The 72,089-nt window shown below is 31.5% G+C and overlaps 3 protein-coding genes across 14 annotated transcripts; 1 reads left to right on the forward strand and 2 right to left on the reverse strand.

The window, feature by feature from the left end:
* The first annotated feature begins 33,248 nt into the window (after positions 1-33,248).
* Positions 33,249-38,213, forward strand: LOC103492969 (gibberellin 2-beta-dioxygenase 1). Of its 6 annotated transcripts, XR_007822161.1 has the most exons (7): positions 33,437-34,067; positions 34,159-34,507; positions 35,146-35,348; positions 35,666-35,745; positions 36,268-36,434; positions 37,645-37,937; positions 38,023-38,213. XR_007822161.1 is itself a non-coding variant. In XM_051087036.1 (4 exons), the coding sequence occupies exons 1-4, from the start codon at positions 33,640-33,642 to the stop codon at positions 35,733-35,735; spliced, it is 1,050 nt and encodes a 349-aa protein (XP_050942993.1). In that variant the 5' UTR covers positions 33,437-33,639; the 3' UTR covers positions 35,736-35,820. The 6 variants fall into 6 exon arrangements, 2 of the variants coding, with proteins under 2 accessions (XP_008451787.1, XP_050942993.1); XR_007822160.1 differs by having other exon boundaries at positions 36,268-37,937; XR_007822162.1 differs by lacking the exon at positions 35,666-35,745 and having other exon boundaries at positions 33,438-34,067.
* A 1,628-nt stretch (positions 38,214-39,841) lies between these two features.
* LOC103492972 (uncharacterized) lies at positions 39,842-43,263 on the reverse strand. The gene is made up of 2 exons (XM_008453572.3): positions 42,887-43,263; positions 39,842-40,378 (listed from the first exon to the last, which is right to left on the reverse strand). Exons 1-2 carry the CDS (start codon positions 43,108-43,110, stop codon positions 39,943-39,945), a joined length of 660 nt encoding a protein of 219 aa, XP_008451794.1. The 5' UTR covers positions 43,111-43,263; the 3' UTR covers positions 39,842-39,942.
* A 326-nt stretch (positions 43,264-43,589) lies between these two features.
* On the reverse strand, positions 43,590-52,752 carry LOC103492971 (E3 ubiquitin-protein ligase DA2L). Of its 7 annotated transcripts, none has more exons than XM_008453569.3 (10): positions 52,273-52,752; positions 51,575-51,653; positions 50,979-51,419; positions 50,630-50,681; positions 50,507-50,552; positions 50,322-50,403; positions 50,063-50,207; positions 49,857-49,965; positions 46,632-46,698; positions 43,590-44,465 (listed from the first exon to the last, which is right to left on the reverse strand). In XM_008453569.3, exons 3-10 carry the CDS (start codon positions 51,168-51,170, stop codon positions 43,836-43,838), a joined length of 1,323 nt encoding a protein of 440 aa, XP_008451791.1. In that variant the 5' UTR covers positions 51,171-51,419; positions 51,575-51,653; positions 52,273-52,752; the 3' UTR covers positions 43,590-43,835. The 7 variants fall into 7 exon arrangements, with proteins under 7 accessions (XP_008451791.1, XP_008451792.1, XP_050942997.1 ...); XM_008453570.3 differs by having other exon boundaries at positions 46,632-46,707; positions 50,084-50,207; positions 52,273-52,690; XM_051087040.1 differs by having other exon boundaries at positions 50,084-50,207; positions 52,273-52,689.
* Positions 52,753-72,089: the final 19,337 nt, after the last annotated feature.

The following is a 72,089-nucleotide window of genomic DNA, read 5'->3' on the forward strand; positions in this document are numbered from 1 at the left end:
TAAATATAGATTTTTGTATATTGTAGTAATTGATGAAATTATACGAATAAAGTAGTCACAATCATGGGTGTGCACTTCCTGCACTATGCCAAAACAAATGTGCTAAATTAGAGACGAAGAAACAATAGTGAAATATCGACAAACGAGATTCACTCATTATGTTATATATACACATGAAGAAAAACAAAATATATTGAATTCTATCTCTATCTCTAAAACATATTGTCAATCTTGTCATTATAAGAGATATTACAATTGCAAAATCAAACATGTCAAGATGTAATGCTTTCGTAAAAAAAAAAAAAATAATAACTAATTAATTTTTGTTTAATTATTCATCACACCATATATCTTCCATTAAAAGGATTGTAGTAAAATAACCCAAGGTGTCTATATAAAGCGTTTGATTTGAAAAATATTGTTTAGCATCGAAAATATATAGTTTTAGTAATCGTTTTTTTAGTAAAATATAAGTAGAGGTTTTGAACGATAGATTATAGACTATACAAAGCTTTCATTTATTAGTTGAGTTATTGTCGTTTTGACCACTTTTTTCTCTTAAATGATTGCATCTCTTATACAGTATGCAAAAAACCATAGTAGATTGACAAAATAGTAAAAGACTATAAACTCATGATTTTAATTCATGGCGAACCATTTACCTAATATTTAATATCTAACATGTTTCTTTGATGTACACTACGATGTTCTATTTATCATAATTAGGTCCTACAATATGGTGTCTATAACATATTTAAGATTTAATATTCTATCGATTTTACATATGTAAGGTTATATGAATCATCTCATGTGATCGATTGAAGATGTAAACATCAAATAGTCACGGATAACTTATATATTTTTGCCATTATAACATCAATCATGTCATAATGTTTGTTTTTTTCCATCACGTGTTAAATGTATGCATATGGATTATCATGAGCTATTTAAAAAGGTCCATTATTAATTGTTGTGCTTCTTTATTTTTATTCTTTTATGTTATATTGTTATATGTTTCCACCATCAAATATATATATGTGTGCGTGGATGAATGTATATATATGTCAAATTAACTCTAATCTTAAAAACAGATGTGGTGTAAAGGGGTATTACATAATTGATACTATTAATGTATATATATTTTACTGTAATTAAGAAGATATTATCTTATTTTGTATGATTTTGTATTATTTGTTACCTTTCTTACTTCATAGAACTTGTATTTATTTTCCTTTCCCCTTGATGTAAACACACAAGAAATTATTTCAATAATAATCTTACATGGTATCAGAGCCAAACTTAATTTAGGTTACTGTTCAAACCGTCGCCGCCGCAACTCTTCCGACGACGTTCCTTGCTCCCAATCTTCCGCCGCCGACAAAATTAACTTCCTTTGTTCTACTCTGCTCTGCTCCGACGACGAAGTCGTCCGTCCGCTTTCTACTCTGTTCTGCTCCGACGACGAAGTCGTCCGCCCGCTTTCTCCGGTTCGATTTGGCCCATCCGCGAAGCCCGTCTAATTCCTTTGTTCTACTCTGCTCTGCTCCGACGATGAAGTCGTCCGTCTGCTTTCTCCGGTTTGATTTGGCCCATCCGCGAAGCCCGTCTAATTCCTTTGCGAAGCACACCGCCGCAACCCATCGACGCTCGTGTCTTCTCTATTCCTTTCAGATCTGTGAAGCCGAGCCGATCTGACCTCCGTCGACACGCTCCAGACCCTCGCGAACGCTCTCTGGTTCAGCCGCCGTCTCTCTCTCTTAAGCCCTCACAATTTTGCGCCGCCGTCTCCTGCCTCCGTCTCCCTCTCGCTAACTCCTTAAAAAAAAATTGCGCCGTCGCCAAAACCCGACCTGAAACCGCGCCCAGTTCCAAAACTCGACCCGAAACCGCGCCCAGTCCCCAACCCCTATCTGAAACCCGCCCCCTCTCTTTTTTTTTTTATTTATTTCTTTAATTATTGTCGTTCTCTGACTTGGTTTCTTCTTGTGAGTATGGAGAAAAGTGAAATTGCTCGTCCCATTAGCACAATTCTTGATGGTTCTAATTATATTACATGGGCCAATCAAATGAAAAGTTTCTTAATTGGACGAAAATTATGGCGTATTGTCACGGGTGATATTGCCAAACCGACCAAACAAGACAAGGAAGATGATGGAAAATTTAGCGAACGCCTTGAAGAATGGGACAGCAAAAATCATCAGATTATCACCTGGCTTAGTAACACATCAATTCATGCTATCCATACACAATTTGATGCTTTTGAAAGTGCTCAAGAGTTATGGGATTTTCTGTCTACACGATTTAAGTCCGTCGGATTAGCGCATTACTATCAGTTGCACAATAATCTTGTTAATCTTAATCAAGAAGCTGGACAATCCGTCAATGAGTATCTAGCCGTGCTTCAACCTATCTGGACTCAACTTGATCAAGCTAAAATCAGTAAAGATCATCTTCGTCTTATTAAAGTCCTTATGGGACTTCCTCCAGAATATGAATCTGTTAGGGCTGCCTTGTTGCACCGCAGTCCCTTGCCCTCATTGGATGCTGCTATCCAAGAAATATTATTTGAAGAAAAACGTCTTGGCATCAATCTCTCTAAACATTCTGATGTTGTTCTTGCCAGCACTTATTCACCACCTGGAGCATCAAGCACATTTTGTAAGAATTGTAAGCTCACTGGTCATAAATTTATTGATTGTCCTAAAATAGAATGCAGGTACTGCCATAAACCAGGTCATATTCTGGATAATTGTCCCATAAAACCACCTCGACCTCGAAGCTATTCTACAAGAGCAAAGAACTTCACTAAATCCAGGAACTTCTCTGTTGTTGCTGCTACTTTAGACAATCCTACCACACCCCAGTTTCAGATAAGTGATCTCCAAAGTTTGCTAAATCAGTTAATTTCATCATCTTCCTCTGCACTTGCTGTCTCATCAGGTAATCGATGGCTTCTTGACTCTGCCTATTGCAATCATATGACATCTAATTATTCTCTTATGAACACTCCTAGTCCTGTTAAATCTTTACCTCCCATTTATGCTGCTGATGGCAATTGTATGAATATCACCCACATTGGCACTGTTAATACTCCTAGTATGAATCTTCCTCATACTTACTGTGTCCCAAACTTAACCTTTAATCTAGTATCTGTTGGTCAATTGTGCGACCTTGGCTTAACTGTCTCTTTTTCTCCCAATGGTTGTCAGGTTCAGGATCCGCAGACGGGACAGACGATTGGGACGGGTCCCAAAGTGGGAAGATTGTTTGAGCTCCTATCACTTCAGGTCCCTTCTTCTTCCTCCATTTCTGCCCCTGTCACTGACTCTGATACATATCAGTGGCATCTTCGTCTTGGTCATGCCTCTCCTGAAAAGTTGCGTCATTTAATTTCTATTAACCATTTAAACAGTACTGCCAAGTTTGTCCCCTTTAATTGTTTAAATTGCAAACTTACTAAGCAACCTGCTTTGTCTTTTTCTACATCCACTTCTATATCTGATAAACCTTTTGATTTAATCCATTCTGACATTTGGGGCCCTGCCCCTACCTCCATTGTCCATGGTTATCGCTATTATGTTTTATTTATTGATGATTTCTCTCGTTTTACATGGATTTATTTTCTCAAACACCGCTCTGCATTATCTCGCACTTATATTGAGTTTGCTAATATGATTCACACCCAATTCTCTTGTCCCATCAAAACCCTTCGCACCGACAATGCCTTGGAGTATAAAGACTCCACTCTTCTATCTTTTCTCTCCAACAGGGCACTCTTGTTCAGCGCTCCTGTCCCCACACTTCTCAACAAAATGGACGTGCCGAGCGCAAACATCGCCACATTCTTGACTCAGTACGCGCCCTTCTTCTTTCTGCCTCATGCCCTGAGAAATTTTGAGGTGAAGCAGCTCTTACATCCGTCTATACTATCAATCTTCTTCCTTCCTCCGTTCTTCAGAACATCTCTCCATTTGAAAAACTATATGGTACTCCTCCCAACTATTCTAATCTTAAAACCTTCGGTTGTGCTTGCTTTGTTCTTCTGCATCCTCATGAACACACTAAACTTGAACCACGTGCCCGCCTCTGTTGTTTTCTTGGCTATGGCACAGAACATAAAGGTTTTCGTTGTTGGGATCCCCTTTCCAATAGACTTCGTATATCTCACCATGTCACATTTTGGGAGCATACTATGTTCTCTCGTTTGTCCTCCTTCCACACCTCCTCTCTAGTCCTCAACCTTTCTTCACTGACACATCTATTGACCTTTTTCCTCCCTCTGAGTCCCCTCTTGGTAATGAGCTTGCTTAATTTGCACCTACTTCGGAAATCTCGGACCAATCGTCCATCTCTAATGGCAGTCCTGAACCTACTCCAGACACCCCTCCTCGTCGTTCTACTCGGGTAAGGGAACCCCATATTCATCTCCAAGATTATCAATGTTTTTCCACTATTATTTCTCTTGTTGAACCTACCTCTTATCAAGAGGCTAGTACTGATCCTTTATGGCAGAAAGCGATGAATGATGAATTACAGGCTCTTGAAAAGACGCATACTTGGGACTATGTTGACTTACCTCCTGGTAAACGACCAATTGGCTGTAAGTGGATCTACAAAATCAAGACTCACTCTGATGGCACTATTGAGCGATATAAGGCTCGTCTTGTAGCAAAAGGGTATTCCCAAGAATATGGTATTGACTATGAAGAAACATTTGCTCCTGTGGCTCGAATGATGTTTGTTCGCAGTTTATTGGCTGTTGCTGCTGCCAAGCAGTGGCCTCTTCTTCAGATGGATGTTAAAAATGCTTTTCTTAATGGGACTCTTTCTGAAGAAGTGTATATGAAGCCACCTCCTGGTACTTCTTCTCCTCCTCACAAGGTATGTCTCTTGCGTCGCGCACTATATGGCCTCAAACAGGCTCCACGAGCTTGGTTTGCTACATTTAGCTCTACCATCACTCAACTTGGTTTTACTTCTAGTCCTCATGATACTGCACTCTTTACTCGCCACACACCCCAGGGAATTGTTCTCCTTCTTCTCTATGTTGATGACATGATTATCACTGGTAATGATCCACAAGCCATATCCGATCTCCAACATTACCTTGGTAAACATTTTGAAATGAAAGACCTTGGATCTCTCAATTACTTTCTTGGCCTTGAAGTCTCTCGCCGCTCAAACGGGTATTTATTGTCCCAAACTAAATATGCCTCTAATCTTTTAGCTCGCTCAGGAATCACTGACTCTAACACCGCTTCAACGCCGTTAGATCCCAATGTTCATTTGACCCCTTATGATGGTGTTCCTCTTGAAGAAGTCAGTCTGTATCGGCAACTAGTTGGCAGTCTCATCTATCTAACAGTGACTCGCCCAGACATTGCATATGTTGTTCACATTGTTAGCCAATTTATGGCTGCTCCTCGAACCATCCATTTTATTGTTGTACAACGTATTCTTCGCTATATCAAAGGGACTTTAGGGCATGGACTTCAGTTTTCTTCTCAATCCTCTCTTGTATTATCTGGCTATTCTGATGCAGATTGGGCTGGGGATCCTACTGATTGGCGTTCTACCACAGGCTACTGCTTCTACTTAGGCGATTCTCTCATTTCTTGGCGTAGTAAGAAACAAAGTGTTGTCTCTCGTTCTAGTACTAAATCAGAATATCGTGCTCTTGCTGATACTACCGCTGAACTGTTATGGTTTCGTTGGCTTCGTTGGCTTCTTGCTGATATGGGTGTTCCCCAGCAAGGTCCCACTCTCCTTTATTGTGATAATCGTAGTGCCATCCAAATTGCTCACAATGATGTTTTCCATGAGCGTACAAAGCACATCGAAAATGATTGTCACTTCATTCGTCATCATCTCTTGAGTAACACTCTTCTTTTGCAACCTGTCTCCACCACTGAGCAACCAGCTGATATCTTCACCAAAGCCTTACCATCTACTCGCTTCAATCAATTGCATACCAAACTCAAGCTGACAGCTACTCTGCCACCTTGAGTTTGAGGGAGAGTATTAATGTATATATATTTTACTGTAATTAAGAAGATATTATCTTGAAGATATTATCTTATTTTGTATGATTTTGTATTATTTCTTACCTTTCTTACCTCATAGAACTTGTATTTATTTCCCTTTCCCCTTGATGTAAACACACAAGAAATTATTTCAATAATAATCTTACAGATACCAAACAAATTCCACATAGAGTTCGATATATATATATATATATATATGCATCATAAGTTAATTGGATCAAATAAGCTTTTATAGTCGATAAAATTTAGTTTTCAACGATTTACTTCGATACTTTTAATTTTTACGTAGACCTTTAAATTTATTGACAAATAAATTTATCATTCATTTGTTAGGAAGAAAAGTCTATTAATTAGAAAATCATAAATATGTTAAGTTTCTTTTGAGATCATAAATAGTTTTTTCCACGACCACCTTTTGAATTAAAATTAGACAGCAATAGGATATTCTAAAATTTTATGAAGCAGCAATCATTTGATTGTTCAACTTAATTTTTCAATTAAGATAAACATCCAAATATATAGAATTAATGACAACCTCCTTCATTGAGATAGTTTTAATCTTTTTTTTTTTCTAGTTCAGAAAGTTTAACAATTATTATTTTTCAAAAAAAAAATTGACTTCTCATAATCACATTATTCACTACAAGAAATCGAGGTTCTCTCGATGCAGATAAAGGCATCGAAAGAACAAACGTTGAAAACGACATATTATCCCGACGCCAATTTTCACACGTCGGGCGAATGACCTTTTCCCAAAACTGCAATAAAGTCGTCGGAAAAGAGGACAACATTTTCGACGTCTGGGTGTAGGGTCGTCAGGAATAATAACTTATCCCGATGTGACATGTACGATAGATATTCTCAACGCATCCTGCATGGCATCGAGGACGTTGTCGGGAGTAATGGGAGATCCCGACGCCATTAGTGATTCGCCAGAAATGGCATCGGGAGTAATGGGAGATCCTGACGCCATTAGTGATTCATCGGGAACGGCATCGAGAGCAAGGGGATCTCCCAACGTTTTTGTGCTGCATTGAGAGTTCCCCTATAAAAAAGATGTTTCAGTTCTGTGAAACATAGAACCAAAACGAAAGAGAAAAAGAAAGAGAGATCGATTCTGCCGGCGAAACGAAGAGAAGAAAAATGCCCAGCCCTAGTCGTCGTTGCCCTTGCCGCCGTGAGCCTGCCGTCATCCTTCTCCCGTCGTCTACAACTCACATCCTTATTTGAGGTAAGTTTAAAATCCTAAATCTTTAAAAATGTTAGTTTAGGTTAGGTTTATTTAAATAGTTTAGGTTTTTGTTTTTAAAAATTTGTTTTAGGATTTTAATGATGATCAATTCGTTTTAATTCAAAATTTAAGGGATTAGGGTTTAAAATTTGAATGGGCAGGGGTGCTTGTATTTATGTAGTTTATATATTTCGATTCTAGCTATGTGCTTGTATTTGCTTATTGAATATTTGTTTTTTATGTCCACAGGCACTATGTCGTCATTTTCGCGCGGTTTCCACGAAACAGATGCCATATTTCTCGAGTTTGCAGAGGATCTAGATAACCTTGCGGGAGGATCGTCGTCGGTGGACGACAATTCGGGTGAGTCTAATAATGGTATACATTTCAACTTAGGATTATTTCAAGTTTTTTTTTATAAACATTATATGTTCTTATAATTTATTGAGCAGGTACTTCTCAACCATCTGCGACTCCGACCCCTAAGGAGAAGTGCGCATCTCGACTCTTAGATTTTGAGCGCAACGTTGGAGCCAATGGGTGGATTCCAAAGCCAATGGGTGGATTCTGGTGTGGAGAAGCTCATTTCCCCACACGTTGTTCGCTTCAGCCATGCGATAGGTGTGTGTGTGCGAAAGATATTTTCCGCCCGTTACCTTAAGTGGGCGAACATACGCAGAGAATACATTGAGGTCGTCAAGGGCGACCTTTAGGTAAGTCCACTACACATTTATGATTTCATTTGAAACATATTTAAGTTAACCAAGCTAATGTGATGTTTTTATAATGTGTAGCGGTTTTTTATGCTTGATTTCAATGATCAAGTAATGAATAGGTTCGTTGACCATCAGTTGCTCAACACCTTTAAAGAGTTTTGGGGCGATAGTCACAGACACTTTAAAAAGTACAGTGACCCTAAGGAGGCTTGTGCCAACCCAACACACCTATTGGTAGAAAGTGATGAGGATTGACACTTCCTCTGTGACCATTACATGAGTTGTGCATTCCAGGTGAGCAACTGAACCCTTTGTCATGATTAATTATGATTTCAACTTTTAATATGTATAAGAAATAAACAGAATAAATGTTTTCATGCATGAGCAATCACGGACGAACAAGGCTGCTAGACAGAAACAACCTTACAATCACAGCAGCAGGTCAAAGTCGTTTCTACAACGACAGCACGAGCTCTGTGAGCAAAGAGGGGAGTCGATCGACCGTGTGGAGTTGTTCAGGCAAACACATGTTCGAGATGGAATGTTAGTATCCCAGGCTGCGGAGTATGCGCATGTAAGTTATCCAACCAACACTTCTACTCTTATTTGTCCTCTTTAATATATAATATATTTTTTACTTACTAAGATAGTTTCTAAATTTGTTGCAGTATCAAATGCTAGAACTCCAGTCTCAGCCTACCCAGAGGTTAGTCAGCCACTCTCTGTAGATGAGATATGCGAGACAGTGTTAGGTAGACGACCGGACTACTCAAAAGGTCTTGGTTGGGGACCTAAGTCGAAGGCCGCAAGACAACCGACGCGAGCAATTCCACAATGTCATGTCTGTAGTCCACAATAGAGCTTCAATTATAGGCTAAGCTTGATCAAGCTATGCAATGGATTAAAGAACATATAAGAAATCATGAAGCATTAGTTTCAAAAGTGAAACGAATACGGAAGCTGATAGAAGACATGACTCGGGCACAGCAAGAACCACCACATTATCCTTAGTTTTACTGTATGTATATATGTTTTCATTATTCTTAAGTTTTTTAAATGACAGTATACAGTGATGATATACATATATATGTACTAAACTTAGCTACTTTTGTATCATTGTAGGACCCACGATGTAGAATGACATACGAGGCTCGTTAGGAGACGTACGACTTTTTTTGCGCTTTTTTTTAACGAGGAATATTTTTTATTTGTATTATGAATGTTGTTACATATTTTTAACTTCTTTGTATAATGAACATTAAATTTTTGTTGAATTTTTGTTTGTATTTTGTAATTTACTAATTTATTTTGAATTTTTTTAATTGAATCGAAAACGAATGTGAATATTTCAGGAAATAGAGACTCGATTGAAAAACATTACAGGAAAATATTTCATAAAAAAATAAAAATTACATATTAAACATATTTCTTAACGCAGTACGAATGTTGGGAATATGCTGCAAACGTCACGTCGGGATAGTTATTCCCGATGCATGGACAACGTCGGATATAAACATGTCGCGAGTAGTTATTTCTGACTCATAAATGACGTCGGATTTGTGGACGTCGAAGATTACTTATTATCGATGAATTAAAGACATCGGTAAAGAAGATGTCGGGAGAAGGTTATTCTCGATGCCTTGTTAGTGATGTGTCGGGAATCTGTCCCCTGATACGTTTCTTTCGACGGTCTTTTCGACGTTCCTTTCCGCGTCGGGAATTCTTTTTCCGATGTCTTTACTACTTTCGTCGATGTTTTTGTGTGTCAGAAGTCTCCCTACTTTTTGTAGTGATTAATGATGCAAAAAAATTTAACATATAAGAAGATAAATATAATAAAGCAATTAATAATAGAAATTTTGTAAATTTATGTTCACCAACCTTAAAAGATCATATATGCATATTCATTCAAATTGTATAATCAATCCTATGGATGTCACGTATTTTAAATTTTATGTTTAATAATATAATCAACTCTCAAACTAAGAAACTAGTTGGTTTTTGGCTAAAAAAATACTTAACCACTCTTTAAAAAATCATATACCCATTTTTTTATGGTCCTTTTGTGTAGGTTTGATCTAAAATTCAAATAGGATCCAAGATAATTTCTTAGATATATATAATTGATTTTATACATAAGAAAGTTTACATTGAAGAGTGTGTGGGCTGTTGACACTTGATTGATATGGACTTTTATGAATAGTCAATTTCTAGAAGATCAATCTAGAAAAAGTTGAAAACATCAACCTTTTTCAAAAAGAAAAAAAGAAATATTCAAAAGAGAAAGAACCATCTGACAATCTTTTTTAAAATAGTTTTTACTTTCTTTAAAATAATAAAAATAAAATAAAACATGCCTAACTAACTGTGTTTTAAGAGGCAAGAATTAAGACATAAATGTTGAAATGTCATATATGTAAGGATTTTTGACAAAATATTAATGGTATGAAATTAAGAAAATCATGTTTAGAAAATTCATGAGCTTATTATATATTAAAAAGGTTTAGAAAAGTTATATGTCTTTGGTCTTTAACCGTTCAATAAGAAGTACTTTAAATTTTAATGTACTAATCGTAATTAAATTTATTTTGTATTCTCTAGTTAATGAGTGAATAAAAGGTATGAGTGTTAAAAAAATTTTGAGAGAATATTTTTGTATATATATATAATAATGGGACATTAATATAAGTGTTGGTAGGTAGGGTAGGAAGGTATTCACCTTTTAAGATTCTTAAGGTGAATTTAAGAGATGGGTCTCCACTTTTGATTTGTCTAACATACATGTGTCTAAACAATACTCATATATTTTGAAAACATATATTTGGCCGAGCTTTTCTTCTCAATCTTCAATTTTATCTTACTTTATTTTTTCCTTTATTTTTATTTTGAGAGTCATTCATTTCCTTATCTATCTTTTCATGCAACATATGTATATCTTATATATATATATATATATATATATATATATATATATATATATATATATATATATATTCATTTATTTTTCTTATCTCTTGAATCATCTCTATTGGGTTTTTCATAATTATTTGTTAACTTAACCCTCTCAATTCCTCTGGCTAGAAGTAGCAGCATAATAAAAAGAAATTATATACTGACATTATTAAATGACAATTTCGAGTATGAAAATATTTATTATTATTTCGTTCAAAACTTGTATTCTCACGTTACTTAGATAATATTGTGGAAGTCTCCTTTGTAAACCTATACATTCACTTATGAGTTTGGACCCTAAGGGCATCCAAGTTTTGGAAAAGGTGAGGAGATAGGCAAATGTAGGTTTGCCAATATCTTCACATGCGTGCCACCGTCCGTCAGGCGTGGAGGAATAAAATAATAATATATTTTTGTCAAACGCTTTTCTTTTGGTAACTTAATTTTTCCAAAACCTAAACCGTTTCAAAATAAATGATATTTATTTTAAATCAGTTTTTTCTCTTATCATTCATCAGTCTTATTTTTGAAAATCCATTTTGTACCTATTATATTAGCTCCTTCAGGTTTAGGAACTAATGTCCATACATTGTTACGCTTAAATTGAATTAGTTCTTCTTGCATTGCATTTATCCAATATTCATCCTTAAGAGCAACATCAACAGTCGAGGGTTAGGCAGACGTATAACATAAATCAGCGATCATTTTTAAATAATCTACTTTCTCCTTCTTTTTGGTGGTAATTCCAGCTGAAGGATTACCAATTATCGAGCTTGATGGATGATTCTTTCTCACATGTGTTGATGGAATAAGTTCAGTGTCATTAGCTATAACATCCTTAGATGATGATTTTGAGTTTTTATCAGCACTATCTGCCTGAATATCAACTTTAGGTGCTTCAGTAGGAATAGTAGAAGAAACGACAGGTACATTTAGTGCTTCATCATCCTCAGCATAGTCCGTTTGGCAGTAGGTTCAAGATCATTTACCACAACATTGATTGTTTTCATAACTGTTCTAGATCTATTATTAAATACTCTATAAGCTCGACTATTCTGAGAATATCCAAGAAAAATTCCTTGTTCCAATTTCACATCCCACTTTCGATGATATTCTCTGTCAGCAAGAATATAACAAGTACTTCCAAAGACATGAAAATACTTCACATTAGGCTTTCTTCCCTTCCATAGTTCATATAAAGTGACAGTAGTTCCAGATCGAGTCGTAACTTAATTGTGAATGTGCAGACTGTGTTAACGACTTTTGCCCAAAAGTTTAAAGGCAAACCTTTGGCATGTATCATGACTCGAGCCATTTCTTATAGAGTTTTGTTTTTCTTTCAATTACTCCATTTTGCTGAGGAGTTAGATCTTCATTTTCAAACTCCTTACCATGATCGCTTATGATCCTAATAATCTTTTTCCCTTTTTCAAAGGCTGATACAACTTTTAGCAGTATCGGATTTACCTTTCAAGAATCGAACCTAAGTAAATCTGGAAAAATCATCCACAACAACAAATACATACTTCTTTCCTCCAAGACTTTCAGTTTGCATCGGCCCCATAAGATCCAGATGTAGTAGTTCAAGAATTCTATTTGTGGAACATTCTTTTAGACTTTTGTGAGACACTTTGGTTTGCTTTCCAATTAGACAATCTTCACAAAAGAATTTACTATTGATGTCTATATTTGGAATACCTACCACAACCTCATTTTTTATAGCTTTATCTATGCTCCTTAAGCTAATATGCCCCAACTTTCTATGCCACAACCAGGTTATCTTCTTTAGTTGAGTGACATATATCAGAGTTATTAGAGATCTAATGGTAACAATTATCTGTCTGTCGACTACCACTCATAAATACATGATTATCTTTGTCAACTACAACACACAGCTGACTTTGCTAAAATTCACACTATAACCTTGATCGCATAGCTGGCTCACACTGATCAGATTTGCTTTTAATCCATCCATATATCTAACATCATTTAGACAAGGTAGATTATTTTTATCAATGTTTACTTTAGCTATGATTCTTCCTCTTGCACCATCTCCAAACGTAACATGACCCAAGGCACATTCCTTCAACTAAGAGAAAAATGACTTGTTTCCAGTCATATGTCTAGAACATCCACTATCAAAGTACCATACATCATTCGTGGCTTGAACAGTTGTAAAGGCAATATTGCAGTGTTCAGACGGTTTAACTCTCCAGACCATACGACTTCTTTTTCCTCTGTTCCAATTTTTTAAAGTTGATTTATGCTTTAGACTGCCATACTCTACCTCCCGCTTGTGCCATTTGTCTCTTTGTAGTTTAAAACAAAAAGGTCTGATATGGCCTTTTTTACCACAGTAATAACAAATCCATCTTGTAGTTTTACCTGGAGGACTAACAACTGTCATTGTAGGAATTGTTTCAGTTTTGTCTTTTACTAAAGCAGGAACAAACTTTATTTCAGTTGTAGGTTTAATACTTCTTACTGAAGCATCAAAACCAAGACCGTATTTACTTGAACTGTTCTGTCCTGAATTTAGTATTAAGTCTAAATTTTCAGTTCCTGAATTTAACATCTTCACAGATTTTATCGTATGATCATAGTCATTCTGAACTTCTTTCAATTTTAACTTTAGAGATGATATGACAGACATTAATTGTTCATTTTCTTCCATAAGGTCTTGAATTCTTTCTTTTTGTATTGCTCTGGCTTCAAAATCTTCCTTCCACATCACTTTGAGTTCCTCAAAAGTCAGTTCGTCATCACAATTTTCTTTAGAACATTCACTTTCGTCTCCAAAATCGATTTATGTAATACATGCTGTGAAAGCATTCATGCCAGTATCATCTTCACTATCATCAGTGTCCTTATCTGACAAGATAGCACGAAAGTTTTTCTTTTGTCTTCTTAGAAACATGGGACATTCAGCCTGATAATGACCAACTCCCCCACATTCTGTACATCTGAAAAACCTTCCTTCTCCCTCATTTTTCTTTCCATAATCACCACCCCTCCTGATTGAGACTTCATTATATCTTTTTGTAGTGTTCTCACCATCTTTTCTTCGATATTGATTTGAATTTTGAGCATTCGATCCTATAGTATTCATATTTTTAAATTTTTTGACCACTTTAGAGAACTGCTTTGTCAGTAGAGTTATTGACTCATCCATGTTGACTTCATTATCAGATTGATTCACTATCGTCTCTTCTTCATATATGGATTTAAAAGCGATCCCCTTGCCTTTCTTGTTCTCTCTATCAGATATAGCCATTTCAAACGTAAGTAGAGACCCAAATAACTCATCAAGTTTTAATGTAGTAATATCATGTGCTTCCTCTATGGCAGTGACCTTCATGTCAAATTTTCTAGGTAGAGACTGTAGCACCTTCTGCACAATCTTAGAATCAGGAATTTCTTTTCACCAGGCAACAATGATTCATTAGCAATCTCCAGAACTCTCTCATTGTAATCTAAAACAGATTCATCTTCAAACATTTTCAAGGCTTCAAATTTCGATGTTATAAATTGCAGTCTAAATATCTTAACTTTAATAGTCCCTTCATAAACAACTTCCAATATTCTTCATGCTTCTTTGGCTGTACTACAAAATTTTTATAAGTTTGAACACATTTAGATCAACACCATTGAATATTGCATCTAAAGCTCTAGCATTTCCAACTGATGTTTGTTCTTCAGCATCTGTCCAGTTAACCTCAGGTTTCGGAGCTGATACACCAACACAGTAATCATCGGAGGTTCATAACTTTCCACTAGAGCTCTCCAAGCTCTCCCATCTAATGTTTTAATAAAGAATATCATACGAGGCTTACAATACGAATAATTTTTACCTTTCAGTACAGGAGGACGTGAAGTTGAAGGTCCCTCTCTGATTATCTCCATGATCTTGTAACTTGCTCTGATACCAATTGAAAAAACAATGTGAGATAATCAAATAACCTTCGGTTAATTCTAAAGCTAATGACTGTTGTGATAGCTAGAGGAACAACAGATAAGAATGACACAAAGAACTTTGGTAACCCAGTTCGACCAATGATGTCTACGTTTAGGGAGCTGCACACAACCCTGATGAGTAATTTTATTAAGATTCACTTTCAGTCAAAATACATAGAAACAACATATGAACTTTGTTCTACTATATGACTATTTAACATGCTTAATAGCTTCAGACTTCTGACTCCCTCTAAATGCATGAGTAATCATTCTCAATGATGTCTGACTTCAGGCTCCCCCTGAATGCATAAGTGAATCTCTTCGACAATATCTTTATCCTCCTCTAAAATTTTCTGTGACCACTCGAATCACTACTATGTCGTATACCTTACTCATAGAAGGACAACAAACGAGAATAACTCAAGAAACTTTGGTAACCAGTTCAATCAATGATGCCTACGTCTGAGAAGCTGCGCACAGCCCAGATGAGTAATTTTATTAAGATTCACTTTCAGTCAAAATACATAAAATCAACATATGAACTTTGTTCTACTATATGACTCTTTAGCATGCTCAATAGCTTCAAACATCAGGCTCCCACTGAATACATGAGTCATCCTTCTTGATGGTGTCTGACTTCAGGCTCCCCCTAAATGCATGAGTGAATCTTTCGGACGTAGTTTTCATACTCTACTGAAGTTTCTGATGTGATCACTTAAATCACTTATTCGTCCTTATTATTACTCATCATATAAATCAACTTATATCAACATAAAAAACCTTTCATCATAAGATCACACTACATTTTCGTACCTGCTGCTTCTACTACTGATTCGTACCTCCGACTTCGGCAAACAGGCAATAGATATTTTATCGACCTTCAAAATTGTATACTGTTTCTTCATTTGTTTTTGTCAGTCAACGCACTTTCGATGACCCCCTTTATATATACTAGTAAACAACGCGTGCGATACACATAAAAATCACACACGAAAAAATTATAATTTTAACATAACTTTATAAAATTGGAAGAGTCATTTCAATATTTTCCAAATTCGTCATCTTCTTCTCATATGTCTCTTTGTTTTTCCATTGATTGAATGTTGAATTTGATTTGTTTGCACAATTAAAATTCCATTTCTTAACATCTTGAGCTTACAAGTTGTAAACTTAACCATCTAATCTATATATATCTAAATAAAGTGGAAGATATAAAGGTTGTTAGTTTTGTAATAACATATAGCATTATGTAATATCAATTACGTTGTGGAAGATATAAAAGTTTCATTATGACCCAATAGTATAGAACATTAACTAATATGTATGAGATCAAAACTTTTTTTTAATAATGAGATGAAAAGTTAATGAAGTTTAACTTCTATCTTGTTGAAAGTGAAAATGACTACAAACATTAAAAATATGTAAATGAGAAAATTACCACTAAAGCAAGATTAAGAAAAAGTTATAATGAAAGGGTAAAAATATCCATCAAAATCATATTTCTTTTGAAATTATGAAATTATAAATGTGAAATCATAATTTTTTTAAATAATTTTGTAGGTAAAAAAATAAAGGAAATACTTTAATATTTCTTACTTTACACATTTTATTACCTTTATGTATACTTTATAAATTACAACAATATTTACATTGTTTTTACAAAATCAAAGTATAGATCACTCAACCATTTCATTAATAAAATAGCTTTGATAAAAAAAAATGAAGAAAAAAACATGAGCAAGATTCTCATTGTTACATTAAAAAAAAAATATTAATATTACATGATTTAAACATAAAGAGGATACATATATACATGCCAAAGTTGGTGGTTCAAGTTTTCCCAACTTTCATTGTGTACTAAAAAGAAACCTATAAATGAAAGAATATACACAAGCATACTTTTATATACAAAAAAAAAAATAGGCAACAAAATAAGAAAAAAAATTAGAAGAGAATAGAAAAACATGATTTGATTTCTTCTGCACCTTTAGCATTTTGTTGTGACTTGTGGACATGAATGAAAATAATGAGGTATTTATACCCAAAGATTTGAAAATGAAGAATTTAGAAAGGTTGCAAGAGATCTAAAAGAGTTAATATGAGATAATGGAATGTGAATAGTTGGGAAATAGAAGATTAAGAGAGAGAGAGGAGAATGTGAATAGATTTGGATAAATTTAAATGATATAATTAATTGGAGAGAAAATTAAATTTTGAAAAAAAATTATAATAAGAAGATGAAAAGTTAATAATAATAATTTCTATCTTGTTGAATGTGAAAATGATTACAAACATTAAATCTATGTGAATGATAAAAATGTCACTAATGCAAGACTAAACAAAGTGATAACAAAATGGTAAAATTGGGCTAAAATGTTTCTCCACTTCTATCTTTTTATATATGTATTATAGATATATATAATTTATATATATTTCCTATTTTCACAAAGATATTTGGTAAGATTTCTAAAATAAAAGAGAATTTTTTTATCTTTTGATTATCTTATATTTAAAAAAATAATCTATTAGACAAAATCTTCAACATAAATGATTATGTTAAGTAATTTTAGAACGTAGGGGGCACCATATTAAACATTCTTTTATGCATTAAATTACAAAAGATTGTTTAGTAGGAATTAATTTGAAAACTAAGTAATTAAAAAGGAATGTTTAATTTTTATATATTTTAAAAATAATATGAGAAGTACTTTTAAATGATATATAGAACAAATTTGAAATGAATTAGGCAGCAAGAAAAATGGCTGAGGAATGGTCAGTCAACATGTCTCATTCTTGATCACATATAAAACTTACTTCTTTTGAAAAAGAAAAAAAAGAAAAAAAAACATGATCGGCAGCTAATTAATTAGACATGAATGAAAATTCAATCATTAATTTCAAACATGAATTTATTTGATAACTTTGAAAAATGGGACAATTGACATTATGGTATGAAAATCATAAATTGCTATTTTGAGAAACAACTTGTTTGGTGCAATTTATTGTATGCGTATGAAAATAACAATTATAATTCTGTCTGATTATTTCAAACGATAGGATAGATTAACCATCGTTTTATCTTAATATCATGTTTTTTGCTTCTCTTTTCTTTTAGTCCTATTTATTTCAATATCATATTCATTTGAAAACTAATTGGTTATTATTGGTTTTTCAACAATCTAAAATATAACGTATGTACTTTTGTATATTTCGTTAAAATATTATTTAATTACTTGGGAATAGTTTTATACATTCTTATAATAGTCTTCTACAATTTTTTTGAATATTTTTGTAGACTAATTTTAACTTTGCACTCTACTTAACTATTGTATATATAATAATTATCGAGAGTATTTAAATAATTTTTTTTTAAGAAAAATAATTATATATGAGATATATTTTTTTTCAAAAATAGCAAAGTATTAGTTACAAAATATAGCAAAATTCATCAAATTTTTTAGAGTTCATTTGAAATTTTTTCTATATTTTATAAATAGTTTTATTTTTCGTGTTATTCATCAAAATTCCTCTATTTTTTATACTTAACATAATTTATTTAGACTTACATGTACGCTAAATAGAGCGTTGATTATTTTATCATTATTATTAATTTTCTTCAATAATTCGATTGTAGTTCACTTCTTCCTCCTAATGAGACCAAATAATAATAATATGAGGTATTATATTTTTTTTTTTTTTAAAAAAAGAAATTTATCTATCTTTTGAACTATACTAAAAGATTTTTAAGTATAAAAAAAAATCGATATACTGAAAGATAGCAAAATAAATTAGTTATTACAATTAAAAATAAATAAATTAGTTATTACAATTAAAAAATAAATAAATTAGTTTTGTTGTATATTGTAAATATTGTAATGATATAATTGTAATTGATTAGAAATTGAATGGATAAAATAGTCCGAAAATGTAATTTTAAATAATAATTGTTAAGAAATAAAGAACCAAAAACTAAATAAGAACAATTCAAGAACACAAAAGAAGAATAGAGAAGAGAGAGAGAAGAGAAGACAATTGAACTCAAATGTGGTGTGTCTTACAAAGGCACCACACTCTTCTATTTATAGGACATATCATGATATATGTTACATTATAGAATTTAATGGGATGAATGTTACAATATGGAATTGAATGAAAGAGTTATATGAAAATTGTAACCTATGTAGGTTATGGATATCTACATTTATAATATATCATTATATTTACAATACTCCCCCTTAGATATCCATATTATATAAAAATAAATGTCTCGTTAAAACCTTACTAGGAAAAAAACCTAATGGGAAAAAATCCTAATGAAGGAAAAGAGTACATCATTTTTATACATTAATAACTGCCTCATTAAAAACCTTACTAGGGAAACCCAATGAGAAAAATCATAGTCAAAGGAAAAAGAATGCAGTATTCCTATTCCTATTCCTTAAGGGCAATATTTCTACTCCCCCTTATAAATACATCACTTGAGTTCTCTGAGTCGTCGTATTCCAATGTTGTGCACCAACTTTTCAAATGTTGATGTGGGTAATGCTTTTGTGAATAAACCTGTCAAATTGTCTTTTGAAGAAATTTATTGAACACTGATGTCACCATTTTCTTCAAGGTCATGTGTATAGAAGAGTTTTGGTGAGATATGCTTTATTTTATCTCCTTTTATATACCCTCCTTTGATTTGTGTTATACATGCGGTATTATCTTCAAATAATATTATTGGTAAATTTTTACTGAAAGACAAACCACATGTTTCTCGAATATGGTGAGTCATTGACCTCAACCATACACATTCTCTACTAGCTTCATGAATTGCAAGAATTTCTGCATGATTCGATGAAGTGGCCGTAATGGTTTGCTTTACAGACCGCCAAGATATACCAGTTCCTCCACATGTAAATAGATAATCTATTTGAGATCTTGCTTTGTGTGGGTCAGATAAATATCCAGCATCCGCATAACCAATTAGATCAAAATTTAATTTATTTGAATAAAACAAACCCATATCAATAGTCCCTCGAAGATAACGAAATACATGCTTAACTCCATTTCAATGTCTTTTTGTTAGAGAAGAACTATATCTTGCAAATAAATTTACTAAAAATGCTCAATCTGGTCTTGTGTTATTAGCAAGATACATTAGTGCACCTATTGCACTAAGGTACGGTACTTCAGGACCAAGTAATTCTTCATTATCTTCTCAAGGTCGAAAGATATTCTTTTTTACATCTAGTGATCGAACCACCATTAGAATTTTCTATGGGTGTGCTTTGTCCATGTAGAATCTTTTTAAAATCTTTTTTATATACGTCGATTGATGAATAAAAATTCCATCGGCTAAATGCTCAATTTGCAAATCAAGGTAAAATTTTGTTTTACCAAGATCTTTCATTTCAAATTCCTTTTTGAGATATTCTATTGCCTTTGAAAGCTCTTTAGGAGACAAATTGAATTATTTTGATAACCTTCTTTCAATAAATATTCACTTAAGCGATTGTACCACATTTGTCCTGACTGTTTCAATTCATATAATGATCTTTGTAATTTGATTAAACATAATTCTCTATAGTTTGAATTATATGATTCAGGCATCTTAAATCCTTCAGGGATTTTCATATAGATTTCATTTTCAAAGGATCCATACAAGTATGCTGTAACTACATCTGTAAGATGCATATCGAGATTTTCACATACAGTCAGACTAATTAAATATCTTAATGTAATAGCATCCACCACAGGAGAATATGTTTCCTCATAATCAATACCTGGTTTTTTGAGAAAATCTTTGTGCAACAAGTCGTGTTTTATATCTAGTGACCTCATTATTTTCATTTCGTTTATGCACAAATACCCATTTAAATCCCACAGATTTTACACCTTTAGGTGTATGAACTACAGGTCCAAAAACTTCACGTTTCGTGAGTGAGTTTAATTCTGCTTGGATGGCTTCTTTCCACTTGGGCCAATCCTTTCTATTATGACATTCGTCAACAGATTTAGGTTCATAATCCTCATTTTCATGAATGATATTATGTGCAACATTATACGCAAAAATGTTGTCCACAACTACATTAGTTCTATTCCATCTTTTTCCTGCATGGTATAATTTATCTAGATCTCATTGTTATCTTTATATGTTTGAGTCTCTTCAACATTTTTATCATTAGTTATGTCCAGGACTTTTTCTCGAATGTTTCTATTGTCAATTAAGACATTTCGACTATCGGTCACTTTTCCTTTTTGAGGATTTTTATCCTTTGAACCCATCGGTCTACCACGCTTTTGGCGCAACGCTGATTCATTAATTGTATGAACTTGCTGAGTTGGGATTTCAATTATAGATGGAGCATTTGCAGCTGGAATGTATGACTTGGTCACTTTCTTAATATCTGTAAATGCATCTGGCATTTGGTTTGCTACACTTTGTAAATGTAACTTTTGAACTTCTAGTTCACATTGCTTTGTATGAGGATCTAAATGAGACAATAACGATACATTTCAGACAATTTTATTTTTCAACTTCTTAATTTCTCCCCATAATGTTGAAAAATCTGTCTCATTAAAATGACAATCAGCGAATCGTGCTGTAAGTACATCGATGAAACTGCCGCAGAAGTTGTTTAAATATGGTCAATGTTTGATGGGCAAGAGAGTTTTGGCGGGAGAGAGAGCTAGGCTTAGCATTTCCTTGGAATTATTCTCTTTATTCCAAGAATGCTCAAATACAGTGGTTACAATAGTTTATCCTTTGCCAGGGTATTGCCATTTGGAAAGGATGAGGCAAGGTTGCCTTGGTTGGCTAGAACATGCCATACACCAAGGTTGTCCTAGGTTGTCCTAAGGATACTCCAAGATTACCAAGGAGCCTAGGATTCTAGGATTGATTACAAATGAGCCCCCTTACTCCTATTTATAACCTCCACAACCGACCTAGGGGCTTAAAAGGTCGGTTGAGGACCTATCTAGAAGATCCAAGGCGGTTTGGCCCTTTACATTTGACTCTAGAACATTCTGGACCTACCATGACACTTCTGACCGTCATCGTATGTCTCTATCGGTTGATGGAGATTCAAATCCGAATATATTTCTAACCTTCTTTGAGGTCCCATTTTAATACGTTGTGGTGGGAAAATTGGAACATATATTGCACAACCAAAAATTTCACAAATGAGAAATATTTGGTTCCTGGCCATAAGCTAATTGTGTTGGAGAATAGCTATGATAAGATGTCGGTCTCATGTGTATAAGTGACACTGCATGCAGAATAGCATGACCCCATGTAGATAATGGAAGTTTTGCTCTCATAAGTAATGATCTGGCAATCAATTGTAAACGCTTGACAAATAATTCTGCCAAAACATTTTGTGTATGAACATGAGCTACAAAATGTTCAATATTTATCCCAATTGACATGCAATAATTATTAAATGCTTAGGATGTAAATTCATCAGCATTATCAAGTCCAATACTTTTTATTGTATAATAAAAAAACTGTGCTCTTAATTTGATCATTTGAGCAAGTAATCTTACAAATGCAAAGTTTTGACTTGATAATAAACATACATGTAACCATCTACTTGATGCGTCAATTAAAACCATGAAGTATATAAATGATCCACTTGGTGGATTGATGGGTTCACATATGTCACCATGAATCCGTTCCAAAAATGTAAGTGACTCAACTTCCACTTTTGCTTGTGATGGCCTAATAATAAATTTTCCTTGAGTGCAAGCAATACATGATAATTCATTGGATTGAAGAGTCTTCTAGTTCTTTAGTGGATGTCCATGAGAATTTTCAATAAGTCTTCTCATTATTATTGACCTAAGATGACCCAATCGATCATGCCAAACAGTAAACATATTTAAATTCATGAACTTCGGATTCATGGTTGCATATGTTTCAATTACATGTATATGAGTATAATATAATCTAGAAGAAAAGGTAGATAGTGTTTCCAATATACGCTTTTCATGTGAAACAATAAATGTAATATAAAGATATTCTATATTATTTTTATTGTTAGTTTCAACATGATAACCATTTTGACGTATATCTTTAAAACTCAATAAGTTTCTTTTTGACTTACTAGAGAACAAAACCTTACTAATTGTGAATTTTGTTCCTCTAGGCAAAATAAGATCTGCTCTACCAAAATCTTCAATCAAGTTTGTAGAACATGATATTATATTGACATTTGCTTCAAGCATTGTCGATGTAGAAAAATATTTTTTACTTTTTAAGTATTGTGTGCGTAGTTGCACGATTTGCCAAACATAAGTCTTCATTATTCATCTTTGAGTCAGCCAAAATATGAGAAATGTCCATAACTCTTCATTTAAAAAAAACGATTACAATAAGTCTCTTGGTAAAAAGAAAAAAAAAACTAATCTTAAAATGTAAATAATGTAAATAAACTGGTAAATGTTTAATAGAGAAAACATAATGCAAATATTAGTTTTGGACATTATCATAATTAAAGGAAGTATTTGCTACTCTTTCGTTAACATCCTTTTTCTCTTTAGGAGACTCAAAAAAGTCCGCCACATCCAAATGGGTCATGTTGGAATAGTCAAATACATCATCTTGATAGGCAAAGTTTATTTTCACATTCTTCCCTTTTTCCTTCAATGAGACTTGATAGAGGTCGACTAAGTGCTTGGATGTACGACAAGTACGAGTCGAATGACCATTCATACCACAACGAAAGCATTGATTTTCACCACTTTTAATTTTCTTATTTTGTGGAGTATTCCTTCTATGATCATCATTTGTAGTTTTCTTGAAATCTAAATGATTATTACCACGTAAAGTATAATTACTTCTTCCTCTACCACGGTCACGACCTCAGCCACGACCACGACCATGACCTTGACCTCGACCTCGACCATTAATATTATTTAAAAATACAAAATTCGCTTCAGGAAATGGTGTTTCTCCAGTTGGTCGAGATTCATGGTTTTTCATTAATAACTTATTATTTTGTTCAGCCACAAGAAGACATGATATGAGTTTTGAATACTTTTTAAAACCTCTTTCTCGATATTGTTGCTGCATGAGCATATTCGAGAAATAAAATGTTGAAAAGATTTTCTCTAACATATCTTCATTAGTAACTTTTTCTCCGCATAACAATAATTTTGAACAAATTTTAAATAATGTGGAATTATAATCACTTACTGATTTAAAATCTTACAACCTTAAGTGCATCCAATCATGTCGGGCTTTAGAAAGAACCACGCTTTTTTTATGATCATACCTTTCTTTTAAACTTTGCCATAGTTCATAGGATCTTTTATCGTAAGATATTCAATATTTAGTCCCTCATGAAGATGATATCGAGGGAAAATCATGGCTTTCGCCTTTTCTTGACTTGAAGTCGTGTTTCTTTCTTTAATCGTTTCTCCAAGATTCATGACATCCAAATGAGTTTTAACATCAAGCACCCATGATAAATAATTATCACCATTGATATCAAGAGCTAGAAATTCTAATTTAGTAAGACTTGACATGGTAAAACTTTTGCAAATGATAAAATTATAGAGTGTCATGCTGATAACGTGTTATGAAATAAAGAACCAAAAACTAAATAAGAACAATGCAATAGCACAAAAGAAGAATAAAGAAGAGAGGGAGAAGATAAGACAATTAAACTCAATTGTGGTGTGTCTTACAAAGACACCACACTCCTTTATTTATATGGCATATCATGGTATAAATTACATTATGGAATTGAACGAGAGAGTTATATAAAAATTGTAACCTATTTAGATTATGGATGCCTACATTTATAATATATCATTATATTTACAATAATAATAACATAATTTAGTAAATGATTTTATTTAGTTTCTTTTTTCTTTATAACCATACCGAATGATTTTTAACCATTATATATATATATATACATATATATGTATGTATGTATGTATATATATGTATATATATATATATATATATGTATATATATATATATATATAAAACAAATTTGTTGTACGTTAGATTGTAAATTTGTTTATTTACTTTTAAGGACGAAAAAATTTATTTTTAATTTTTGGTGTGATTTGTTGTTGTTGTTGTTCTTCTTATTATTATTATAAAATTTGAAGATTTTAAATTTAAGAATGTGTAGGTGAATCTAAGAACATGTAAGTTGTGTATTCAAAATTTAAATCTTTAAGAAACAAAATAATGTAAATACATAACATTATTTTTTCCTACGATTCTAGTATTAAGTTTCTACTTTGAAATCATAAACAACACTAAATCAAATGTCATTCATCTAGAAGTGTTGAAACACTTGAAATTGTATGTGATTTGGTATTTATAGGTTTTTTTTTAATATGTTTTTATTTAGATATGTAAGAAATTACACAAATAGAATTGTAACGTTAAATTTGTATATAATTAAGGTTGAAATGCCACTAAAATTATTCAACAACTAACCATTTTTGAATTTTTCTTATTAATATTCTTCTATGCCCAGAAAGTAGATAATTTACCTGAATATAATAAAACCTCAAATTATTTACGGTCCGGTAACAAAAAAAAACAAAAATTTATTAAGGCCGTAAAATATTTTTATAATTTTCAGATTTTTCCTTAAGTATTGTGTACGATTCAACATTTCTCTTTCTTTTTATTCTTTGTGATTTATTCATCTTTTCTTCCATATTTTTTTATCTCCTCCAAATTTTTTTTCTTCTATTTTAAACAATTTATTCTTTTGTTTAAATCTTCTATTTGATCTTCACCATTTTCGGCAATATTCTACGAAGCTACTTCATCTTCCTCATATTAAGGATATCAAAATCGTTTAAATATCATTTGACATAATGTAAATGATCGTTTACCATTGTCAACAGATCGTCTAATTATTATGGTTAACACGATTGTTTAAATTTGAAGCTTTTTTCCGTTGTTTACCACGAATTACATGATCTTGTTGGTATGATCTAAATGATTGTTTAGCATAGTTAACACGATCGTTTGATTTAAAGTTTTTTAACGATCATTTACATTGGACTACGATGCTTACCATTATTAACACGATCGTTTTCCGTGATCAACACGATTATTTTTCATGGTCAACACGATCGTTTAGCATGGTTAACGCAATTGTTTAAATTTGAAGTTTTTTTTTTCCATTGTTAAAAAAAACTACACACGATCGTGTATTATGACCTAAACAATAGTAGATTATTCGTTTAGACTATAGTACACGATCGTTTAGAAAAATATTACTCGCACGTGCATGCGGGCGATTAATTACGTATTGACTGTGACATTTTTTCAATTTTTATTGTGGGTATGTGAATTTTTTTCCTTTTTAAAATTGTTTTATGTAACGTAAATATTTGATGGGTTTGTTATTATTTTTTTTTTTTTTTGAAAAAAATCGTTTGAAAGTATACCAACGTGTAAAGACTTGAAAGTACATTATATTTGGAAACTAGTGATTTACACATACATGCAACTAAATCATTATTCTAAACCAATTAATAAGAAAAAGAAAGGTGAAATTTAGAAGCTGGCAAAAGAAATAATTAAGAAAATATCAACATAAGACGATGTCAGCTATTTCAAAACCAATTGAGAATTAAATTGAGGTAATTTACAAAATACAAAATTAAGATCATATCCTTATTCTGCATCAATTGCCACTGATTCATTTATCGTCTCCCCTTTTGCCGCTTTGATTTGTGCATTCTTATAGAAGAATTCTCCTCTCTTTTATCATCTCTCTCACATACATGATCGTGATCAACTCCTTTACAACAATCTCTATTCCTTGGACTTGAAGAGTACGATTATAGTGGTTTCTATTCATAAACATCATATATATATATTAGTTTTAATATACGTGTACCTCAATTTTAGTATATAACATTAAATATGCTACGGTGGTTTTAATATATAACATTAATAACACTAATAACTATATTGTTAAGGTTATTTTATTTAATGATTTCTTACCAAATTTTTAAAGGAGCCTATATTTGAAATTGATTAAAAGTCAGAAGGGTAAAATTGGTCTACAACAGTTTTTTTTTTCAATATTATTGTTGCTTTTTAATGTAGTATAGATATAGACATATAGAACAACAATAGATTAATCTTTATCTTTTTTTATTGTGGTAAGTGGTAGATAAGATTAGTTATGAACGAATCAACAAATATAGTATATAGGTTGAAAAGATATACTCTAACCCAAAAATTTATTAACCTTACTTAATACATACATTATTGAAATTGAAGCTTTGGTATATCCATAAATTTGTGTGTATAACATTTAACTAAAGGGGAAGCCAAAATGTTGGGATAAGTCACATCAAAATGAAGATGGATGGTTGCATGAAAATCATATCAATGAGCTGTTTGTCACTGATGTACCAAAACACACACACACACATATATATATATTAGCAGAGGACATTAGGATATGCATTCGTGGATACTCTCTTCTTCTCCAATTTTGTGGAGATATCCGTACTAAAATATAATTCGAACTAGTTTTCATTTACGTCTTATTAGTTGGTTGGTTATATTAGATAAACACAAAGTTTTCTGATCTCTCTGTAGTTGTTTTTTTTAAGTTTACACTTTTTCATTAAATAGACATTTTAATTTGATTACTGTGTGATCTTTGATATTATATTAATTAAATATGAGATTTCATCTGAATTTGATAATAAGAAAAATAACTCACGTATACGTTCAGATTATGAGACATCTCACCATTTTTTTGGTTGAGATCCTCAGCATATTAGAAGTTGAAATTCCAATAATTCTATGCTTGATAACCATTTGATTAACGTATGTTTCGTAACAAATTTGATTATTTTTCTTAAAAATTGAAAATGAATTAATTTATTAATGTCACTTCTACATCTAAACTTTTTACCAAACTATTATAAGAAATTGATATAAGAAAAAACAAATGTGTTAGGAAAAGAAGGCTAAGTTTATTAATAGAATTAATTAAAATTTAAAACAACTCATCGTTAATTATTTGGTTTTTAAGGATTTACTTGAGAAAAAAGAAGTCTCATTTTTGAGGTATTAATATATATATAGCATATACTAAGATTTTTTGTTGGATGGGATGTGTGTTGATATCCCCTACCTAGAAATTTTGCCATCCTTACGATATTTATGATGTCTACCAAAATTTCTATGCTTATTAGTTGTTAATATCGTACTATCTACTTGGTCATTTTTGGAACACAAAAATTGCTATCAATCTCTCTATAATATTTAATTTCATCATTTAATGCCCAACAATGCTTCTCTTTCAAACGTAATCAAATGGTCACATCTTCCCTAGCTATTATTAATTCACCTTTTTTCTCTTTTTACTTTTTCTACTTAATTACTATATATCTCATCCATCCAAATCACATCCCATCTATCCTATACTTGCCTTCAAACTTTCACTCTTAAATTTAAAACTAAAGATATCAAATATGTATATCTTTAAATTTTCAAGTTTGGTGTTTGATTGATTAATAGACCGTTAGATATTCTTGAAAAACATAAAATTTCAGTACTCTCTCTAATCTATATATTTTATAATATCAAAATTATTTTTGGTGTTTTGGAGTAAAATGGACAACAAAACATCTTATGAATGGAAACACTATGTCAATGATTAAGAAAACAAATTATCTCCTCATCCAAATGATTATGCAGTCTAATCGTATAAAATAAAAGAACAATTAAACAAATAAAAAGAATGTACAAAACCCTACCTCCTAGACATGGAGACAATCTCACCAATACATTTATTAATCTAACATGACAATTATTGGTCAAGTTCTCGCTATTATTATTACTATTATTAAAAATCATGTAATCATCTAATTATTTGAACACATTAATCCAAATATAAAATTCCTTCCTCAACAACCCAATAATTAAACTAATCAACAAACTTGGTCTACAATTAAAAAAAAAATGCTAAACATAAAATTAGCAAATTAAAGTACACATGGTTTGACCAACAACGAAATTGAAGAGACCAAGAGATTAGATTGTTAAAAAAAAGATAAAATAAGAAAAGCCAATCTTTCCCCAACAAAATTTATTATTTGATAAGACAATTTTTAAAAATAAAAAAGAATTACCAATAGAGAAGTTCTTCTTTTACCTGTCTTTTTATCAATAATGTGGGTAATTCAAACTTTTAACTTATAGTCAATGCAAGTTAAATTATTCATATATTGACTATCTTACATGTGTTTAATATGGTGTAATATAGCTTACAATAATTGTTGGTTTATAATAATATAATAATATAACTTGATTATCAATTAGTGTATAGCTTATTAAATAAAATATTTTTTTAAAATTAAAGGTTGACGGTTCAATGTCTAAAACTAAAACCAATTTAACACCTTTAGGTTAAAAAATGATAGCATAATTTGGATAGTATATACTAATTTTAGAAATATTTTAAAATTTATAAAAATAAAATTCAATTTTTTTGTAAAAAAAAAAAAAAAAATCTAAAAATGAAAGAAGTGGCCATACCTTAAATATCAAGAAGGTTTAGTTGGATTAATATATTGAGGGGGCAAATGGGTAGGTTCATGCACAAACACATGAAAAAAAAATATTCAATAATTAATAGAGTAAAATTCTATATTTCTGAGAGGACAAAATAATTGTGACAATCATTACCAAATAGATAATTTAGTGAAGACTATGAAGTTGACTCATTTCCATCTATTTAAGATCTATACCAAAAAATAATAATAACAAATAAATAAAGAAGAAATTCTTCCATAGTTTTGATGCATTTATTCACAATTCTTTGGGGGCATTGCTAGGTTCATGCATGCCCTAAACACCAAACTATCTCAAATGGTAGTTAGATGCCTTTTTAGGTTTAATGTGCCCTTCTTCTTTACATCTTCCTCAATCAATCATACCAATACCATTTTAAATCTGCTACAAAACAGAAAGAGATAATTCTTTTTTTACATATTTTTAATATATATTTTGTAAAGTAGGATATGTGTATGATCAACTGTCGTATGGTAGTAGCCAATTGAGATTCATTGATCTACTATAATTTTAAATAAAATTTCAGTTTTATGTCAAATCTGTGTTAAAAAAATACTTTAAAATATAATCTGACCAAAAGAACCCTACCATAGCTTCTTACATGTCATTTATCTATAATGATTTTATTTCTTTTTAATCATTATGTATATGTATCATTAGGCTCCTAAATAGTTGTAATTATTATTTGAAAAGAATGATACAATATAGATTTCATATTTATTAAACCTTTTTAAATCACACCAAAAAAATGAAAGAATAAGTTATTATATGGGTAACTACTTCAATCTAAATATAATTGTATCAAATCATAAAATGAATGAAAAAGATAAATACTATGGCAGCCATTATATATATATATATATATATATATATATATATATATATATATATATATATAGAGAGAGAGAGAGAGAGAGAGAGAGAGAGAGAGAGAGAGAGAGAGAGAGAGAGAGAGAGATTAAAAAAAAAAAAAAAGATAATTGGATGGGGGTAAATTAAAGTAATGTTGACGTGGCATGCTATTGTTAGCGTATCCAACGATTGACCATATCATGCCAACTCACCATCAAAATAGACATGCCACGTCAACAAAAAACGAGAGAGAGAGAGAATTGAGGAATTTATTATTTTTAATAGAAAAAAGAAGAAAAGAAAAGGGAATGATTGAAAAAAGAACAGTGTGGAGGCGGTTGGCCAACCTGGCAATAATAACCCATAAAAGTTATATAATTAAGCAATAAAAGAAAACACAAAGCTCTCTCTCTCTCTCTCTCTCTCTTGTTGGTGTTTGGGTCAGTATTGACCGACAGACAAAGCTGCGAATGGTAGTCGACCACGTCATCTTACACGGACTATCCACATTTCTCCATTTTACATCTGATTGTTTATTAAATGTTGACGTGGGCTCTCCTTTTGGAACACGTGTGCATTCTCACCCCATTTCTTTTCTTTTCTTTTCTTTTCTTTTCTTTTTTGAAGATTTAAATTAATAATTTTAAAAAAGAAAAAGAAAAAGAAAAAGAAAAAGAAAAAGAAAAAGAAAAAGAAAAGAATTTGTTTTGGTGGTCCCAAATTGAAATAAATAAAAGAAATAAAGAAAAAAAGTTTCTGGAAAAGAGTAGGGTTTTGGTACGAAAAGGATCTTAAGATGGGTCTCCCTATATCAACCTCCTCCTTCATTGCTTTGCCCCCACTCCCTCCCTTTTCCCCAATTATTTCTATTTATTCTTCCTTTTCTTTCATTTTCTATTCTTCCTCCCTTCTCATCTTAATCCACTTTACTACTTCTTCCTATATTATTAACCTTTTTTCTTTTTTTCTTTTTTCTTTTTTTTCTTTTAATTCAAAATTTTAATTATATATTATTAACAATAATCACTCTCTAGCTAAAATGGTTCAACTATTACCAATAATTTTACTTGTATAATTCTTACATATCAATTACTTATTTTAATAATCAGGTTCTCAATCTATTTGTTATGTATTTCTCTTGATGTGCTTATCTCTAACTTTGCTTCCCCTATGAACTACATACCTTTCATTCAATTCTCTCTACTATATATACTCATTACATGTTTTGAATATATTGAGTATAATACATGATAAAGAAGGCTGAGAATGTGAGATATTATTCTATTGTATCCATTGATCTTTAGTTTTTCCTTTAAAAAAAAAAAAAAACGTTTTAAGTTCTATATGAGTTTATAATTGAAAGTGACTCTATTAATATCCAAAGATAAATTAAGGAATTATTTTGTCTAATCATGTATATGAAAAACCTTCCTAACTTAATAAACTTGATCCATAAAACCAATAATTGATTCTAAAGAAAAGGCTATATTCAATATTGAGGTGCTAAGAGAGACGAGATTCCTATTCTATACTTGTTTGAAATATCTTAGAGCTTTCTATTTTTGTGTGGTATGTGTTAATTATTGGCTTTTAATTAATTGATATGATACCACTAAGAGAAAAAGAAAGAAAAAAAACTCAATGAGATGGATAAGTGTGCTTGACTTTGGTTGATATCTTGTGAAAATGATTTCTAGGTATAGTCATAGGAAACATATATGGAACTTTTGATTATATAGTTGCTTTGGTGGTGGGTGGAAAAAGTTAACCTAACTCATAAACTATATGAGTGAGTCATGTTGTCTTTAATAATTTTGCTTTCTCACTCATTTTATTCCATATTTTTTAAACAATTGTGTGAGTTTTATGTCACCATCATTGCAAATTTAGGATTATGAACCAAATAATATTATAACTATTATTAATAATAAAATTATTATTATATTTATAACTATTATTCAAAAGAAATAAACCAATATCAACTTCTCTCTATATCTTTCTCTTTCATTAAAGAAATTATCATCACTTTCTATCTCTTTGTTCTCCGATTAAAAAGTTCTAATCACTCTCTATATTTCTCTTTCTTCATCTAGTTGAAGGCGTTTCAATCATATTCTTCCTCTCTTGTTCTAATTTCTTTTTGTTATCAACTATGCACTAATCATTCTCTATCTAACAATTATCTTCCAATTGTTGTTTAACTTCTTTGACCCTTTGCTTTGACACTTAAGAGATGTTGCTCTCTAATTTCTCTCTGCCAATCACTTAACAGATGACAAAAGAGATGCTAATCACTTTCGATATCTTCTCATATCACTCTCGTATCTTCTCATATCTTCAGTAGAAGGGATGTTTTGATTGCTTCACATCTCTATAAGTAGAATTCAAACATCTCATTAAAAAGCTCCCATTTCTTTCAATTTTTAATGGGCTAAAAGCTTAAAGATAGGGATTGCACATCTTTTCTAAACTATGCATAAAAAAATTAGTAGAAAACAAATGTTTCATAAAGTTAACTCAATCACACTGATCATCGCAACAAATTAGAAATGTTGTTACAATGAACTCAAATCATCACTAAACACTTTTTTTTTCCTTTTGTTGAAGAAATTATGAAGTAAAGAAAAGAAGAAATGTAATAAGTGAGTTATCCTACTTTGTGTTGTTGATGTGTGTTGTGTATAATTTGGTTGCTAGAGAAGAGAAAAGAAGAGAAAGATTATTGAAAAGGAAAGAAAAGAATGGATAACTATCCAAGGAATCTAGTTGATGTGACCAATTCCTTTTAATGCAATAAAACTTGTCAATGTCTATTTTTAGTGCCAGAAAATCTGAGTTATCACTCTTTCACCCTTTTCTTTTCTCTTTCCAAACTTTGTTTATATATATCATACCAATACAATGTAAAACCCCATCTTCCAATGTGGAAATTAAAACAAACACTTTCAATTTTTTTAAAAAACTTTTTTTTCTTAGATTATTAATTTTTTTTAAATTCAAAATTTTAATAAAAAAATCACTTCCCCTCTCTCTCACCAAAACCCCATTTCCCAATTCACCCCCCCCCCCCCCTCTCTCTCCCTCCCTCCTTTTCTCTCTTATAAATACCCTCATTCTCTCCCTCCTTCTATCCACATTGCATTGAGTGAAGAAAATAAAGAACTTTAAACTCAAAAGGCTCTCTTTTTTGCAAAAATCTCTCACACCCTTTTGTTCTTCCTCTGTTTCTTTAAACAAGAAAAGAAAAAAAAAAGGGAGACTTTGCTTCTCCTTCTTCTTCGTTCTTCTCTCAAAATTTTCCATACCCAAATCCAATGGTGGTTTTGTCCAAACAGTCAATCCAACAGTTGTCTTCTAATTCCTTCATGAGAAATTCCATGGCTTCTGCTGCTTCTTCCTCTGCAGCATTTTTCTCTGAGGTTCCACTAATAGACCTTTCTTCACCAGATGCTAAACAGCTCATTGTTAAAGCCTGTGAAGAACTTGGTTTTTTCAAGGTCGTCAACCATGGCGTTCCTATGGAATTTATCTCCACTCTCGAATCAGAATCCACGAATTTCTTCTCCCTTCCCCTCTCTGAAAAACAAAAAGCTGCTCCTCCTTCCCCCTTTGGCTATGGCAACAAACAAATTGGCCGCAATGGCGACGTGGGTTGGGTCGAATACATTCTCTTAAACACTCACCTAGAATCCAACTCCGATGGGTTCCTCTCCATTTTTGGCCAAGACCCACAGAAACTCCGGTAACACAAAAACACCCAAATCTCCATGCTCTGTTTTCTCTTACACTCTGTTTTTTTTGTGTTCTTCTGATTTTTGTTTCTTGTATTGTAGCTCTGCTGTGAACAATTACATATCAGCGGTGAGGAATATGGCGTGTGAAATCCTTGAGTTAATGGCGGAAGGATTGAAGATTCAGCAGAGGAATGCGTTTAGTAAACTGGTAATGGATGAAGAGAGTGACTCAGTTTTTAGGGTGAACCATTATCCGCCATGTCCACAGATTCAAGCTTTGAAAGGGATGAACATGATTGGATTTGGAGAACATACAGACCCACAGATTATATCAGTTTTAAGATCAAATAATACTTCTGGACTTCAAATTTCTCTTGCTGATGGGAATTGGATTTCTGTTCCTCCTGATCAAAACTCCTTCTTCATCAATGTTGGTGACTCTTTACAGGTACAACAATAAAAACACACTTTCCACTGACCATTCCATATTTTAAAATTAAAAATTTAAATTGTGTATTTTTTTTTCTCTCTTGATTTGTCGATCTTTGTACTATATATTTTTTTTTCTTTAATCTCTATAGACAAGACATGATCTTAATAATCATAATTATGTTTGGTCAGCTGGCTTTCTGGGTAGATAAAATCTCCTCAACCCATTCATGTTGCTTCTTTTTGTTTCTTTGATAACTTCAAAACAATCAAAACTTGAGGTTTCTGCCCTTTTAAGATTTTCCCCATACCCTTTTCAAAAGCTGGTTCTTTTTCCTTTAAAAAATTAATCTTTGAACATTATGGTTGGACAACCAGGTGGAACAACTAAAACTACCAAACCCATTTGGCATAGGTTACATTTTTTTTTTCAAATTATTTTTACTAGGTTATGAAACCTCTATCAATAAAATTTCTAGATCTGCTATTAGCAACAACTCTCCTACAGAGTGAAAACAGTGGGATCCATTAGTGTTTTTTTAGGTTAAACAGATAATGGAGTTTATAACTTCTATTTTGAACCGTTTGTAACAAATACTTAGAACTTAATTATTAGTATGATAGATAAATGTGGTAAAATGTGTGTTGATGATGTAGGTGATGACTAATGGAAGATTCAAAAGTGTGAAGCATAGGGTATTGACAAACAGCTTGAAGTCAAGAATTTCAATGATATATTTTGGTGGGCCACCATTAAGTGAAAAAATAGCTCCTTTGCCTTCACTTATGAAAGGAGAAGAAAGAAGTTTGTACAAAGAGTTTACTTGGTTTGAGTACAAAAGATCAGCTTACAACTCCAGGTTGGCAGATAACAGGCTTGTTCACTTTGAAAGAATTGCAGCCTCATAACATATATTATATCCCCTCACCCAATTCCTTCTTAATATTTTTCTTTCCTTCATTAATTAATTAGCTACCCCAAATGTTCTTTCTTTTCTTTTCTTTTTTTCTTCAATTCTAAAATTAGGTTTTAGGGCAAATCGGTTAGCGAACGTCGACGCCTTCAATCGGTTTGCATTTGGATAGTTGGTTTTGTTTGCTCTTTCTTTGTAATTATACCTATCTTTTTATTTCTTCATAATACAAAGTCTACCATTGTTTTTTTTCTTTTTCTTAGACTGTGCAGTGTGGAAACAGTACAACTTGTTGGTGTTGGGTATATCTTAATAAGCGTTGTGAGGCCCTAGAAAAGAAGAGGTGTTGTCCAGATATGTTTGAATGAGTAAAGAAATATAATATAATATATGCTATAGCTAATTTACCTTGTCAAAATTTGTCTAAATTATGCTACAAGGTTTAATACTAAAAAAAATTGTATTTATTTTGTCTTCATATCTTACTTTTGCATTCTCATCCTCCTATTGGTTCAACATATTTTCTCCTAAAACATTGTGAATTTTTATTGGTATACATTTTAGACCGGTTTTTTAGACGTGTATATCTTACATTTTTATTTTAAATATAATAAAGTAAACTAAAATATTTATAAAATATAGACAAATTTTCATGATCTATTGACGATAAAATTGATAGACATTAACAGTTAATAGATTCTAAAATTTTACAATATCTCTTTGAATTTGACATTTGTAATATAAACTACGGATGATATTTAAAAGTTTTGCAAAATATATAATTGATTTTTTTTGTCTGAAATCAAAATTACCTAAATAGCATTTATTTAATGTGATCCTACTATTTTTTTTTTTTTTTTTTAAGGAATGTTAATGTGGAAATCAATGAATATGAGTGAAGCTGTTTCAAGAAGTATGAAGACTAAAGCCGTTGAAATTTTGGGTCAAAAAGGTTGGCTAAACTTTTTTAGGTGGTGGGGAGTGGTTTCTCCCCCCCCCCCAAAAGCTACTTTGGGTCAACAAAACAAAAAGGTAATTAAGTTAACTTTTTTAAAAATCAGTTTGAGATAACTATGAAAAACATGGGGATGCCCATCACGTGACCAAATCCCTTATAACCTCAAAACAAAACATATTATTATTATATTCTTTCAACAGTATCTATATATATCTTATTCCAAAATCTTGTACTAATAGATGTGTGTTTTACATTGACTAATGTTCTATTAATTTTTTAATATCACTTGTAAAGTTTGACCATGTTTTCTTTTTCCTCTTTTCAAAATTCTTAAATTTGTACTTAGTTGAATTCACGGGGTGTTGTTATTTATATTTTAATGAGGTACATCAAAATATGAGGACATAAAATCTAAAATCATTTATAATAGAAAGTAAGTAAGTAAACATGTCAAACCGACTTGGTAAGATGTTGAATGTAGACCAAATGAAAAGAATGTGAAAAAGAAGAATGAAAATGAGATGAGATGAGGTGGCATGAATATTGGTAAAAAGGAAAAGAGAAGAATAAAGATGGTGATGATGAGAGGAAGAAGATGTAAATGTTGATCAGATTTTATTATGAGAAATTGAAGAAGGAAATGATGAAGAGAGAGAGCAGTGTAAGAAGAAATGGTGAGGGGGGGAAGGGCAAAGCGCGTATGTTTCCGTGTGGTCTCACCCAATTCCTTATCAGGTCACATTCTTCTCAATCTTGGTCCCTAAAACGTGACCCTTTTTATTTGGTTTATGTTTATTTAAAGTCAACTCAAAATATAGGGGGTGACAACGAAGTGGGAAAGGAACGTCCTACATACCCATCTTACAAATTTACTCCAATCTCCCATCCCCTTCACCATTCCTTATCTCCCCCACCTTACCCCTTTCTACCTCAATTAACCTTGAGTGATAAATTCTTTCTTTTTTTTTTTAGAGATATTCACATGTTTATGTTGCATTAATTGTATTTTAATGTATCCAATCATTGGCTGAATTTTGATAAAGATTATTTCGTGTTTTTCTCCGTTATTTTTTGCAACAATAAAATTATTATCATTGTGTCTTATATTTTTTATTATTGAATTGGTCAAAATAACATGTTACTAAAGTAGCTTCTGTTATCTAGATTAGTTTAATTCTACAATATAAGATGTGAATATTCATTGATTAATGTGAATAATTATTGGTCCAAAAGAAGATAATTATTATTTGGCCAAATTATGAGTATGCATGTGGTAATGAGTAGGTGACAGTTATAAGGATTGCTCACGTAAAAAATAGTCGGTTCAAAAGGCCTTGGTTGGGGACCCAAGCCGAAGACCCGCAGAACGGCAAGTGCAAGCAGTTCGTCGACATCTTCTTTGCAGTCCACCCAAAAAGAAATTGAATTACAAGCTAAACTTCATGAAGCTTTGGAACGGATTGAAATACAAGATAGAAATCACCAAGCATTAGCTTCACAAGTGGAAGCTATGAAAAATATGATTGAAGACCTAACTCGTGCACAATAGGGACCACCACATGATCCCTAGCTCTGCGGTACGTCGTATATGTCTCTATTATTCTTAAGTTTTTGCAATATACGATTATGTATTAAACTTAGTTATTTTTATACCATTTTTAGGACCGAAGGTGTAGAATGACGCGCATACGCACCTCGTTGGGAGATTTTTCATTATGTTTATGTTTTTTCTATTTTGAGAACTATATTTTGTTGTAGTCAACTTATTCGTATTATTAATTTTAATTCTGTTTTTTTAATTTGTGTTTGTATATTTATTAATTTATTTTAATTTAATCCAAAACGTCGCGAAATTTTTTTGAGCAATCCGAACATCATTCTGAATGTTTGAGCAAAATATTATAAGGAAAAAAGTAAAAATAAAATATTTAAAAATATATATAAAAAAGATTTCCCAACGTTCATTACGTCGGGAAAAAAACGTCGGAAAACAGGTTTTCTCGACGCCGGGAGATGCGTCGGCATAAACGGCGTCGGGAATAAGGTTTTCCCGACGCCGTCGAAGCCGACGCATCTCCCGACGCCGAGTTGGTACGGCGTCGGGAAATCCTCTCGCGACGCAATTCTTCCGACGTTCTTCCCGACGCCGTTTTGTACGTCGAGATATCTTTTCCCGACGTACTTTGCATTTTCGCCGACGTATTTGTGCGTCGGGAGTACACCCGTCTCTTGTAGTGAAGTTTTAATAATGATCTCACTAAATAATTTGGATCAGTTGGAAACAGGCATGATCTAGATCACTTTGCATGTAGTTCCATGCTATCCATCCGTACTTGATCTATGTCATTGAATGCATTGGAATTTGTGATCAAGGAAGGTCTTGTTACAAGGATAGTGACAAAAGCCGCCTTGTTTCCATGTTGATATAGGAGATGAACCAGATTGAACTAAAGAGGAATTCTATTAAAATAACATGTTTGTGCACGCTTGAGGTTTATGTGATTTAATTATATAAGAATATAAACATAGCCCAAGTAGGAGATTATTAGACGTAAATAGTGCGTATAATTAAAGTGTGGACTTTGTATGTAAATTAATAATTTATCACATTGTGTTATTTTATTTCATTAGGCCTATTATGTGATTTATTTAATTAAGGTCCAGGATTCATAATTAAGTATAAACTAAATTGGTAGAAGCCTATTTTTAGATTGATTAAGATTTATAATTAAACTAATATATAAAAAACCTTAGGGGAATGATCCCCAACATATCAAAACAATAAGCACTCTTTCTTTTATCCCATCAAGAGAAAGATCCCACTGAGCACATTCAGGGTTTTGATTGAGGAAGATAATAGTCATTTTACAGCCATCATCAAATTCGAGGAGATGAATTCTGGTATGTAATTTATTCTTGACAATAGTATCTAGTATATAACTTATTCTTGACAATTTGGCATGAATGATCTTGGGTTAATATATTATATAGATTTGAAGTATTGATCAACTAGATATTGATACAGTAAATACATAGAAGATGTTATTTAGGCAATTTTTCATCAATGTAGCTTACGCTACATAGAAGATGGGTGTTATAGGTGTAGTTGAGCTACACCCGAGTTTTTTATTTCTAGCATACAATTAGAGTCTTTGCATGTCAAAGTGGTAAAATAGTCGTTGGAATAGAAATGCATAAGGATCAATTTTTTCATATTAGTTGCCGCACCAAAATATAGTTGTACACCGTCGCATTACCGGCCATGATTTCAAATGTCCGTATTATTTTAACAAAAATCACCCTATCACAGTATTTTTAGTAAAATTTTTAAAAATTCTAAGTGTAGAAAAGAAAAACTTCTGAAATTAAAAAAAAGCACGTAATTGAAACTTCAAAGTTTCTGATCAAGAAAAACTGCTTAGAGAAAACTCAACATTTGGACAAACAAAACAAAAGAAGAACAATGTGTAGAACTTCCAAAGGCAGAGGAAAAGTAAACATATATTTATTGAAGGATTGATCATAAACAAGAAGAGAATGAGTCTTTTGTTTTAATTTAGCATAAAACACTGAAATTCTATTCTAAGCCTGAGCAGCTACATCTTCAATATCAAACAAGAACCAAATCTCATTTACTCGACCTTCAAACTCAAAAGGAGAATTGTACTGAGCCACAGTATAAAGGGAAGGACCGGCAGCACCACGGCTCTTGCTGATTGCTGCACCCCACTTTGTATCAAAAACACTTTCATCCAAAGCAGCAGCTTCACTTCCAATGTTTGCATCAGTAACAAATCCTCCAAATTGTCTAACTGCTACATATGTTGAGTTCCATCTCTGTATATGAAGCCCTTTGGCTGGTGGTGGATCTGCTTGGTTGATTTTCGGAACGTAGAAGCTGACAACAAATGACGATTCACAGAAAGGTCCATCGCTCGGAGAAACCTCTGTGATCACTGGTCCCGTCATTTCTATCTTTTCGTTGTACTTGTTCTTTCCTTGAATGTAATCAAACAATCTAACAAAAGAAGTATACCAAGTCAATCTAATGAATCTATTCCACATCAAATTAGAAGTTCAAGAACTTATTTGATGCAAACCAACAACTTCAAGGTGAAAAAATGCAGGGTTGAATCACAAGTTTGGTGTCTAATAAGTCTCTATACCGAGTAAGAACCAAGAATTAGCTAAGTAGCCGTGCCAAAAATTCAAGGCAATACTGATGAAAGGTCTAAAAATGATCGAAATTAAGCAAATAAAAAAAAAAAGAAGAAGTTTAAGTAATCATCAAACTCCTTGGTATACGTGAATGGTCTTCAATGACACCTTTTAAGAGTCCTTTAATCTTCAAAGGACAAATTTGATTCACAAAATATCCTTATCATTTGGAATAAAAAGCCATTTTCTTGGTTGAAGTACTATAATATAGGCTAGATGAACTTTTAAGTTTGAATCTACTTCACTTTCTTAAATTAGACATAAGATTAAAAGTTTAATAAGTGTTAAAAATAAAAATGAACACAAATTTTTTACCCAACTTTTAGATGGATGGTATAGTGCCTTAATCGAACTAGATGAGTTTATACTCAGGAAAATTTATAGTAACTACTAAATACCTACTCCTCCTTAAGGTTTCTCTAGTTTCTTAGAGAGGGAGTAGATGTTATAGTTGAGAATTATGCTGATAATCACATAATTAACTTCAATTATTTATAAACAGAATTATTTAACATAGGAAGAGGGAAATTTTTGAAGTAAGGAGAAAAACCCAAGCCCGAAAAACTTGATGCCAAGAGCTTAAAGAGTTCCATTACCATTAACGAAAGAGGAGAGGAGATAGGGAGGACCAAACCCATCATCTAAATCAACTCCATACTGAAAGAGAGACACTACAATTCACTCTCCTAAATATTAATTTTCAAAACGTTTCTTTTTAAGTTTTTTTTTTTTTTTTTTTCTTCTATAGGAAGATTTAAACACATACCCATCTTCAAAGGCAATATTTCATAAGCTTGCATTAGTCTACATATATAGTTTCTACAACAATTAAAAAAAAAAGAAAAAGACAAATTTAACCCTGTACCACTCTCTCTTTAACTCATTGATAATCTTTTCTACCACGATTTAACATTAAGCTATTGTCGTTGGTTTTTTACCAAAACATTGCTATTTATTTTTGTAGAATTAAATACAAAGTCAATTGAAATTAATAATGTTTCCTTTTCCTTGTATTCTCTAACTGTCAAAGAAAAAATCAATTTATTTTAGGAACTTGTTAAGCAAATTAGGTTCAGATTATAAATATATTCATTTATGTGCAGATTTTCCTATTTTGTAGATTTCGAAATTTGACTCAAAAATCATAATTCCGGATTTCATAATTATGGTTACAAACATATTATATGCAACACTTTTTCCAAATATATTTACAAGAAATACAAATTTAAGGTACTTCATATTTCAATTTTAACCTCATTTCTATTTAGATATATATTCCACATATTTGGTCACATGTATATATTTCAAATTGAATTGTAAATTTCATATACTTTGGCATAAATACACATTTATATATTTCAAAATTAGATCGTAAATTTCACGTACTTTGTCATATATACTAGGAGTGTTAAAAGAAATAGTTGAAAACTAAACCGAACCATAATTGAATGCATGCAGTTCGGTTTTGTTTCGTTTAAATTAAAACCACTTCTTATGTGGTTTGATTCGGTTTAAGACATTAAATTAATTCTAAAACTGAATCAAACCGTAGAAGGGAAAACGATTGTATAAGAGGATAAACGATTATGATTGTTTGAAAGCTAAATCATCACGTAAGAGGGTAAACGATCGTATAAAAAGCTAGACGATCGTGTAAGAGGTTGAGCGATCGTATAAAAAGCTAAACGATCACATAGGAGGTTGTAGACACATGCATCTATGGTATGGGTTGATATAAAATCAAACCAAAAACGATGAACAATTAAGTTTCAATTCGTTTTGACACAAACGAGTGATTTGGTTCAATCTCGAATGAGATTTTTTTTTGTTCGGTTGGTGCGGTTTCAGATTCGAACCGAAACTTGAACATCCCTATTGGATATATTTTCAATAAATTATAATATTTTAAGAATCCGACAGATATCTGATTTCTGATTGCATATATATTTGGACATTATATATGTGATATACTAGAAGATAAAATGTTCATTTAAACGTCCATATGACAACTACATAGAGAAATAACCCACTGTACAAAAGTTCTTATTGAGAATGAGTGGGGACTTGAGAGAGAGAGAGAGAGAGGGTTATGGAAAACTATTCTTACGCAATTTGATTTCCTTTCCTAGTTTGATTTCTAATTTTAATATTTAAATGATTTGAAGGGTTGAAGGAGCACAACATTTGTGAAAAATTCTAGATGCAGAATGAAAGATTAGGGGTTTCCAGAAATTGGAGAAAACCTATGAGGAAGGATGGATTCAAATCATAAGTAAGAAATAGGAAAAGGAGAGAAGTAGAAGCTTACTGGAGAAAGCCTGCTCTGGTGGCTTCATGGAGAGAGATATCGGGAATGGGAGCAGTGGACGCCCAAACAGGTGAATTGTAGCGCCGAATCTCGAACCCATCGCCGGTTTCGATGACGTCGTAGCTAGGACACTCTATGCGCTTGCATGTCGGAGGAAACTCCGAGTACGCCGGCGTCAAGATCACCATCACCAAGCTCACAACCCATAGTCTCCCCATTTCCATGGAGAAATTCCACTCGTCGAAGAGAGAGAAGGATAATAAAACTTAAAAAGGATGAGCCACACAGTGAGTGTGAGTGAGGATGAGGGACGTCCGCTCGTTTTTTGTTTTTATAACTTGAAGATATGCTCTTCAAACTTCCATAACATTCCATTCACTCAAATTCTTAATTTTCTTTTCTTTAATAATAATTTAACTACAGTACACTACTAATTCATCATCATTTTAAAGGTCTGATAAAGATAATTTAATCCTAGCGTAAAAATATTTAGTTTGAGTATGACAACATATTATTTTTTTTTAAGAAAGTTGAATAAGGAACATTGGAGGGAGAAATACTTTACATATAGACCATACATTACAGGTATAGGGTGCCCTAGAAAATGCTACAAATTTCCTTCCACAACCTGAAACAAGATTTCAATCATTTTTTAATCAAAAAAAGAAGAAAAAAAAAGAGACGCATATTGGCAACCATGAACTTGAATGAACCACCAAGTTTTTAATTCACTAAAAGAATTTGTATTCCATTTTTTCCCCTTCATTTTTTTTTCACCCGAGGGGCTGGTGGAGGAGGAGTTGCCACCTTCAACTTTTGAATAAACAAACATCGTGCCACTCCTTTGTCCGCATTCCCTAGCTAGCCAGTTCGGCTACGACAACCGATGCTCTGCCAGCTATATTCTTGTTGATTACAGTTGAATCTTCCAGTTTAGATATGATCACAATTATTCCTGCCAGGAATGCCCTGGTCCGGTAGACACTTCTCGAGCCTCTGCTAGAGAAACGGCCATGGCCAGCATCATCTGCTCTTCAAAATTTTGAGGAATGATGGGTATTGTTGCTTGGTTTCCACCATCCATTGCATTCACTGTGGGTAGAGCACATTCAGTACTGTTATCTTCGTTTGAGTCTGATGTTGGGTAGCTTGTCCCAGCTTCAGCTTCTTCTGATTGATGGTCTAGATTCCACTCTCCATCATTTCTTGTTAAGATCATCCTACAGTCTGGCACCGTGTCGACTGCCGAAACTTGTGCAGGTGCATAATTTTCTGCACTGATGGAGACTTGGGTGGGTGGATAGTTTTCTACATTGGTGTTCATCCTGTTGTAGAATTCCGTGGCTCCAGGAAGCATGTTGAAGACAGGTGAATCTCCATTTGTGCAAGCGGATGATGGTCCCCTGCTAATCTGCTGCTGCTCTGCAAGAGCAGCTATGGCACAAGCAAGACCTCCAGATGGGGATGATGATGTTCCAGCCAACGGAATAGTGGCTGGAGAGACATATCTACCTTCTGTGGCATATTGATCAGAAGAAGCAGCCTCAGCGTAAACGGGATCTTTATGCCTTCCTTTCTCCTGAAGATTACAAATTTATACAGTTTAAAGAAGTAACCATCAACAATACCATACTACAGCTATTCAAATGTGAAAGAGCTAAGAAGCAGACCATCAAAGCATAAAAAACCAATACTTTTTTTTCTTTTTCTTTTCTAGATTCTTAATATTTTTACATATTTTCAAGCTACAAACTCCCACTAGTTGTCTTCCGTACAATTGAAGCGTTAAGTGCTACACTCAATACACACTGTACATAAATTTAATAGTAGCTATTATTAAGTCAACCACTATAATTAAGCCAACCAATAGAAGACCCATTGTAAACTTAGGTGCAGTTGGAGTTGGAAGATAAAATCCCTACAAAGAAAGTTCAATGTTCTGCAAGAGGCACTGGAGAAGATGGTCTAAAATTTGAAATAATACTTGGTTCGCTAATTTGGTTCCTTGGGCTGCCATCTTGCAGCCAAGTGCCAAGATTCTTCCAATTACAAATAGCAAGAACTTCAGAGTATACAGCATACTGTGATGACCAAGCTAATGCCCAAGCATTCATTCAAGGAGGGTTCGACTCATGAATATGTTGGAACGCTTTTCTTTCTCAGGAAAAAAAACATCAGAGACTGGAGTTAGAAGGCTGCCGCTATTTTCTTCAACCAAATCTACCTCGTAGAGAGGTTTTGCAACTGAAAGAATTTTTTGAAAGATATCCCATTCATGTTAAGTTGCTCCATTCGGTTTTAACTTTGGCAGAACCAGTGCGAAGTAGTAGCCAACACAAAAGTCCAAAGCATTCTATGTTTTTTAATGAATTGCTACACTAACACAACTGCTCTAGGATTCTCTTCCTCATTTGAACGTGATGGAACCTGCTCTGCAGCTCCCAGACTGCACAAGTTCTCTCATGTTCAGGGGTGTGTCTGAGTTAAGTGCTAGTAACCTCAACGGAAAATTGGAACCTTTTTGCACAGTGCTACAAGATCAATCTGTTGGAAGATACAGCTTGACAGAAATACAAGAGTTTTCCTGAACACACTTGTAGGAAATAGGAATGGCGGGAGGGTTGGGATATTATAGTTATATAATAGCATCATTATCAAGATCTTACTCAAAAGGAATTGCATGATAAGAAATGAAAAATATCTAAGACTCCCTCTCATTTCTGGGCTTGAAATATGAGGAAGACCAAACAAGTGGAAATGAATATTAATTGAGGAGGAAATAACATTGCTTGAAATATGAGGAAGACTAAACAAGTGGAAATGAATATTAATTGGGGAAGAAATAACAATGAAAGGGCTTGAACACAGGACTCCTAGACCACCTGCTCTGATACTATCTTAAATTACTAATTCCACCGAAAGGCTTAAATCGGTGAAGGTAAATTTAATATAGTATCAAACTTATATACATTCTCTATGTTCTCTAAACTCTGATGCAGGAAGTTTTAGGAGAAGTTCTCATTATTGGAGAAAGTTGCATATATGTTTGCCCCCAAAGTCCTAAGGAGAAGAAAGAATTCATTGACCTAAGGAAAGTGAGGAGGGGGAATCCTCTTTGAATTTTGAGGCTGGGAAGCTTGATGGTTACTTTTCAATGATTGTGGATCATTCAATAACAGAAAAGCCCTACACAGTAATTGGAAGTAATTCCCTCAGCTACTAAAACCAACGTCAAATTTCACTAGAGAAGCTTATCAAAATTATCAGGTTCCATCGGTTATATAATAGACGTCAAAGTTCATTGGGACATCAATGTGGGAGTTAATATCCTCGTTGATAACAAATCCTCCTAATTTTTTAAGTAAGAAAGCAAGCTTTCATTCAGCATAATGGAAAGAATACAGAGAAGAAAAATCAAAATGCAGTAAAAAAACTCTGATACATAGAAAGCAAACTAGAGATGACAATTACAAAACGAGGTTTTAATAGTTAGAGAATATTGAGGATAGTGACACAAGGACACATACACGGTACACCTAAAGATAGTTACGAATTATCTCTGGTTACAATCTTCCATCACGGGAGAAAATAAACCTTTTATTAAAAAATCTTCATATACAACTTCTTGAATCGAACTAATAGGTCCCTAATGCCATAAAATACACTGGGGAAGAGAATTCCACCAACAGTATATGAGGGGAAAAAACACTAGAATAGTTTTACAATTTATGTTTGAGCTATTTACCTGAATTGAGAGCCAGATTGCTTCCATGACCATTATGTCCTCAAGATCCAGATCAAATTCATCATCCCTGAAATTTCTAAAAGGAAGTTCATTAGCTTCCAGCCAGAAAAACCATCTCATAAAGTAGGGACACGGCCTATAGATATGGTTCTGTAGAGGGTCATTTTTCTGTGGACTTGAATTTTTGCATGCAGTTGTATTCTTTCATTTCTTCTCAACAAAAGTTGTTACTTTTGTCAATATGTACTTATTTATATAGTTCTGACTATACACATCACAACCTACCATCATCAGAAGACCATAGATCAAATTTATCTCAAAATTAATCAAAATTTAGGTTTAAAAGGTCCAATTTGTACTCCCATCTCATGTCCCCATTATCGTCCCCAAAGGACATGTCTTCCAAAGGCCTTGATAGAAAATTTTCTATAACAAAATAATAAATAGAACTTCCAGAACCGGTTCTTTCTGATTAAAAAAAAGGCTTGTATTAACTATAAGAATATAAGTCTAATGGTTTTAAAAACCCTTGAATTTTCTTGAATTTTCTCCGTCACCTAGTATGGTAAGTGAAGTACAATGAAGAATCCTAATATTTCACTAAATTTTAGTTGACTCTAGGCTTATATCACTTTTCCAGTAAAAGAAGAACTTTAACCGATAATGTCCTCCCCATCACACGATTAAACTTAAAAGAATCATAGTTGATCTGACATGCTCTCTCCATTTGAAAAAGACTGGGTTGTTCCATTTAGTATAAGGAAACTACTTGAACAGCCAGCAACTCTATGGATGGTTTGGGATTTCTTTTCTACGCACCCAACCCCTCTCCGGCCTCCCCAAACAGAGAGAAAGAGAGTCCAGAAATTATTGGTGGAAATGATAAGAAATACAGGAGGACAAAGATAACAAAAAGAAATGATAAAAATAAATTTGTAAAAACATCCGGAAACTAAACCAATGACACAAAAGTCTAGCTACTAGCCCTCACACTTCCCAATCTCTAGATTTATCTTTAAAACTCTTTTTTCAAATCCATTACAGCAATGTTTGCATCGCATTGGCTCTAGGACTTTGGCTTTTCCTTCAAACCTGTGACTGCAAAGGTAAACCTTGAATTTGGCTAGGGAAGCACCAGCTCATCCCAAAAAATGCCAAAAGATAAATTTTAAAGATTCATCCAACATTTCTCACTGCAGGGGCACTGGATACATGTGGACCTGTCATCTGCTTCCTTCGCACAAAATGATTCCACTGGAAAACAAATAGGAAATATTGTATTTCCTCGAAGTCTTTAGACTTATAGTACTGTCCACTTGATTCACTTGAACGAGCTTAGCACTGTTGGAACATTTAAATTTCAGACATCTTTCATAAGACTAATGCAAGACAATATGCCTAGCAGTCAACTGCTAAGAACATAGACTTTGTTGAGATGTTGAGAATCCACATCGAAAGACCAAGGGGACTCACAACCCTCACGAGAAAGATATTTCTTTCGTTTTTTTTATTCTTTTTTATAAGAACAATAACGAACACAAAATGATTCCACTAAAAAATAAATAGGAAATATTGTATTTCCTCGAAGTCTTTAGACTTATAGATGGACTAATCCTTCTATTGCTAATTGGTTTTGAGATAGAACCACATACTATCAAATAAACTTTCACTGATATTCAACTAGCCTCCCTCTTGATCCGTTAGAGATCTCCAATTGAGTAGTTCCCACACTTTCTGCACTATTCTGGAGATGCTAAGCCATCATTTATTCAGAAAAACGTCCGGAGTCTTCTAAAATGAAATCTTGTTACTTTAGCCAGTCTCAAAAGAAGAAACTCACTCAACTGCCAACTTCTTTCCTAAGAAATTCTACGAAACCCCAGTGGTTTCTTCCACCAATGAGCCTACTCTTATCCATGACCACCAAAATGACTGCTCTAACAAATATATTTTCCCAACGCATCTCTTCTCTCCTTCCTCAGAAAATCATCAAAGCCAATTGCAGAGCAACAACGTGCTTCCAAAGCTTACAAGACCATGACCGAGACCACCACCATTAATAGAATTCAAGAAATGATACTCCAATTAACAAGATGGCAACTACCTTCTCTTCCAAACCAACACCCGTACCAGATCTCCAGTTCTTCTCTCCACCCTAGACATCTTGGCAGTCTTCAGTGGATTTGAAGATGAAAAGGAAATGAGGTGAACATACTAGATCATATGGATCCCAATAATCAGTATTAAGTTCTACTAGCATGGATTTAGCCATGTTAGTACTCATGCTGAAAAGCCTTCCGAAAAAATCAAGGAATATCATTTGATTCTGTAGTTACTCCCCATGATCCAAACTAAACATTCAGATCATCTGCAAATGTAAGTGGTTGGAATGGTATCATCCTTCCTGACCCACTCAAAAGTCCTCTGTTATTGGCACAAAGCTAGATAAAAGGAAATAATCTCTTCTATCTCCTTAACGTCATAAAAGACCTTCCTCCAGATGAAAGTAGCTCACAACTGACATTGGCTGTTAATGATTACTTCTCTCCAATCCTGGTCCTTGGCCAACCTTTCAAGGTATAGGCCAAAGCCAAAGCTCTGTGGAACATCTCTGTTATCAACATTTGGGGATGTTGGAAACAAAATAAGCTTTAATGTGAGATTAGGTGAGAATAAGGTCATGCTAGGTATCACTCTTATTTCCAGTATGACCATTTTGGGCAGCTAACTCTAAATATATACGAAATTATCTGTTCTTTAATTTTTCTTAAATCCAGTATCCTTGTTAGAAAGAGAAATTTTTTATATCAATCTGAATAACTTATTCCTATCCAAAATGAATGCAATGAAATAAAGCAACGAGTACTAGTAACAATTTCTGGGAGAGCAATGTTTGGTAGAAGATCATTTGAAAAGTTTTAGTAGTTAAATTGAACCATGGAGATCATTTAATGACTGTTAGAATTCTGTGTTTGTACGTGTGTGACAGAGAGAGAGAGAGAAAGAGAGATCATTTGCTCGCACAAGCATTTTTGAAGCAAAGCAAATTGACATGTGCTTGTGTATGCAAAATTGATGTCAAAGAACAAGAGACTTCAATTTAAGTCTGTTCAATTAATTGTTGAAAAACATTTCTATTAGCTGCACAAGTATCAATGGAAGTACATTAATGGCAAACCTATACATTAATTGAGAGAAACACAATCAGAATAGAACGAAAAGCACCTGTTGCTTCTAATAGGAATAGGAGGTGGCGGTGGTCTGATTGGGGTCATACAAGGATCTTGCAAGCTGACTATTTCCTCATCTTCAGCAGGAGATTGAGAAGATGGAGCTGGCAAAATGAAGGTGCATAAAATGATGACAAATATTCCTCAGAAGTCAGAAAAAAATTCACAAATACAAAACTCCTGAATGACGTAAAGTCCAACCAGCTGCAGGGTTGTCTTCACCATTCTCCACGGTAGTATCAGCATTAGAGGTACTTAATTCATGTCTTTTCTGCATTCTTTCCTCATCATCCTGAAGTTCCTGCTGCCGTATTCTAATCTTTGCTTCTATAACACGCTGTTCTTCCTGGGAAATTTCAATAAATGTTGTTTAATCGTAGGTTTCGATTGGGATAGAAGCTTTAGTTATCCCTTAGTTCCAATAAATAACAATACCAAATATGACATTATCGAGTCTTACAATTTGCTCCAAGCTCTTCTCTTCTTTTGATTTCACACCTCTATACTCCACAGCATAATTTGAGGTTTTGCAAAAAGGACATCTTCTCAAGTTAAGATATACAAGTATGCCAGTGGTGAATAGCTTTAAAGTAAACAAAAAAGACATTATAAATATGGAGGTATGACATGCATGATGAAGGATACTGTGTAGGCCGAGTAGAATTTGGAACTTTCATCTGTAGAAAACACTCTGGAAACAGAAAAGAACTTTATCAGACAAAATGAAATTCACATCATAAATCATTTGTGAAATTTATCCCACGTTACCTGTACAAATGCTTTTCATGCAACACCTTGACCGATTGAGACTTGGATAATACTGAAAGGGAGGAGGAAAGATAAAAAAAAGGTTACAACATCCAAAAATATAGATGAACTACAACATCTCAATTTGTCACCTAAAAAAATTGGAAGAAGAACGATATTTAACAAAGGAACTCACAACATAAGAAATAGTGAAATAAAAAAATGTTTAAATTCAAGTAACCGTTCCAAGCGAGAGAGAGAGAGAGAGAGAGCGAGTTGTTAAACTTTCTGTAACTTTGTAGTAATACATTAATCCACCAGAGCCAAACAGGAAAAAATGAATGAGACAAAGTGAAGAGTGATCACAAACCAGAAAGCATATGGGACATTCTTCAAGATCAGAGGCAGATTCTTCATCTCCAGGATAACATGGGGCAAGCTTTGATTCAAGTATGAGTTTCCTAAGTTTCTTATGATCCACTTCTTTATGGTTATAAAGACCCTGAGGCCTTGTGTACTTCTCATCAACCATTTGTCTCCTCCTTCCAAGCTTATTACCCATGTAATTAGAATTTCGTTGAATGCAATTATTGTTCAAGTTCTTGAGCTGAACTAAGCTGAGAGAAGCATCAGCAAAAACTTTCTAAAGATTGCTTTTATAAACAAGGAACCGCATGAGTTATACTAGTTCCTTGTTTTTACATGTAATAACTTGAAGTTATAAACTATTCTCATGCTACATTACAATGGCCATCAGATACTTTTCTGTGTCAGTACGTGATATCCGTGGCAAATTGAAATCTTCACAATCCTGCATAACGTGAAAGCAAAACAAAAATAAAATCTAAGAGCCAGATTCTTATTTATTATTATTGAAGAAGAAGAAGAATCAACAACTTCTAATCCAATTATCAAAATTTATCCCTAAGGTTATAAGGTTGGAGAATTATGGTCAGAGCCCTGTACCTGTTTTACCATAGTACCATCAGTTGAAGAACCATATACATTTTCTAGGCTTGAATGCTCAACCTAACAAAATCGAGCCCTAAGAAAGAGAAAGAAAATAAGCTTCAGCACATAATAAAGAAAAGTAACAAAAAACCAAGCAAATTCACAATGTTCAGAACCCTAATTTTTGTTCCCTACAAGTAATATCGAACAACAATCGGAACAACAATCAGTATCCAAACGATGCCAGAAACAAAGAAACAAAAAGAACATGCTGCAAAAAACCATTGAAACAAAGGAATTCAATAATAAGCAATGCCACGTAGCTCGAAGATCGAAATAAAAAATCTAGGACGAACCCTAAATCCTTCGGGCAGAAGCACTGTGAGCTAAAACCCACCAGAATTTTTAGAGGCAGAGACCAATTCCGATCAAAAGAAAAAGATATACAAGAAAAGCAACCCGACCCAGTTCACTACACATAGACTTGCATACAAATTATAAAAAATGAAACAAGTAGTTGCAGAATACCAACAAAAGAAGACAGACCCGACTGCAGAAACAACAACAGAATTCGAAGAGAGAACACCCAAGTAAGAAAAGAAGAAATGAAGAGGTATTGAGTGGTTGTTCAGGCAGAGAAAAAGAAGAATAAAAGACAAGAAAGAAGAAGAAGAGGAAGAAGAGGAAGAAGAGGGAATTGGAATGGAACCCACCTGGGAATTGGAGAAGGAGAGTAAAGAAGACAAAATGTGGAGTAGAGATTGAGAGAATGAGACAGAAAGATTTGGTTTGCTACCAAGAAGAGGAACACGATCAGAAGGTTCTTCTCTGAGAGCGCGCGAGAGAAAGAGAAAGAGAAGGAGAAGGAGAGAGACCAAATGGGTATTCTTCTCTCTTAATAAGCTTTCGCTTTTGCAAATTCTTACAAGAAAGAGAAGCAAAAAATGGGAGAAATTGGATAAAATTAAATACAAAAAGAAAAAAGAAAAAAGAAAGAAGAAAAAAGAAAAAATGGGTTTGTTTTATTTAAGATATGATGTTCGAAAAATGAGGGAAAAGATTAATATTTGATGGAAATTTTAGAGAGAATTGGATGAGGATTGAGGATTGAGGATTGAGGATTGAGGATTGAGGATTGAATGAAGCAAAGAAGGGGCAAGGGGGGCGGTGGAGTGACGAAGGAAGAAAAGAATAATCTCTATATTAATTCACCATCCCATCATATATATTATATACATAGTACATACATACATCATCATCATCATCTGTGATTCTATCATCAACATCATCATGGTATAAAGCCGAAAGAGGAGGTGAGTCATGTAACCGAGCGCCCTTCTTTTTCCCTCGCCTTCACGCGCTTCTCTTTCCCGTTTCCTCCACTTTCCCTCTCTCATTTCCATTTTTGGCGGCAACTTTATTATTATTTATTTATAGTCAATATTCACTTTCTTTATCTATTTTTTTTATTTTTTAAAATGAATTTCAACGCAAAAAAGCCTTTTATTTCCTTTTTATTCCTTATAGTCGATGATTATCTGTATTTATATCTAATGGTTACACCCCACAAAATAAAACAAAAAAAGCTCAACTCAATCAACCTCCTCTCTTTCACTTCCACTAACTCAAAAAATTAACATTCAAAATATCTGTAACTTAAATAAATGACATAATATTCAATCTTCTAATTAAATTGCGATTTCTAAAGCAGATAATAATCTATATGTATGTAGAAATTTTAAAATATAATTTGGTTCAAAAAATAAAATCAAATTAGAATTTAAAGTATATATTTTTTTACTGAATTAAACTTCTCGTTTATTTTCTCTCATTTTTCATTTTCCTCCTCTCTATTTTTTTTTTATTTTCTTGGTTTCGTTGACTTGTATCTCCAATCTTTTCTTATTTCATTTTCTTGGGAGTTTTGGTATGCCGTATTTTAGAAGTTCCATTTAAGTTATATTTACTAATTTTCGTTTTCATACACAAATCAACAATAACAATAACAAGTAGTCTAAAAGAGATATATATATAATTTGTATTCCTTCTTTTAAAAGTAATAAATAAGTTATTTTAAGAGTAAATCTTCAAGAGTAGGAGGTTGGAGTCATAAATAAACTAAAAACAGGTATAAAGAAGAGTGCAAGGATTTGAGGAGATGTTCTGAAAATTCTGAACGTTACAAGTACATAAATTCCACAATTTGAAGTATATAAGAAACTATTTTAAGGGGCGTTGGAGTCCAACTCGTGAATTGATGTGATTAACACAGAGTGTGAAGCATTATAATTTAAAAATGAATAATCGAGTGGATATATCCTTTTAAGAAAAAATGAAGAGGGAAAAGAGGGAAAGGTGAGCCGCTCCACCCCGTTGACACCGGACTCACCGATGAGCATTGACTTAATATTTTTGGAATGTCCTGGAGAGAGTGGTGTACACGCGGGGGGGGGGGGTTGTAAAATGTAAATTAAGTGGGGGCGTATTATTATTATTATAATTAAAAATAATGATTAAATGGAAAAGATAAAAGGAGGGGGGTGGGGGTGGGGGTGGGGGGTGAAGTGAATGGGACCCGCAAAATGGTTGTATTTGTTAAGATGTGTATCGTACCGTTAAAATTTGTTGACCAGAATTCCCAGATTTTCTGACTCGTGTCCCTCCTCTTCTACTTCTTCTTTTTTTATCTTTTTTCTTTTTTTCTTTTTTTCTTTTTTTTTTTTTTTGTTGTTTTGTAGTGTACGTGAAATTACGGAACTAGACATATATTAATTCTTCGTTTTTTAATCAATTAATTATGTCAAAGTCGGTTCAACCATCCATATACACCCAAAATCAAATCACGTGATCAATCATCATATCCTCTTCTCTCTATTTTATTTATTTCCATTCATTTTCTTTTCTTTCTTTTTTCCTATATCATCTCATATTAATATATATCCCACTACATATTTTAACTTTTTAACTACTTTTATCATAAATATATTTATTACTTCCCTCAATTATGCTTTTTATTATTATTATTCTTCTTATTATTATTATTAATTTAGATCTCCAAACAAAAACAATCATTGTTTGCAAAAAAAAAAATAATAATAAACAAACTTACACATTTGTTAAGCTTGTCACAGTATCATGACATTTAAGTAGTAGAATAATGAATGAATTTTGTTGAGTTATAAAGTAATTTAAGAGCTACTAACATCCTTATTATCTTATGTAGAACTATAATGATGTATTTATAGAAGTAGTTAATCTACATTGTTTTGAATACAGCTTCAAACTCATTTTAGAATAATCACACTCCTAGTTCATTAAAGTAAAGATCGTGTTTTTCTTTCATGTTTTTCTTTCACATTTGAGTAGAGGCAAGCATCTTCCATCCTATCTAGTTCCATTTTGGTCATAGGGTATGCTTTCGGTTGGGATATGAACAAGTTTTCTCTCGTTAGCCACTTCATTAGGTTTAACTTCGATTTTGACTAAGGTCAAATACCTTGATTTGAGTTTTGATAGGACGAACTATCTCTCTCTTTTGAGCCCATGGTTTTAGCTTTAATCCAAACCTTGTTATTTTCTTTAACTTGTTGCTTCTCTCTTTATTCATTATGTTGATTATACCTTTTGGTTCAAAATCAACTAATAATACATGGTGGTGGAAGAATTTGAATTTTTGAACTTTTGGTTGATGATATATTTAAATTACTTTTTTTAATGACTTATAGCTAAACTAGTTGAACTATATTTATATTGGGTGATTACAATCAAATTGACTAGAGTAATAATAATAACTATAATGTATGAAGTAAATAGTTTAAATATCTCCTCTCATCAAGCCATGTTAAAGAAAAATAATCATCTTTTGGCAAATGGTACATTTTCTTTACAAGGCACTATTTAGATTTTTAGTAGTTCATATATGTTCACGAAATATATATTTGAAACCAAGTCATTAGTCATATACGCCCTGTCAAAATAATTCATGACAAATATTATATAGAGTGATCAAAAACAAATTTTGAAATGATATTAAAAATAACAAAAATATTTTTTTACCATTTTAGTCCCTCTAATCTCAACCATGTCCTTAGACATTTCTTTCTCTTAAAATAATAGTTTCAATTAATACTAATGACCCTTTCCAAGGTGAGTTCAACCATCCAAAAACAACCAAACATTTCATAGAACTTCCAAATGAAAATTTTATTTAGATTTTCTTTTTATTATTGTTATTTTATGTTTGTTTCTCTCAAAAAAGAAAAAAAAAATGATGTATGAGATAATAACGTTGTATGTTTGGTTCACCTACTTTAATTATCATGGAATAATCAAAATTTTAGGTATTTTTATATGCTTAATGCCAACGCCTATATAAACCTAATCATAATAATGTTGGTTTTATATGTTCTTATACCCCATTATTTAAAAATTAATCTTGTTCGTATTCAAACTTGATGAAACTAGTGTTGGTTTATTTCCAGGTGTACTATTGGTTTAAAGGGTAAATTAATATGAAGTCATATATAATTCAACTGTGTGTGTATATATATTTGGCTTTTGTTTTAATTAACTAATCAGGTCGGTCAATAATTTCATACCAAATCTTTTTTTTTTTTAATTATCTCTTAAGACTTCTATTATGTAAAATAGTAAATGTGTACGTGTTATAGGTAAATTTAATTAATTTTCTTTGAATATATTGATTAGATGAATGGTAATTATTATTATATACTTGAAATTGAAATTATATATTAGTGAGAAATTTGTGATTTGTCAACTTCACTTTTATGCTATATGTAAAATATGACACCATAAAAACAATTCAAAAGAAAAGGTATTAGGAAGTGAACTTTCAAACCTATAAATAGTTACTCATGTTTTCTTTTTCCTTTTTAAATAAACTTTATTTTCTATAAAAAAAAAAAAAAAAAACACGAAAGCAATTTTAATAATCATGAAGACTGTTTTTTTTTTTTTTTTTTCTGTAATATGAAAGACTATTTTTGAAAATGGTATTTTTTGGACAAGAACATTTCAATTAATTTAAGTGAGTTATTATTGCTCGAAATTTAATGTTTATATTACTTTTCTACGTGTTTGTAAGATTATATGTGTTCGTTATTTTGACCTCTTTTTGATCCTTTCTAATTAACTCAACTTGCTATTTCTTCGCATATATTTATTGGTTTTGTTTCAAGTTAATTTAAAAAGAAGAGATTAATTTAATTAATTGTTTTAAATTATTATATATGTAGGAAAAGAAAGGAAAAGAAAAGTCATGTACGTGTCATATATGTTGTTTTAGTTTGTGACATATTCTTTTCTTCCTTTATTTAAATCCTTAACTTTGATTGATCAAAATATGATTGGGTTAAAGTTCCACATAACTCAAGCAAGGAATAAAAAAAAAATCACTTTTTTTTTTATTGCAATTTTCAAACTCAAATAAGTGAGAGGAGAAAGATAAATTCTTTTTTGTTAATTTAGGGTTTTGCCTCCACTTTTTGAGTTACACTTAGGAAAAGGCCTAGCTAGTAATTATTATTCACGTTTAAACTGTATTCTCATTCTCATTAATTTTCAATATTAAAAAAAGAAAAACAGAGGGTATTCAGTTATATATATAATAACCCACATAATTAATTAACTTCAAACTATATTAACAACATATATAACATACACTCATTAATTCAATACATTTTAGATCACATAATACCCTCCTAATAACTTATATGTTCCTAAACAAATCAAATTGGACCTCAATATTTTCACCTCTATGATAAAAATATTGATGATCTATGAGATTAAATTTGATAAAGATCAAAACACTATTGACGGCACACTTTTCTTTAAAAAAAATTGATGAAAAATTCCTTAAAAAACACATAGATGAAAAGAAAATTAAAGGTCCTACTCAATTATTGGTTACATATAGTTGAATATTGAATAAATCATCTTCAAATTTTTAAAAGGGCTATTATTCTCAAATGTTTGTTGGAGATTTGACACGTAACCTAATATTTTTAATTTTCATCTTGTATTTATTGGGGATGTTAGCAATCGTTTTAGGACTTTTTTAATTAATCAAATATGTTTTCTCCTGCCTTTTTTACAATATAAGTGTTATTTTTATTCATTAAATAGTCGAATTCATAATTAATCAGATTTTAAAAATAAAAACTAAGTTTTTAAAAACATTTTTGAGATATACAGAGGTTGTTTGTCCTTCGTTTTGGCATTAGGTGAGCATGACATGGTAAATCATTACTTAAAAAATTGGGTAAGTAGAGGGTTTTTACGTTTTTCTATTCTTTTTTACGCATGAAAATTAAAAACTTAATTATAGACATCACCTAAACCACACAAAAGAAAATCTACAATAATATTTATTTATTTTTGTTTAAAATAAAATATTTGGTTAATAAAAAATAACTAATTAAGATTCTCTTTCTTTTTATTTTTTTAATTTTAGTTCTCGAAATTAAACTAATTCTCACTTCCATTTTAAAATGTTTTTTTACAATTATTATTATAGTTTTTAGATGACAAGTCAAATAAATTAAAGATCGAAATAATTTAAATTGGTTTGATTAAAAAATGAGTACGTACAAATTTATTTATAATTTTATGTATTAGATAAGATCTTTTTTAGTCAAAGTAGTTAGTGGAATTTCTTATTATTTTGAGTAAATAAATATATAATTTTTTATATGTAAAAGAAAAAGAAAAAAAAAAGGATTCTTTTGTTTACTCAATTTAAAAATGAAAAATAGTACATTTTGTTTCAAAGAATAAAAATAAATGAACGCATTAGAATTTTCTTTTTCTATCTTATTAATTTGTTTTTATCATTTTTAGTATGGGAAAAATATGAATCCTCATCACCCAATAAAACTTCAAAAAAATAAAGTTCAAAAACTTAAAATTTTGAATATATTTGACGCATAATTAAATTTTAGAACACACGATTAGGCATAATTTAAAATTTTAAGAATATATTATACCTAGCCTACAAAATTTAGGATTTAATTAAATATTTTCATTTTTTCGTTGGTCACTTTGACTAGAGACTTAGGACTTAATTTGGATTAACTTAAGAAAAAAGTGCCTTTAAAAAAAAAAAAAAACTCTTATTTATTTATTGTTTTTATAAAAGTGATTTATTATACATAGCATGCGTATCATATGAAGGCAACCATAACTACGACTAAATGTAATTTTACTTGACTTTCGCCTTTGCATGACCCTCTTAGATATGCTTATTTTGAAACTTATTAGACTTTTTTTAATGTTGCTTTACTATAACTTTCGTAAATTCCATCTAGTTATATGACTTGTTATATTTTGTGAATGGTTTGTAATATTCCTAATTAGACCATTCATATAATGCAACTGTAATCAAAATTATTGTTATTGAATGTTAAAATTTCTCGTTTTTGCATTATTGTTATGAAAATCAATAAAGTCAAGAAATTGAATTACAGGTACAAAATATTAAAAAAATAAAATTAAATTAATACAAGATAAATTTAGGACGAACAATTCACAAAATAAAAAAAAAAAACTAAGCAGATTAGCTAAACCTAGGAATTCAAAACCAGCATCCTAAACATGGACGGCTGAAATTCCCAAGCATCAGAACCTCATCAAATAAGCTCACAAGCATTTAATTCCCACGAATTTGATTTTGAACCTACGCGTCAAATGCCCCCATATATATTTTTGGGTTGGTTGGTTGGCAACCCGAATAAATTGAATTAATTTCCCAACCCAACCTGTAAAATATGGATTGGGTTGCTGTTTTTTTTTTCATTCCTAACGTATGTAAAGTTTAAAATTGTTTTATATGTTCAACATTCATAAATTCAAAGTTTTGAAGATACATAAATTCAAAGAACTACACGATCGTGTGAATATAATCTAAATAATTGCTTACCATGTCAACACGATCATTTAGATTTGAAGTCTTTTTTCATCATTTAAAAAAAAAACTACACGATCGTGTGGATATGATATAAATGATCGGTTACCTAGTCAACACAATCCTTTAGCATGGTCAACACTATCGTTTAGATTTGAAGCCTTTATTTTCATCGTTTTAAAAAAAGCTACATGATTGTGTGGATATGATCTAAACGATCGCTTACCTAGCCAACACGACTGTTTAATTAGCATGGTCAACATCATCGTTTAAATTTGAAGCCTTTTTCACACCGTTTAAAAAAAACTACATGATTGTATAGATATGAGCTAAATGATCGTTTACTTAGTCAACACAATCATTTAGATTTGAAGTCCTTTTCCATCGTTTAAAAAGAACTACATGATCGTGTGAATATAATGTAAACGATCTCTTACCATAGTCAACACAATCGTTTAATGTGGCTAACACGATCGTTTAGATTTGTAGCATTTTTTCTATCATTAAAAAGAACTACACGGTCATAGTTAACACGATCATGTATTTCCCCTAATATATATATATATATATATATATATATTAGTTCGGTTGAGTTGGGTTGAACCGAATTTTTCAACCCTTATATGAGACCCAACCCAACCCGAATAAAATCAAAATTTTCAACTCAACTCAACCCACATTTTAAACTAACCCCAACACAACCCATATGATATGAGTTGGATAGTTCGGGTTGTTGGATTATTCTTACACCCCTACTGTCAAATTATACAATTGTCTAAACTTTTTTTTTTTGAAAAATAACATAATAATAATAATTTTACACAATAGTTTTACCCAATTTAATATTTTTTCAACCCTTTTATTGTTTAATTTATTTTTAAAAATATATATGATACTATTAATATTAAAATACACATGTTAAGGGGAAGTTTTTCGTAGTTAAGAGATGGGATGAGAAGCCAAGACGTTAGACGATAGGGAGAATCGAAGATATGAGATGAGAAACTGAGATGTAAGACAAAAGGGAGAATTGGAGTTCGGAGATGGGATGAGAAGACGAGACGTGAGACGAGAGGGAAAGAATTGACGTCGCAGATTGTAGAGAAATGAGAGGTGGTGAAATCGTGAAGTAGGGGAAGGGAAGTGTTGTGCGACATAAATTCACCTTTACTAAATTAATAATAAAACATAATATTATATGTGTATATATATAGGAATATGATACATGCGCAACATAATTACGAATCAATTTTACTCTAATTGCATTTAAACTTAATTTAGAGATTAACATGCATAGTCTACTCTAATTGAACGAAATTAGGGATTATCGAAAAAACTTACCTTCGAAGCCTCCCAATCCTTGATATCTCCTCAAGAACACGAACCCGAGACCACCACTAGAGTTGACATTCTATTCTCCAAACTTAGAACTAGGTAGTAGGACCCGATTAGGCGAAGGAAATTGAAAGAGGAATGAAAATTTGAGAAGGAATTTTGGTTTAAGATTTGAGAGAGAAAATTAGGTTGGAATGATTTTGTAATTCATAAGAACAAAAATTTGCCAAAAGTTCTCAAAATATTGCAAAATGCCCTTTAAATAAGCTAATTTCATGCAAAATTGCATGTAATTAGTTTCTTAAATCTCAACACATAATAATCCACAAACCATTAGCGGAACGTAGTGGGCTAGGTGTTTACATCTTATGTAGCTACCTATCCCACTAAGTGTTAGTGGGATTGTCCAACAAAATTGTGGATTTTCCTACTAACTTTAGTCCAAGGGTATATATGGTTGTTTGACCATTCAAGTCAAAGTCAACATTTTAACTTTTTATCATTTTGTTCGTCTTGACTAATTACAACCTCCTGAACATGAATTTATATTCATTTTTCCAAAATTCAAATCACATTTGAATATAAAACTAATCAAAGTTTGACTTTTCAAAGTCAAGAGTCAACATTTTAACTATTTTCAACCTTGACCATTTCCATTAATTTCAAACTTTCAAATATGAATCTGCATTCATTTTTTAAAATATTTAAATCATATTTAAACATAAAACTCTATTTCAAACTTATAATCGACTATATCACATATATTCGTTGATTTCTCTCCCTTTACCTAATTCAAACAATTCGTATTATTCCAATATATTGTTCTAAGTTAATTTCATGAGCTAGTAGAGAAATCTAATGGACCTGTAGATCATGGGCTCCAACGATCCGAGATTAGCTGGCTAAACCCTTTTAGACCGAGTTAATCAACATTCGTTGACTAATGGGTCATTCTACTAAAGTCCTGTAGTTACACTCCCCTCACTATAGATATATTTGTGTCCATCTGATATAACCATGATCAGTAAGTTAATCCTTCATAGGTTGTTCGTGAGCTTGGTTGGGTCAAAATACCATTTTACTCCCAAGATTACATCTTGCTTCTTCAGTCTCACGATCCACTATTGAACAATTGGTTTAAGGTCTAACCTATAAACCGAATTCCTCTCGGGCCAATGAGAGGGTGGGGTCCCTTGTTCAAGACTTGGATTTAACCTTTAAGGGAACAATCTATCTACTAACCCTAAAGCGGGTAGAAGTGAATTTCGTCTTGCACCTTATGTCTCTAGTCATTCACTCGATATTACCCCTTGAAATGGGAGGCTTATTAGGCCAGCACTGTTGAGCTGGCCTCACCTATGCAGATGTAAGGATAATTCCATTTGACCAGAAGTTCATAGTTAACTTAGGATTAAGATTAAGTTACTTAGTTCATCATAATCGAAATAGTTAATTTTATACGGTCAACGGTGTTATAACTTAAAAATGAAGTCTTATGTAAACTCTTTGCATGGGATACCTCCACTTCCATATCTCTACATGAACGTTTCAAGATCAGGTCGCATCCATAGTGTCCCCAAAATAAGGTACTCAACCTTATTCATACATTATATATCATTTGTGCTATATACTCAAACTTGATCCACATTTATGTCCCTACATAAAGTTCAAGTCTACGTTAGATAGCTTCGAGACATATTATTAAATTTAAGATTATAGTATTCTATTTTCATAATAAGCCCTCATTAACCACTTTATTGAATATAATATAATTTTAAATTACAAACAACGAATTTTATAACATAAATTCCAACAATATAATATCAGCAATTGATAAAGACAACATAAAGTGAGGAGGAATTTGAAAAAAAAAAAGCACTTTAAAAGCATGAAATCAGTCACAAGACAATATCTTAATGTCATATTCAACCTCAGCATATCTAGAATAGACGATGACAAAATCAAGTTGGCAAATTTATACTTTCTTGAGAGTTTTCTTATACCAAAATAGGAAGACTTGCTTCTAGATTGGAATCACAATACTTATGATAGACAATGATGAATTGTTTGATAGTTACCTTGGGGATGAGTTTGCTGGTAAAATTCATAAATAAAGATGAGCAATACCTATCAAAGTGTAAACAGAGATATCATTGGGAGGATTTATATTGCCATTGCATGGGCATATAAGTGTTAAATATTACTTGGTGAAAATTGGGTGACCCAAACCTAAAATGAAGGTCCAAGCTCCACCTAGGCCAAGCTCAAGGGCCTAAGGCATTGTTTTGGGTTTGGATGAGGCTGCAACCTAACCCTTAAATAGTCAAGCCTATAATCCATGCCTTGGGCCTGACTCTTTATATCAAAGTTCGGCTTGAGCTTGAGTTAAAATCATCCAATACTATTTATTTAAAAAATATATATGCATACTTTAGATGTTCTTAATAAAATGTTATTATATTTTTATTTTATTACTTTTTCAATAAAATCATTGATAGTATAAAGTTTTATGCAGTTGCTTAGTTGTCCTAAAACATTTTATTAGTTCTTAAATATTTTAAGAAGATTTATATTGACTGAAAAATTATGATATATCAAAATCTATTTAAAAAAGAATTTAAAAAAACACTATTTTTCCCCTACAGGCAGAATATCCAATTTATTTACATTTGTGTTTAACCATAACATTTAGGCTTGGCAAAGGGTAAAGTGAAATCATTTGTCTGATTAACAAACAATTTTAATATTAATTTCTACAAAACAAACTATATTCACAAAAATTTAAATGGCTTAACATAAATATTAAAAATAGAACCACCTAAATCCTACTGGTGATCACTTGCCTATAGTTTGGTTCCATACTAGGCTGAAAAATATAACACATTTAATTTTCATATTTGAATATAATAAAACGAACCTACACATACAATTACCTTTTCTTTTTTTTGAAGAAATTTTAAAATACAGTTTAATTATCACATCAGCACAATCATAAAACGACTTTGTTGGAAATGGAACAATTTTTCTAATAAGGAATCTTGAAAATTATTCAAACAATGATTTTTAGTCTGGATTAAGGAACAACATGTTGATTTTATAAAAATTAAAGATAAATTCAAAATATAATTATTATTCAATCTTTCATTCTATTATTATTGGACAGAAAATTAAAATGACAATACATAAAAGTAAACAAATATAATTTTCTTCGAGATTATATATTTTTTTCTAAAATTTTCTAAATAAAAACCAATCATTCGGGCTTGGTCAGCTAATTTGATTTATTTTATCTTCTTCAAATTAAAATCTTAATAAGATAGAAGGAAAAAACAAATATATTAAATCATCTATAATTTTTATTTTTAGCCCAAATAAATCTTATATTATACAAGTTCTAACACATGTATATACTATTTGAAAATAAATATAATTTAAAAAAAAGTCTAGAAGATTGAGAATATATATAATACATTGTATGAAAAAGGTATATATATCTATATATATACTTGAAGAGGAAGCCAATGGGAAGACACCGATTCCATTGAGTTGACAAATTCAAAAAGTCACGAGGAAGTTTCTATAAGCCTAAGTTTAAATATTTGCCTTTCAAACCAAATTATTAAAAAGTCCATATTTTAGTAGGTATTTTCAGCATCACTTACTTCAAACACATTTATATTTGTTAATCTTTTATTTTTAATTTTTAATTTTTGATGAGGAAAAGGGGTCTAAAATGTTCACAAGTTTCAATGGCCTTTGTGAAAGAGAATGGTGGCAAGATATGGTAGCAATTAATGTTAAACCCCACAAATTGTTTTAAAAATCATTTTTAGAATTATTCATCAGATCAAAAAATTAATCATATTTTTGGATATTGCGGTTTAAATCTAATAATATTTTAATAATACTATAATTATGTACTCTTTCAAATTTTGTGCATATTGAAAATTCAACTAGATGAAAAATGAGAAATTCTTTTTTTTTTTTTTTAAATACTATAATGGAAAAAAATTACATTTTAAAAAGTAGCAAGAACTATTTACAAAATGTAGTAAATTCATCCAACTTTGATTTAAGTCTTTACCTATGCTTTTGTAAATAGTTTCATTGTTTTCTATCCCTAACAATTCCCCACAGATTAATTCTCTCATCATAGTGTATTTGGGTTTTTCTACAAAGAGAATAAAAATTATAATAAATATAATATAAGGATTAAAGACATCAATTAAATGGTCCTCACACCTACAATTATTAGACCATTGAATAATACATAGCTTCAAAAAGTTGGTTATTGTGTCATTTACATCATTTTTCACTATTACAAATATAATTAATAACACATTTATGAGCAAATAGTATAAAATTAATTTTTTTCTCAAAGTTTTTTCAACAATAAAACAAATAAAACAAAACACCGTAGATTATTTGAACCTGAAATTACTTGATTCTTAGATACATAGAGAAGCTAGTTAAACTAAGCTTTTGATGATTCTTTTATATAATTTTGAAAGAGCAAAAATATGTAGAAAATAACATTTTTCAAAAGAAAAAAAAAACAAATAACTTTGTATCTTAAAAAAAACATTTTAATTCCAATGAATATTCACATTTGCAACTCACAAAAAACACTAGCAGAATTTCAAAGTTCAAATTCTCATCTTTTTAATAGTTAATTCAATAAATAAATAAACTAACAAAGAAAAGTGATGGAAAAAAAACTCAAAACTTTACCTTAAAAATTAATATAGAGAAAGAAGAAGGAAAAAAAATTATCCCTAACTTTACAAGTTACAAACAAATTCAAAGTACAACAAAAAAGAACCAAACCACCGTCACATAATTTTTAATGATATAATTCATATTTATCAATAGTCTTACCTAATCCAAGCTCTAATTTACAAAAATTCCTAAAAGCAACAACTATAAATTAATTATTATTTGAAAAATGTTGATTTCACTACGTATAATTTTTCCTTTAACTTGACTTAATAAATAATTAAATAGATTTGAGTAAAAGATTAACTTTTCTTTTTCTTCTAACAACAACAATAATAGTAATGAATTAAAGAGTAAATATTATTAATTAAAGCAATATTTAAAGACAAATAAATAGTCAATTTGATGGAAATAAAATAGGATATTAAAGTCAAAGAATAGAGCACCTTCGTCTTTCGACTTCCTTGACATTAATTATAATTTTTTTTCTACAATGGGTTGCTATGACCCAATCCCATCCACACAACATAACGGTCAACTTCCTTCACCTTCAAATTACAACTTCTTTTTCTTCTCTAATTATAAAAACCCCTCACCCTCTCCATTGAACTCCTCAAAACCCACTTCTCAAAATTTATCATTTTTTTTTTTTTGCTCTTTTAAAGAAAAAGAAAAGTTCTGCATAAAAAAAGTTCCCAATTTCCCAAATGGAAGCAACTCATTCAACTAGGGTTGTGATTATTGACACCAAGTATGTGCAAACGGATGCCAAGAGCTTCAAAACGGTGGTGCAGAAGCTGACGGGCAAAGATTCGGTAGTGGCAGTGGGTGAGGAAATCCGTCGACAAACTGGTAGTGCCCGAAACTCGAGTCTTTTGAGAGATTCTTCGTTCAAAGAGTTCCAAAGAGTGCTGAGAGAGATGCCAAGAATTGATGAGCTTTATTCTGATTGAAATGAATACATACCCATATAAACTATAATACATACTGCTTTATGATCTATATTACTTAGTATTATTTGTACTTTATATTGATATATAATTCTTTCATTAGTTTTTGTTTTTTTTTAAACTTTATTTATTTATTTATGTACATGTGATTAATAAATTTTCATTGTTATTTATGAATATCCCATAACCTAATTAAGGACTCCCTAATTTTGTTTTGGAGAAAATACAGTGAGCGGAATATAGAGAAAATAGTGAAAAGTTGAAAATTTGATAAATTTTTTTGTGCATTTGTTAAAGAAAATAAGAAACTAAAGTTTATATGGAAGAGAATAAGAAAAAGAAATGGGGGAGAAAGAAAAGAGGGTTTAACTGCAGAGTGTCCTTTCAAGTGGATTTAGGTATGAAATTGATGGGTCTAATATTTTGTAGTGTGTTTTAATGGGTGTGAGAAAGGATAGTATATAATATTATATATGTGTGTGTGTGGGTATAGCTCTTTGTTAATTATTTGTATTATTCTTTGCAAGACCTTGTGATTTAGCTAAGATGGCACACATCGTCTGTAAGAGAGCATAAGTTTTATGTAATATATTTTTGAATGATTTTTATAATTGTTATGATCATATCTAAGAGATAAAGAAAATCCGATATAATAAAATATTTAAAAGATAGTTACCAATCTGAACAAAATCGTGACTATAGTAGTTGTGGGCCCATCATAGGTACATTCAATAGGATTGAGAGTTTTGTGATTCAGGTGGTTAGGATGTTTCCATATTTTTGCTTCTATCAATCCCCACTTACATTGCTATGCAATAAGAATACTACATATGAGCAAAAAGGAAGGAACATCTTTGTAAGAAAAATCAACTTTTCTCTGTTAGGACGAATTTAATAGCTTGCTTTAGGCTACTCTTGCCCCTTCCTCTTAGAGTCAAGTGTGAATGTCATGCCATGAATGCCAAGAACCATTTGATTCTCCACTTTCAGAAAAAATGACTAATTTTATCGGTTTTATTACGTACCTAAGTTATTATATTTATAAAATTTTTTCAAAAATATATTCTTTTTCTAGCCAATATTTTTATTATTTTTAAACAAATAGAATTTTCGAATTTTTTTAATTAAATAGATAATTTTTAAAACGTTAAAAAGAAAATATTACAGAATTTCATAATAGTTATAAAACAATAATATTCCACCTGAACTAATTATATTCGATCTCTATAATTTCTAAATGTCAGAATTTTAGAATTAACTTGCATAAATGAATGTCACAAAATAGTGACCTTATATTCAACTAAAAAAGTTTATACTTAATCTTTTGAAATTTTTGTTATCATTAAACCAATTATTAAGAACATAATTTAATTGACATAAAAATTCACCTATGAGTTTAATTAAACTGTTCCACATTCTCATTTCAAAAATTGTCACAAGAAAATAATAGTTTAATTTTACAACCTATTCAATCATTTAGAATTCAATTCTATAAAAGAGAATTTCTAACATCATCAATTAAAAAGGCTTAAACATTAAATTTACAGAGAAATGCACATGGAAAAATAATGAATTTTTGCAAAAAGAAAAAAAATGGAGCAATTAAGATTTACCCTTTTCTTATGAAAATCGTATAATTCAATATCGAAAAAAAGGAAAATTAACATTAATTACATTTATTTTGACTTTTAGGATGGAAAATATTAACTATATATTTAGAATTCAAAAGATTAGTATTAAATATGGATTAAATTTAATATTTGACAATTGACTTTAAAGTCACATTTTCTAAAAGAGTACTATAAATATATTTGGATGCGTTGCTTTAAAACAATGAAAATATGGCACAAAAGTTTTTGATAGATTATTCTTCTAGTTTGGAGTTTTCACATAGTTTTTAAAATTTTTTTTTGGTTATTTTCTTACTTAAATAAATATTGATTAAAATATAGTCTAAGAGAGATAATAACATTTTTTAGACCATAATATTTTATAAAGAAAGGTTTGTTTTGACCATATTTTTTAAACTTTTTTTGTGGAGGATACCTTCTTAAAATCAAAAGAGATTTTGAATAGCCACATAAAGTAATTATGTTTCTAGATGATTTTATTATTTTATATTACTTTGTATTTTAAAAAAAAAAATCCATTCATTATTGCTATAATATTGAATCTTCTTCTTAAAGGTTTATCTACTTAAGTAGAATATAATATAGACGAGATAGAGTCCATTTAAATTTATTAAAGAATTTATATATTAGAAATATATACAATTCAAAAATATAATTTTTTTTAGCTGATGGAACGTTGAAAATATTTCCAAAACAATACAAAGTGTAATTTCAAATTTTACTATATTTTGTGAAAATTTTAGTTTATCTTTTTATTTTTTTAAGATATATATTCTTTTTAAAAATTACATCCATTGTATACTATTACATTTAGATGGAATACAATATATTATTTTATTTGTTATATAATTATTTTCTTGGTTAATTTTTACTAACGTATCAAAACACAAAAATATTTACAGTCCATGTAACAAAAAAGAAAAATCCATGAAGTCGGTAAAATATTTTCATAAATTCTATATTTGCCCTTGACATTTTGGATGATTCTCACTATTCTTATTCTTATTCATTTTCTCTTCCAGATTTCTTCAACTCCTTTTCCATATTTTTTTCCTTATATTGTTATTCATCATCTTCTTCTTCCTTTCTTCATATTCTTTTTTTTCTTTCTTCATATTCTTTTTCTTTCTTCCAGCTTCTCTTTTAGAATGTCAAGATCGTTTAAATATCACTTTAATATGATCTAAACGATCACTTACCATAATCAACACGAACGTTTAGTGTGGTCAATATGACCGTTTAGATACTACCTACACGATCGTGTAGATACTACTTACCCGATCATGTATGACCTACACGATTGCGTACTATGATCGTTTAGAAAAAAATTACACGCGTTCGTGTGATCGATTAATTGTGTATTGATTGAGGCATTTTTTGTATTTTTCATTGTAGGTCAGTAGATTTTTTCCGTTTTCAAAATTGTTCTATACAATATAAGTATTTTGTTGATTTGTTATATTTTTGGAAAAAACCTCTATTTCTTCAAATATAATATTCACATAATATATTATTGTTAATTTGGAATAGTAATAATAATATCATGGGAATGTGTTTCAAAATTTATAATGAAAACTTAACAGATGACAATTTTTTTTTTGAAAAATCAATAATATATATACAACATGGACCAAAATATAATATTTTACCCTGTCTCTAGTGTATACAATATATTTAAATTGTCTAATTAATACACAAAATTGAAAGTTTGAAAAAATATATTAACAATATGAGTATATATAGTTTATACTCATGGTAAAGACATTCTTTAGATGGGTTTAAGTTATCATCTAAATTTTAAAATTCAAGACTTGTTCAGAGTTGGTGAGAACTATTCTTGTGCGACTTCACCAAAACACACACAGATGTATAAACTCATACTTATTTCTTGGAGTTTAGTATATAAATACAACAACAAAACAACATGCAACTTATCATCCTAAACATATATATAATTTGTATGAATTATGATATGAAAAGTAATTACTCAGGCAGAAAAAAAGTTTCAAATTATTCAATGTCGTGCATTGTAGTCATATATATCTCACTTGCTTGCACTAGTAGAAAAAGAGCCTATAATGACAGTTGAATGTTGTCATAAAAAGATTTTGTGACAGTTATTTACAGTCATTGATGCGACAGTTATGGAAAGTATTTTATGATAGTTCTACAAAACTGTTACGAAATGTGTTTTTCATGACAGAAAATAAATGTCACGAATTCTTTATTTTATGACAGATTATAAATGTCATCATTTAGATTTTATGACAAATAATAACTATCATTGTTTATATTTTATGACAGAGAATAAGTGTTATTATTAATCTTGTTTGACAGATATTAAATGTCATTATTTATCATTTATGACTTTTATTAACTGTCATCATTTCACCTACCATTCTTGCCCTATTTTAAATTGAATCCCTATGCCCTGCCATTACACACACCAATACAATCATAAAGTACTATACAACACACCCATATGGAAAGAAATGGTGAACGCTTTAATATATATACTTTAATATATGTACAATATTGTTCGTAAAGTGTTTTGTACAATGAATCAATGAACAAGCTATTTAAATAAGTACATTTGAACTAAAATTTAGTTACCAAACCTACAAAAAGACCTATAAATCAATCAATTGCCGCAAATATGGTTTTACTGCTCCAATGGATTCTTGCAAAACCTAGTAAGAAAAGAAAACGATGATTGTAGCTTAGAATAAGACTTGTTATAAAAACAGGAAATAGCGCAAACACCCACAATGGACAAAGCAACAGTCAAACATTTCTGATTCAAAAACCAATAACAATCAGAGCTTAGTATAAAGATAAATGAAATGACACAAATATCCACAAAGCAAGAGTCATCAGTCCTAATTAATCATAAACCAATAACAACGAGGATGACAAGAATGAGTATGCAGTTCCTGTATTTGCACAAAAAAATAACAACTTTAAGTAGTAGGACTGCAACATCAGCTACCAGTCAAGCCACAACAAAAACTCTCTCCAAATTGATGTCAAAACAAAAAAAAATACATCATCCTCATCATTGAAATTTACACAATAGACAAGAAAAATACATACCAAAACTAATGGACGTCCACTCCCAAGATACAACCACTTGAACAATATGAAGGACATTTATACAACAATTGTAAACCCTCGTTCCATTCTCTTTTATTTTATCTATATATTTTCTATCTCTTAAATGGTGAAACACAAGTTGGAATACTTTTATACTCCTTAAGATTAATTCGTGTGATAAGAAAATTTTAGAACGGAGTTTTAAAGCATATTTTGTTTTGTATGGGTGTTGAAAAGAATGAAGGAGGGTAAAAAGGAAGTTTAAATTTAAAGAGATGGGCATTTTTGTCATTCTATCATTATTTTTAAGTTTAAAAAAAAAAGAAAAAGAAAAATAACTTCTTCTTCTTCTTTTTTTTTATTCTTCATTCTTCTAGACTGAACGAAGCCCTCCCCCTCTTGATATTTTCTTCTTATTCTTCCCAAGTTTCGGCCAGTACCGCCCTTTCCGAAGCCGTTGCCCGTTGTTTCCGTCCACACCACCGCGACAGACCTGACGCCCCTCGCGGTTCAGCCGCTCGTCGCTGTCTCCCGAAGTCGTCGCCTCTCCTTCCTTGTGCGCCGCCAGACCAAGCCAGCTGCTACACCACATTTCTCCTTTAGCTGCTATGTGTGGTAACCCACCGAAGATCGTTTAGCTGCTGGCGTCTATTTTTTTCCAGATCAATCCTTTTAGAGTAAGAATTTTTGTGGTTTGAGTTTTCCTTTTGGGTAAATTTGGATACCCAATAAGTTTAGACTTGGTTTTCATCATACCCACTACATTTTGATGCTAGATTTATATTTTTAAAGGAGTTCAAACCACTGTCCAGCAGTTCGAAAGCTCAAAATCGGACGCTTTGGCACATTTTGGGTAAGATCCTAAACTTTATTGAATAGGTCTT

The sequence above is a fragment of the Cucumis melo genome, chromosome 7, assembly GCF_025177605.1.
Source record: "Cucumis melo cultivar AY chromosome 7, USDA_Cmelo_AY_1.0, whole genome shotgun sequence".
In the NCBI taxonomy this organism is placed as follows: domain Eukaryota; kingdom Viridiplantae; phylum Streptophyta; class Magnoliopsida; order Cucurbitales; family Cucurbitaceae; genus Cucumis; species Cucumis melo.

Excerpts from the sequence above, each read along its gene's own strand:
- LOC103492972 (XM_008453572.3), bottom strand. The coding sequence starts at position 43,110 with ATGGAAATGGGGAGACTATGGGTTGTGAGCTTGGTGATGGTGATCTTG. Across the intron at positions 40,379-42,886 it reads ACCAGAGCAGGCTTTCTCCA|ATTGTTTGATTACATTCAAG; the intron begins GTAAGCTTCTAC and ends TTCTTTTGTTAG.
- LOC103492969 (XM_051087036.1), top strand. The coding sequence starts at position 33,640 with ATGGTGGTTTTGTCCAAACAGTCAATCCAACAGTTGTCTTCTAATTCC. Across the intron at positions 34,068-34,158 it reads CAAGACCCACAGAAACTCCG|CTCTGCTGTGAACAATTACA; the intron begins GTAACACAAAAA and ends CTTGTATTGTAG. Across the intron at positions 35,349-35,665 it reads AGATCAGCTTACAACTCCAG|ACTGTGCAGTGTGGAAACAG; the intron begins GTTGGCAGATAA and ends TCTTTTTCTTAG.
- LOC103492971 (XM_008453566.3), bottom strand. The coding sequence starts at position 51,170 with ATGGGTAATAAGCTTGGAAGGAGGAGACAAATGGTTGATGAGAAGTAC. Across the intron at positions 50,208-50,321 it reads AGAAGAGCTTGGAGCAAATT|GAAGAACAGCGTGTTATAGA; the intron begins GTAAGACTCGAT and ends GAAATTTCCCAG. Across the intron at positions 44,466-46,631 it reads CAATCTGGCTCTCAATTCAG|GAGAAAGGAAGGCATAAAGA; the intron begins GTAAATAGCTCA and ends TGTAATCTTCAG.